A 70,551-nucleotide genomic window follows, 5' to 3' on the forward strand; every position below is an offset into this window, starting at 1 on the left:
CGCTCCCCCAGCCCAGCTCTCCAGGTAACCCCATTAGTAAAAACCCCAGTGCACAGGCGATCTGAACCCAAGAAGGAGTTTTCCTCCTTCTCCTCGATTTAAGATGGGGGAGGTTGGTGGTTTCAGAGGATTTGGGGTCTATGCTGAAAACCCGTGCTTGGGTCAGGACCCCTTCCCAGGGTCCTAATTCCCTAATTCCACCTAATGTGACAACCCAGCTACCAGCCTCCCACCTATTATTTACAAAGAGGCATTAAAACCAAGCAGGGACAGAAATGACAGGGCTTTGAATTAAGCCTTGAGGGGCTTGCAGACACCCACCCAAATCCTCTGTGCTTCCTTGTACCTCAAGCACCCTTGAAAAGGAATGAGCGTGGTGGAAAGTATCCCCATCAAAGGACTTCTTTTCCCTTCCAAAGGATGTACATCAATAGCAGGGGAGGTTTGACTGTAGCATGGTAGGGATTTCTGTGCCTTGACACCTCTGCGGGGAGGGGGGAGAGGATGGGGTTGGGGCAATTTCTCCTTCAGGCATCAGGCGGTGGGTGAGAGATAGGCCTGATGCAGTGGTGATGGCATGATGTGGTGCTCAGCTCCCAGCCGCCGCGGCGGGGGCCTCCCGCTCCCCAGTCCTTCTGTTTCCCCAGCACCCTCCCGGGGTGGGGAAGCAGGGATCAGAGGATCAGCTCAGTCGCAGACATCAATTTTGCAGCAATCCAAGCACTCGGGAAGGGAGGCTAATCCCAACACTGCTTTTAGTGCTTCCCCCCAAGATTTGGAGAGGCTGTGGGCTCCTACCAGCCTCAGGCAGGCAAGGATCCTCCTAACGTCAGAATAAATCCAGCACTGCCATCCAACCTGTGGGCATTGGCACAGCTGAACCACCACCATTTTCACACAATAAAACCAAAATTCAAAGCATACCATTAAAACTCTTTTATACCCTATGTACACACACACTGTTGATGCATCATCGACTCCTTTTGCCTTTTTGAATTTAAAAATCCCCCAGTCCAAGGGGATGCTTCACTAGCAAGTATTTTTTTTTTTCCCTTACCAATTTTGAAATTCATCTTCCTTGAGAGAAGCTCTGGGCCTACAGAAGCCACTGGGAAAACTCTAGGAGACCACAAGAGGCTTGGACCTCACCCACTGAGCATTTCCAGCAGAAGAATCAGGGACTGGGAGGGTGGCAGAAAACACCTATGTACCTTTTCATTCAGTGGATACTGCATGACAGCGTTAAACAGAAGTAATCCCACATCATAAATACAACAATCCCAAACAATCCAAAGTTAGGTAAAAGGGAAAGGAAGAAGGGAAAAAAAAATTTAAAAAAAGAAAAAAAAAAAAAAAGAGAGAAAAAGAAATAGTCTTAATCCCTTTAATAGTTCCTTTGCTGAGGGTATTTTTTCACCTCTTTAAAAAGATACAGTCAAAAGCTCTTGGTCAACAGGAGCATGTGGCCCCAGCTCCTGCTCAGACCAGCTGTATATGCCACAGGCTGGAGAAATGCTGCAGCACTGGCAGGTTCCAGCAGTCTCCAGCGCCACGTGGAGCTGGAAAGCGTCAGTGACCTCCACTGGCAGTGAAAGAGGAGTTTCACGTCTCAACCAGGCCACTGTTTAAAAAGTGATGGTCGTCAAATGGTCTGAAAACCCTCTAAATGCCGGAGAGGTGCTGGCTGCACCTCCTTCCCCTCCACAGAGTCACATCATGGGCAGTATGTACAATGAAGATGACTTCAATGCTTTTCTTCTTTGTACGATCACGTACCTAAATACCGAACGTCCATCTGGTTTGGTCTTGTCCTCAGCCAACACGCCGGCCGCTCCATCCCGGGCTGGGGAGGACAGGGAGCCTGAGCTCCCGGGGAAAGGCAGAGTCACAAATCCCACGGGCACAAATTCCAGCATCCGCACACTCGGCTCTTGCCTCCCCCCGTGGTGCTTCGGGAGCGATGCGGAAGGTCATCACCGCTGCGCGTTGCCTTCTACGGGGAGAATGGCGTGGTGCAGGCTCCGCGTGTGCTTCGAATCTAGTGTTTCATGCTCTTCCGTGAAGCTGTCCGGGCTCGCCGCTCCGTCTAAAGAACTTCCACAGCTAGAGTTAGGAGACAACATGTCCTGCAGGAGGTCTTCCTGGACTATCCCCGAGTCTTTGTTCACTTTGCCCCTTTGGTTTCCTTCTTCCTCCTGGTCATTGAGCAGCTTGGCCAGGAAGTTGATGTATTTCATAGCCAGGCGCAAAATCTCGTTCTTGCTCAGTTTTTTGTCGGGTGGGTGGGTGGGGATGAGCTTGCGAAGCTCTGCAAAGGCTCCGTTGACGTTCTGCTGTCTCCATCTCTCCCGGCTATTGGTAAAAATGCGACGAACCACTTTGGTATGAGGACCTGCAATTGCAACCATGAGGAATTAGGAGCAGGGCACAACATACTTTGCTGAATAGGTCACTGTTTCCCAAATTAGCTAACTTATTTTAGTGACAACATCAAGGCAGGGAAACAGGAGTTTCCAGCTAACTGGAAACTAACCTGATGAGCTGAGGCAGCCATAACTTCTGTTCAATTCAGTGGAAGGAAAAAATAGAGTTGAGTTATTTTAGATGTCTCCTGAGACACCTAAATTTACCTCTCCAAGGAGGGAGGCTGAGGCCATGACACGTGTGCGGAAGGCTGGTATATTTTTAGGATGTCTCAGCTCATCAATAAGGCTACCACAGCAACAGAGATCTTATTCATGTTTTATCTCACTAGATGGTTTTATTTTCTGTCCCAAAATTGTCTTAAGGATATACCATCGGGACAGGAGGAAATCAGCTTGAGCAGAGTCTTTGACAGCTCTAAGATCCAGAGATCTTCCCTGATGTAGGCAGGATCCAGAGCTGATAGAGACCACAGGATTGCCATCAGCCCTCTGGGTGGTTTGTATGAAATGGGGTGGAAGGCTTTTCCCAGTAGCAATGAGGACGGGTAGCAATGCGACCCACAGAGGGAAAGAAGTGTCCTTGCTGGAAGGGTGATCATGGGAGGAGGATGAAACACTTTCACAGCTCACCTGAGGACTACCTGCTCTCTCTGCACATCATGGCAAAGGCTCGCTATTTGACAGTAACTGGAGAAGGGACTCTAAATTTCTGGAGGTGTCCATTTGGCTCAGTTACATGTGGACTCCAGTTAAATCCCTGTAATTTTACAGCTGTATTCCTGATGGGGCATATTACACAGAATAGACACACAAAACACATAAATTCTCCTTCCAGATCATCAGGGTAACTCCTGTCGGCACAAGTGAGACATCGTCTCTGTGTAAGGAGACCCAAAAGCTTGTCTAGCCGAAAGTACTGTGCTGCAGGAGTAGCAATGCTGTAAATCAGGACTGCGGATCCCTGGGTCCATGGAAACCAGTTCATGTAAGGAGATGTTACCATTAAGACGTTTTTATTATTACACCCTTTCCATCCACACCTCCAGGAGTCACCAACAGTGTAAGGACACACCAACCTCATGAAAGCCTGGGAGAATAACCATGCCAGAAACCCCCATAGGACGGGGAACATCACATACAGTGAAAATCATCACAAAGCAAAGACTTGTAGGTACCCATGCTGGTGAGTTGCAGCCGAAGGACAGGCTGTGGATATTCCCACGCACACCGTCTCTCTCCTGTAGTCCCCACTCTGAGACACTTGCCCAACTAGTCCCTCCCAGTGGGAGTAAGTCCATGACAACAGTGAGAAGTTTAAGCCATCAGCTCTGCCACCACCCACTGAAACCATCATCCTGAGGGGCATTTAAACATCATTATTCTTATATAGAAAAACTCATGGATGCTTTGACTGTGGCAGAGAAGCCAAGATGTGATTTTGGAGGCATCCTAGTCAGGCTGCACCTTGACAGATCCCGTGGCATCACGTGAGAAGAGGAATCCCACGTTCCGGCTGACTGAACACCATCACACTTCCCTTCCTTCAGAGGAAACAGAGCCCCTTGGGTCCAGCACATGCCATGAAATACCCCCCCTCAGCAGGGTTTGTGTGGAGACACACTCCCAAGCAGCTAGATTAAAGCTACCAGCTTCACCAGCATGTGAGCAGCCATACGACTCGCTTCTCCTCGCAGTGTCCTCAGAAGCGGGGAGTCCCCCAAAATCACAAAGATCCCCTGGGGTAAACCGGGGGATATCGGAATGCAAAACTCATCTCCAACCTCTAAGATCCCGGACTGATGCTTTAGTAAAGGCAATTTTCCACTCCCAATAAATATGTAAATGCCCTTTGTATGAATTAATGTGCAAGAACTCCTGGAAAGGGAAGGTTTCCTGTCCCTGATGTGCACAGCCTGCTGTGCCACCGGGTCGTGGGGAAGGTGGTGGGGACCAAGGGGACCTCAACACCACCAGGCTGCCCACCACTGCTAATAAGGCAGTGGAGAATGTGCTGCAACATACTACAATAATGTAAAGGTTTCAACACTTAAATCCCCTTTCCAGACCAAAGCATCCAGCCCTGAATTCAGAAGGAGATGCAGCTTTTTACTCCCATAAGGGTATGAGAAGAAAAACAAACATTGGATACTATTTATTTTCAAAAAAAAAATCTCAAGAGACTTCCAGTATTCACAGTCTTCAAACATATGTCTCTATTCACTGAAAGCTGATGACTAAAAAGCATCTATTCATAAATAGGTAAGAAATCAGAAAAAAAGACCTGTTAATTTTCATCCAGGGGCACCCAAACCAAGCTCCAGTGCATAACACAAATTCTGATGCCACTCAGATTTTTGATTCCTGCATCAACCAAATTAAACATATCTTTTAGAAAGAGATCAGGTTTTGGCCAAAACACATCAAGCAATGGAGAAATTTAAAATGCCCTATAGTGCTGTCATAATAGAAGAGATTTATTTCTCATAAAGAAACTTGCTTCATAATTAATTCAAACAGTCAGCTGAGAATTTTTGCCTGGATTTTGTTCCAACTGATTGACTGATGTTTTTTAAATTGTAATTAGAGATCTGAGGAAAACTAATAAAAAGATGAGCCTCCAAAGTTCCAGAATATCCTTGCAGATACTTTTTTTTTTTTTTTTTTTTGACATTTGTATCTATGTAAGAAAGTATCAAACTTTCCTCAAAATGGTTAAAGCAAAAGTTGCAAAAAAAACACCACTTGTTTCCTTACAGAGGAAACCAAACACCAAGTGCCCGGTGAGACTCTCCTGCCCTTCTGCACCTCCCGAGGGCTGAGGTCCCACAGGAGCTGTGCTCTGGGGTGCCGCGGATGTCACCCGGCAGGTGACCATCAGAGCGGGGAGAAAAGCCCCGCAGACCACACAGATGCCTCCTCAGCATGGGATGCACATCCCTACAAATTGCACCTGCTTAGACAGCATCATCTGGTACCTATTTTTTCCCAAAAAAGATTCTGAGCCCAGGCTTGAAAATTCATATGAACCAGAAGCTGCAGGATTGGGTCCAATCTCTACACCTGCATTAAAGCACATCTCCAAAAACTTGGTTGCAACCAAATATCTCTGTGATCCTTAATATCTAATTTAATAGCAAGCCAAAAAGCTTTAATCAGACACTATGAGTTGATGGACTTTTCACCGTAACCACTAAGCCTCCAAACTGAAACCCAGACAAAAAGACTTTCTTGTGGCAGGGGCTGAGCCGAGCCCGGCCCCACGGGGCCACGGTCTGAAAGGACCAGGCAGACGGAGGAGGCAGAGTGGGGCGAGAGGGACTGATGAATGCAGATAATGCTCCGAGTCCTTCATTTCGGACTGTATTATTTAAGAGTGATGTGGATTATGATTTGATCTGATTTTAGATTAGCCGGGTAGCAGGAAAGGATGGCTAACTAGAAAGAAGGAAAATTAATTGTCTGGTGGTTGAAATACAGCATTTACAATTGCTAAGGAAAAAACACATTTCAATGGTTCTCATTTGTACGGGGCCATTAACTCTGCAGATAAATGTGTCAGCCTTCCACGTGGAAATTGTTCTTGCAAACATCCCTCTGCGTGGGCAGCCTCCCACAGCCCACACCGGCTGCCCGGGAGCAGGCAGCGGGATCCTGCCCTGCCTGCTCCCTGCTTTCCTTCCTCTGGAATTACCCTGCCAGCCCGACAGGGATCCCCGCACCCGGGACACCAGACCGTCACCCTCCGTATCTGCTCCCAGGCTTTGCCACAAGACCTGGCCTGGGATATTACTCCACGGCAGCGGGGTGTGGATATGTATTACTGAATCAAGCCGGCAAAGGGACCAGCCACAACCCCACTGTGACCCCGCAGACCTTAGCACAGGTTTAGCTCTTTGCTTCCAGGCAGTTTAAAGGCGGGTGGGATCTTTCTGCCCAAGGCTGTGGTCTGTGTTAGGAATGTCTGCGAACACTGAGTGTCACTGCCATGGTCCTGATCCAGCCTCTGCACTTCAACAAAGACTTAAATTTAGTGGCTTCCTTTGGATTTAATCTCTAAGCAATTTGCAGAACAGGGATGCAATTAACCATACTCTGAACTGCTTTGCTGCGTGAAGGCAAATCCACCGAGCATGCTGCTGCTGGTCATTAGTCGGAACAGATCTGGGCTCTGCTGTTGCAGAGTCTCACCCGGGGGAGCTACCCTGCCACCACCGGCATCCTATTCACCTTTTACGATTTCGGGGTTTAATCCCAGCGTGTTGCCCCCTTCAGCAGCTGGGGAGCCCCCCGCCCCCCTTGCTCCTCCCAGAGCCAGCGCAGGGGCGAAAAGCTCTCACCGTCGGTGATCTCCATCTCGTAGGGAGAGGGTCTCCTCTTCACCCGGTTGCTGCCGTACATGGAGAAGGAGTCCGGTTCGCCGAAAAAACCGCTGCAAACGAAAGGCAGAGAGGGGCCGTGAGGACACATCGGCACCCTCCCGGCACGGCCCGGCCCCCGCGGGTGGGGGGAAGCGCTCCGGGGGCGGCTCGGAGCCGGCGGGAAGCTGCGTGACCCCGGAGGAAGCTCACGGCTCACGAAGCAGAGCCCGGAGTCGTGCGGCGACACGACACGCGGCCGCCCGGGGACACGAACCGAGGAACGCCAGCCCTGAGTGGGCAGAGGTGGGGGGCAGCACGGCTAGCGGCTCCCGGGCAAAAAACACCCTCCTCCCCGCGGGCACGGGCGCCCACGCGGGCCGGGTCCGCGCCGCAGCCTCCCCACGGAGAGGAGATGGCCGCGGGGCGCTCCGTCGGGCCGCGCTCCCCCTCGGCGAGAGAGGTTTCTGTCCCTTGCGCTTCTTTGCGGGACTCAGCGGAGGACAGAGAGAGCCCCGGCATCTAAACCGGCTCTCCACAAGTACCGCGCTTACCGACAGACCCCTTTGCTCTGCCCGGGGCATTTCTACAGTGATTTTTTTTTTTTTTTTTTTTCCTCCCTTGGAGCTACAGTTTTTCGTTTCTTTCCCCCTCCCTCCCTCTCTTCCTTTGCAAAGTTGCATGCAAACCCGCGATGACTAAGCACCGAGCCCCGCGCGGCATACGGGGTGCTGCTGCCGCCCCCCTTCCTTCCCTCCCTCCCTCCCCAGCACCGAGTCCCGCAGCCGAGCGGGACACCCCTCCGAGGGGAACCGCTCCGAGGGAGCCCCGTCGGGGATGGGGGAGACACGGACCTGTTGATGGTGGCCAGCGGCTGGCCCAGGTTGTAGAGCATGGCCCTGCCGGGGGGCTGCAGCGGGAGCGCGGGGGGGCTCAGCTGCACCATGCGGGCCTCGCAGGCGGCCTCGGCGGCGCGGCACGGCTCGGCCCCCGGCGCTCTCTGCATCGCCTCCCCCGGCGCCTCCCGGCTTTTTATGTCCAGGGAGCCCCCCCGGCGCACCAGCTCGATGACTGGCACGGGGGCGGCGGGGGGCCCGGGGGAGGGCCGGCCCGCCTCCTTGGACGCCCCGTTGAGCAGCAGCTGGGGGTCCGCCGGCCCCTCCATGCCCCCGCGGCTGCTCTCCGGTTCGGTCGTGGTCTCCGCTTCCGAGTCGTGCCGCCGGGGGGGGCGGGCATCGCGGGGGTCACTGGGGGGCGGCGGGGCGGGCGGCCTGTCCATCGTCCTGCGGAGAGAGGCGGCGGTGAGGGGCGGCCCCGGCTGGGAGGGGGGACGTACCCCGCCCCGACGGGGGGAGTGGAGGGGGCCTGGGGGCTCGGGCTTCGCCGGCGAGAAATGGGGAGAAGCGGGGCGCGGAGAGGGGAAGGCAAAGGAAGGCACTGATCACCCCAAATCAGCTGGAGTTTGCCAGCGGGACGGGCCCCGTCTACTCTGCGAGAGTGGCCGGGGGGGGGGGTCCGCGGGGCCACGCCGCCGGGCTGTGCGGTGCTGTGACGTCACGGAGCGCCCCGGCCCTCTCGTGACGTCACGGAACACCCACCACCCCCCCCCCCCCCTTCCCCCAGGAACGGTGCGGCGCCGTGACGTCGCGCAGCGCCCCGACCCCGCACGATGCACCGCGCAGGGGGCGGCCGGGCCGGGCCGGACCCCCCCCCCCCCCCCCCCCCCCCACTCTGCAGCCGCGCAGCGGGGCCCGAGCGGCCCCCGGCGCACCGCGGTGATTTACGCCGCTTCACGCGGAGGGCTGACACCACCAAGGCGGCGGATGCAGCAAGAAGGGACTCGACAGGCGGCTCAGACCTGCCCCCCCCCCCCCCCCCCCCCCGCCGTTTAGGGGAATTTCTCCCCGTTTTGGGGACCCCGGCGGTGTTTGCTGCCCCGCGGAGCCAGCTCCATCGAGGCCGGGCCTGCCGGCAGCGGCCGCAGTCTCTCGGGCGACTGCCTCTCTTCCCATTTTCATTTTTTATCATTATTCTTAAAACAGCGAAATACACCCTAAAGCCCCTTTTTGGGGGAGAGGGGGTGAAAGCAGACCAGAGCGGACTCAATCCCCCCGCGCCTTCGCTGCCGCAGGAAGGAGGAAGGGCCCGGCGCGGAGCTGCCCTCCGTCCGCGGCCACGCACGATCATTGTCCCCCTTCTCCTATAGAACGAATGCTGTCGCGACAGAGCACCTCGCGCCGAGAGCAAGCAGCCGTATCGCGATTATTGCCATGCTGTTTCTCCCAAACCCCACCCCGTTCAGCTTTTTTCTCCCCCCTCTATAAATACGGGTCTTCGCAAAGCAGATTGCTGCCACACACCCGGTCTCCTCCCCATCCTTCTGCCTCCTTTGCCTTGGGTAACTATTTTTTTTTTTTTTCGTTTATGCTGGGTTGAATTGCGAGAGAAAACCCATTTTTTTTGGCCATATCTCACCATCTCTCTTGGAAAAAAAAAAAAAACAAAACAAAAACAAACACAAAACACAAAACCACCCCAACATAAAGCACAAGCTCTCTGCTTCCCCTCCAGCCCCCTCCGTGCCAGCCCTCTAGAAAGAAAAATCTAATTGCCTATTCCGATATTGTATAGAAAGAGATTACTCACATGTGTCATATTTAAGTAGGGACACCGCAAGTCTCTCCTGTTTCAACAAAAGCGCTCTCAGTGTCAGGCTGAATTTACTCCTCCCACCTCAAGGTACTTACGACTTTACAGAGAGGAAGGACACCCTCATCGGGATAAAACTGCTAAATCCTGGGAGGAAGAGAAGGGGGAGAGAAAAAGAGGAGAGGGTGGATCTCGTGGTCCCGGATTGCCAGAGATCAGTGGAGAGAGGGGTGCAGGGGAGAGGGAAGGAGGGGACGGCACCCCAGGGCGGCCCCTGTTATAGGGGACAGCCGGCCACCCCCGGGCCCCCCCGCCGCGCAGTCGGGAGCCGCCGCCTCGCAGACGGGGCCATAAGGCGCGGCGGCCACTATCGGGCGTGGAAAAAATAAGCAGATTAATAAAAAAAGAAGAAGAAAAAAAAACAAAACAAAACAAAACAACAACAAAGGAGTGGGGAAAAAAATAATAATAATAAAAAAGCGCCTTATTTTTGGGGCGAATTGGGCGTTTTTTTGGACTCATTGCAAGCCCTGTCTCCCCGGGAGGAAATCCCAGACGGGGCCGGAGACGGGGTTGTTTTTCTCCCGATGGGCTCGCAACGAGCGGCGGCGTTTCTCCCACAACGGGCTGGAAAATTTAATTCCTAAAGGGGCAAATTTAATTCCTACAGAGGCCGGTTACCGGCAGCGCTCCCGCCCGAGGTGCCGCCGGGGCCGGGGCCGGGCCGGCGGGCTGAGCCCGCTCCCCGTCGCGGATCAACAGGAAGGCAAGGACGGTCCCCCCCCCCCCCCCGCCAACGAAATCATGAAAAATAAGGCTTTCCCCTTCGTACAAAAAATAAATAATTTCGATAGCGTCTTCTCCCGCTTTCGTTGAAAAACGAAATGCACAAAACCGCAAAAATATCCGCAGTGTTTTGCCTTCATTTGGGGGCGATTTCGTTTAGAAAAACGGGGGGAGGAATTAATTCCCCGCCCGTTGGTTTCTGCTCCGTAAAATCCTTTTGTTTTCCAGCAGCGGATCGGCAGGAAATTTCCAGCCCAGAAACGCACCTCTCCCGCGGGTCTTTTGTAGGGAAATTGCCCCAAAGCGGAGGGGTGGGAAGGAGCGGTATATGGGGGAACGAGCCAACAGGCCCCGGCCAGCGGCCGGCCCGGGGCCCGGTGTCCCCCCCCCCGGGAGGGGGGAAACCGGGCCCGGTGGGCGCTTGGCCCCCGGCTCCCCCGCGGCCCGTCCCACCCGCCTCCCCACTGCGGCAGCCCGGGGGTCCCGGGTGGGTGGGGGGACACACGGCCAGCACACCCCACGGTTTTAAAGAAGAAAGCGTCTTCTCTTCCTCACCCACCCCGCATCAAAGAAGGAAAAAAGATTAAAAACCGCGGAAAAGATTTGGTTGGGGTTTTTTTTTCCCCTCTCACCTGTCTCTTTCCTGGGGCAGAAGCCCCCCCAGCACCCCTCACTGCCCCCCAAAAGCCCAGCCCGCCACACCCAGCACCCTGGCCTGCTGCAGGGCCAGATTCCTCTCTACTCACCATTTGCTTTTCATTGGGAAAAGTGCGTGGAGCCATTTTGTGGCCTACGCATCGCAGCTATATTTGTAGTAAGTGTTGGGTGGCTTCAGCTGGGTAGGCTCTAATTCCACATCACGTCCAGTTTCCTATTTAGTATGGAGAGCGGAACACTACTGCAATGTGGCCGAGAGAGATAAAGCCCCAGCAGTGGCCCGCCTGCCCTGATAAGCTTCTAAACCCATTATTTATGAAATGATTCATTATTATTTGGCAATTTTATCGAAGGAAAGCGGAAAATTATTGCAGGGATATGCATAGGAATAACTCCGGAATGCATGCCTTCTAGCTTTTTATGTGTGTGTGCTTAGATGCTCTTAAAAAGACACTGAAAAAAAAAAAAAAAAAAAAAAGAGTAATAAAAAATTGCACTGTGGCTGCCCGCATCTGAATAGCAATTCTTTATTTTAGTCCTCTTGGAGGTTATTATGCCCCTGCTTTTTTTGCTTTTTTTTTTTTTTTTTTTGATTAAATATGGAACACCTACTCTGTTCTTAATTAAATTTAATGAGCCAAAATAAATTGTTGGAGATGCTGAGAGAGAGGGAAGGGGTGTGGGCTGCTTTAGGACAAGAAGTGGTAAATAAGCACATCGAGAGGAGATGTTTTGGAGAGAAGTGGCCCCATCTTCAGCCTTTCTCCCCCCACACTGTGTGTTTTCACTGAAGGGCTAAATTGGGGTGAGCTCCCTGTCTCATTGCCCGTGTTGGGGCCGGGGGAGGTCGAGCGTCCCTGCTGGGCTGGGGGATACTGGGGGGATGGGGAGAGGAGCGGGTACTGAGCCGGCAACCCTCGCCCTCGGGAAATTTGGGATGCGAGAGGAGGTGAGATCTCGGTGCCGGGGCCAGGGCCGAGCCGGGAGCAGGAGGGCCTGGGGAAGGGGAGAAAGGGCCCTTGGCCGCCCCGGAGCAGTGCGGGGCAGCCGGCGGGGCTCGGGGCCCGGGCCCGGCTGCGCGCCCCGTCGGGGCTGGGCCCCGGGGTCCCGGGACACCCCTGGCCTTCGCCAAACCCGCCGTGCAACCGGAGCGGCTGCGGGGGGATGGAGAGGCGGGGGTCGGGTGTCCGCGGTGCTTGCAAGGCGACGGGACGCGCCCGAAACCCTCCCCAAATTGTCAGAGGGTCCCGGGCAGAGGCGGGGATCGCCGGAGGGTCCTGGCTCCGTTTCCTCCGGACACCCAACAGGTAAAGCGGTCCCAAAGACAGCGGCGGGGAGCGGTTTTCGATAGCTCGGGGGATCGGCCTGCCCGGGCAACTGATAAAACCAACGAAATCTCTACCGGAGCGGGACGGGGAGGAGGGGGTCGGGGCTAAGCACCCCCCGGGACCCCCCCCGGTCGCTGCTACGGGGCTGGGGCGAGGTGGAGAAGCCGCGGGGGAGCCGAGGAGCGGCCGCACCTGCCCGGGTGGCGGCGGGGGGACACGGCGGGGTGGGGGGTGCGGGGGTCGCTATTGTCTCCCCGCCACCTGCACGCCCTCCCGCAGGGGGAAATGCCGGAGCTGTTATTCTTCCTTTCACTCCTTCCCCTCAACCTCCCGCTCTGGACGCGGCCGTGGGAGAGGTTTCCACAAACCCTCCCCGCTTCCCCCCCCCGCCCCTCTCCCTTCCCCCCTTCCCTCCCCTCCTCCCCCGGGCGCGGGTGGGGTCGGGGCCCGGCAGGCAGGAGCTCGCACGATGCCGGCAGCGTGCGTGGGGCGGCGGGGCAGGGACGGTCACGACGCGGTGGAGAGCCCGCCGTGCCTCCCGCCAGGAAACACGACCATTTTCGAGCCGTCTCCTCTCACCAACAGGAAGCGTTAAAGATAGAACAGCCGGGGCTGGGCGGGGGAGATTAGGCAGCCGCCGAGCATCTTCTGCGCACCGAGAGCCGCTGCGGGGCCGCTCCCACCCGCGCCTGCCCTCGGTGGGGTGGGAGCCGTGGCCGTGGTCAAGCCACCTCCTCCCGCACGGCTGCCCCTCGCTGGGAAACGCGCCCCCGCCCCGAGCCCCGGAGGGACCCAGGTGCGGCAGGTAACGGGCACCTTTCCCCACCACTGCGCTGTCACGGGTGGGCTTCCCGGTCACAGCGAGCAACCCAGGGCTCGCCCCCCTCTCCACGCTTTCACAAGGCGAAGAGGAGGCAAGCCCAGGGGTAGGGAGCACCAAAATTATATGGAAGAAAGAGGTCAGTGATGCTCCAAGCAGGCCCATGATCTTTTGGGCCAGTGCTATAATTATCTTCCTTTTATTATAATAAAAGATAGCTTGAAACAACAGAAGCAAAAAAAAAAAAAAAAAACAAAAACAAAACAACAACAAACAAAACAACAACAACAACAAAAAACCCAAACCCAAACCAAACCAAAAAAGAAAACAATAAAGCTTTAAAGCATGTTGCCCCTCCACACATGTCACTGCCTAAACAGGATTGAGCCAGCGCTTGAGTTTGGTCCCTGTTGATCAGAGTTAACAAAGCCAGACTGGGCTTTCCATGAATTTTTGACTTCAAGCTGCAGTAGATGCTTCAGGAAAAAAAATCCAGGCATCTTGAAATTACTCAGCGCTACACTGTGAAAGGAAAATGATGCTTTAGGGAAGGGTGTTTTTTTGTTGTTTTAATCAAGTAACTGAGTGTTTTACTCACTCAGAGGTTGCTGTCCAGAATTATATGATTTGTATAACTTGATATAACATCACACCCTTGTGCTGAGCTGTGTGGAAGTAGTTTGGCTTTTGTTTTCAAATGGGTTCTAGCCCTCCAGCATTTGAAGAAAGTCTTTAAAATATTAACCAATACAACTGTCATCTTCCTGTGTTTCCAGACATTTTACAATAGGAAACAAAGAACAAAACCCTGCAACAATAGCTCAGAGGTATGAATTGCCTCATTCATCTCACTGGAATGTTCAAAAACATTAACTATTTTTTGACTGATTCAGCAGAAAACATGCTGCCAGATAATAAGCTTGTGCTTGATCCAGGGGCAATTCAGGGACTGAGGAAGGTTTTATTTTTCAGCACAGCAAAGTAGCACCTTTCCTGAAAGGAAGCAAATATTCTTGTTGATGGAAGAGGCTGCGTGAGAGGAGAAATTCTGACAGGGCTTGAAGGGAGCTGCTGCCTTCCTCTCTGTACTGACTCTGAAATAGCAAACGGCTTCTTTCATCCCCGATTCTCAACCCAAAGGCCCACAAGGGTGGTAGATGCTGGGAAAGACTCTTGTGTCATTATAATAAACTAATTAACAATTAGTGCCCACTCAAACATATCATGAACTAACAGTGCAGTCCTTTGGCTTTCAAGGGGAAAGGCCTGGGACTTCAGCGTGGGATGTTTTCATCTCTAGCTTAACACTCTTGGAGCAGGAAAGACAAGGTCAGCACCACAGGCTGAACTTCTGCTGATTTAACGATGGCATTGTCTCAAAGTTTGAGCAAACTCCTGTTCGAGCATGTTGATGCGCCATGACCAGTGAGAAAACAGATGGCTTGACCGTCATTCCGCGCTGTCCTCCTGTCAGGAACGGTGGGAATGGGAAGGAATTGCCGCTTCCAGCGCCGGTGTCTCATTTCCAAGACCAAGAGGTCAGGACAGGGGTGCGTCACACCAGGGCTGCACTCGCCCAGGCGGGCAGAGCTGCCACGGCCAGCGCTGGGCACCGGGGTTCCAGCACCCACAGGGTGTAACTGACAATAAAAAACACCCACTTACGCCTGAAAAAACTGAACAAAAGTCAAAGGCTTAACAGAAACGGAACCATTAAGCAATAATATAGAATATTATTCTATTGCTCTATACAATATTATCATCACGGGATTATGGAAAAGGGCTGTTTCATTAGTAGATTGTAGCACTCTGGCAGAATATTTATATGTTAATACAGAACAATGTAAATCATTTATTTTTGCTTATCCTACCCCCCAGTATCAGAATTCTTGATGAGTTCAGTGGCAAGTGCCGTATGTCTTAAATAAAGGCTACATGAGACAACTGAAGAATTTTTTTTTAATGAAACCTTTGACCTTTATAAGCAATATACATTTCTTAAATAAATAGAAAAACATTCATTCAGAAAAAAAAAAAATCACAAAGGCTTTAAAAGTGCTAGTTTTTCCAATTTCATGATACAGAGAGTTATATGTGTCATTTTGGCTGAATACAAAATAATTTTATGTAAAGTAAAGCCACAGTTATACTTCCCATCCCACACCCCCCTCCAGTTATAAAACCATTTCAGCAAATTTCTAGAAATTAGTGCTTTAGCTGTTACCCCTGCTCTGCCACACACAATATCGATGGCTCACAGTTGGTACAAACATGTCAAAGTCAAGTGTTTTAAAAAGTCAACAGAAGAACATTTAAATAAGCATCATTGTTAAAAGTATATTCAAAGTACATCTTGGGCTCATGTTGATTCACCTTTTAGATACTTTAAAAATCACACCAAACTGTAAACAAAAGTGCACACATACTTCAGTGCTGATCAGCACTGACTCAATCAGGCTTTTAGAGGTGACTGTCCCTGACCTCGGCTGAAAACTCAGTTCTGCAAGTTTTACATTGCTACAACGCAGTGACCTCTTCAAAGATAGCTTAATCCTTGGTTTCCTGTAGTCTTTTACAGGGAGGTGCCCCTCAAATTCGAAACAGGGGTTGCCAGCCATCTCGGGGGATGTTCAGAACAATTTTGGCAACTGCCTGAGGTGTTTCACATCAAGAATGGTGCCAACAGAATTCATGCTGTTCGACTGGTTTAACGTTTCAAGGGCTGGAGTATGCAGATTTCCAGGAAAGACCCGAATATCTCCTTCGTCTTTCCTGCCAGGTCGTTCTGTGAATTCAACCTTCCCTGGTAACAATCTGTTTTTCGATTTTAAATCCTTTAAAATCTGAACTGAGTTTTCATCTGCTTGATCTGCTCTGGGAGGAAAAATTTCATTTGTAATATTTCTTGATACAGGGCTGTTTAATTCTGGTGAAGCATTAGTAGTCAACTCTCTGCTGTGACTTTTTAGATGAATGGGAAGTCTTCCATCAATTCTTCTGGATAATTCAGTCCAGTGGTTGAAGCCATCCAACTCAGGGGTACAGTTTTTGTTTAGCATGCTTTCACTTTTTACAGTGCCAGAATTGCCACCTTGAACCTGTGGTTCCTCTTCATCTTCACTGCTGTCATTGCCCTGGATCAGCCCATATCGCTTCATGTACTTCTTGGTTGCAAAAGACATATTGCTTGGTGAAATTAAGCTAAGACCCACCATACTCTTGTCCATATTTGTATGCAAGATGTCTTGGAAAGAGAAATCTGCAGTAGGATTTTGGCCTGAGCGACTGAGAGAAAGTCGAGATAACTGATTTTCACTGAGATACTTGAGTGCTATGGCGTTTGCTTCCATGCTCAAATCAACAACATTGGGAGCTAAGCCACACATGCTGACATTGGCAAATGACATATAATTTAGTCCAGGAACGACTGCTTCAGGATTTATGCATGCTAAGATGCTGAAATAAAGCATCAAAAGGTTAGTTTAGCATTACAGGAAAAGTATGCATTTCACAATATAATCTGATAATTTCATTTTGCTCACTGTATTGATTTCTCCTTCCTCCTGAACATCACAGCTTGATCAGGCTGTTCAGTGCCAAGATCATACATTCTGCACATACTAAAAAGCAGCTCTCCAGCTACTCACACTGGAAGGTATCCAAGTACCGTGTTAGAGAATTGATGATACTCCCTTCTGATTCAATACCAACCCTGTATGAATAACCCATCTCTAGCAGGTTTCAGAGATGTTTTGTTTAAAGAAGGTTTGAGCTCTTGCTCTATTCTCACCAGTGAATGTGACATTAGATACTGCCATCCAACCCCAAATTCTTCTCTAGATAGAAGATACAAGCCCAATGACAGCGACCAAGAACATCTCCTCTTTCCCAAGAAATGTCAATTCCAGGATTTTTACAGGAACTGAGTATCTGTTTCCAGAAGCCTGCAAGGTTCTAGTTTTTGAAGGCATCCTTCAGTAAGGGGAATGTTAATTGTTGTGTCGCTTGGTACACCAATTTGTTGTATACATTAGGTGTTTAGTTTAAAGACTGAAAGGACAAGTTCTGGTAGTGCTTATAAACCAGTGCATTTAATACACGCATTAAATACTAGTTCATAAACCCATGCTCCTTGTGTTGAGAGTGAAGAGTCTTCCTATTTCACTGAGCACAGATTCTGAAGTTTCCTTATGGAGAGTAAACTCCTGGCTCAGATGAACAACTACTAATTATGCTGTAGAGTTGCACTGTTGTTTCCTTCTCTACTGAGCTGTAGACTTTCTCAGAATTGTTTATCAGTCATGAAAGTGGCAGAAGGAATAATCCCACTGCACTCCCCAAGTTGGAAGAAAAAACCCCAAGAATTCCTGTTCTGTCTTATGGGTTCACTTATTAGCATATTATTGACATTAAAGGAACACTGACAGACTCTCCAACCAGGAAGGTAGCCCAGAAATTCCAGAAAAATGCCTGATAAAATTTAAGTGAAAAGGAGAGAAGAGAGCTTAGAAACTGAGTAACTGGAAACAGTTTTTGACACATAACTGAAGAGAAGATTAGTTAGGAGATTCTTAGATTTTTTTATTTACCCAATAGTTATGTACTAGTATTAAGAAGAGAATAAAAATGAAAGCAAAGCTGTACCAGGCAGTCAGCCTATGCCTAAGCAGCAACATAAGTAAATTCCTGTGCCTCAAACACCTTCTACAGAAATTACCTCTGCTCCTTCTGTTTCATCAAGGTTGTTTCCCTCCCCAGCCACTGCAGCCTCCCCATTTCAAGTCAAAGCACTCACAACAACAAGCGATTAGGACAGAACCAGTTTTGGTTACATAGCAAAGCCATGACAACAATTTCACTTATACTGGTGAAGTGCAAGGCGGGCTAAGAAGCAGTGACAAAATATACAGCTGCTTAACATTCAGTCTCCCAAGTCCAGTGTTTCTCTGGAATACTTTGACATAGCCCAAAGGATTGAAGTTACTCAAGCAGCTTTGTTATTATTCTAGGGAACTGTGTGCTACTCCATGCACAATGCTTTAAGAATCACCAGATGCTCTAAGAGCTAGAGCTACTTGTGTTATATTTAAATTAATCTGAGTTTTGCTAGCAGAGCTCTTAAACCTATCTGAAACATCCATAGCATGAGCCAGTGTTTCATCTTTGCAGGAAATGTGCATCAAGTTGCCAAATAAATCCCCAGTGGCAGTGAACACAGTCCCTTCTCCTTGCTCATTGAGCCAATCGTCATTTTTGGTTGGATCTACAAATTGCTGCTCAAAACAACCGGTATTTTACCTGGCATTCTCCACTTTGTGTGTATTCTTCTTCATTTCACCAGGTGAGTCAACTGTCACTCCAAGACTCTTCAGCTGTTTGAGTGTAGCGCTAATCACACTCTCTTTATCCACCACTCCTGTGTCAGCCTCTGAAGTAATTTCTGTCGTATCATCAATATCCTGATACTTAGGACCATCATTGTCAACAAAACCTGATTTTACAGACAAGTGGTCTTGCTCTTCCGAGGACTTTAAGAGGTGGTTTACTTGGCCCTACAGAAAAAGGGAGCAGGGAAGAGATCACATGGACAAAAACATCATGACACACAGGAGTTGTCAAAAAACAAAATCCTGGTTTAGTCTAATGCAACTTAAAATACAACTAGATGGGTTAACAGCTTACTTTGACAAAGAAGCCAAATTCAGATTCAGTTATGATGCAATCATGTAAACTCACAGCATTGTAGTCAAACACTGGAATATCTTATATTTCAAGCTTTCTGTAAGAGTCTGCTCTGAATTTAAACACATCGCATACTGATACTCTTCAAGACTAAAGTATCTGCCCTTTAAGGGGCTTGAAGGTAAAATGCCGTGCCCTTTTAAAGGGAACTAATTGGGAAGGTATCTACTGACTTTATGTCTGAACTAAAGAATTATTATTTATTAGGCAGCAGACAGTACTCCATGTATGCATTGAAGAATGAACTACAGAATAACCACTTAAACCTTAAAAAAACGAAGAACCACAAACTTGGAACTTTTCTGTAGAGCACAACACGTGAACTGGAAAACCACACAAAATTTTCATTCACGCCAATACCACATCAAAACTTCAGCAGTGTGCTGTTTTGACTGTTGCATTCAGTGCAGAATAACAAATTTACATGAATTACCAGTAAGTCCTGGTAAAGCTTCTGATCCTCTGATGGGTGCCGAGGCAGCAGCGAGGCGGGTGGCTCTGAGTTTTGCTCACTGGTTACCACCACACAGTTGCTGACTCCCTCTGTTGGTTCTTTCTGTAAAGACACACTAATACCTTCTTCCAAGGATGACCTGTGAACAAGTGCTTGGGAAACGTTTCCATTTCTGAAAGAGAACACCGAGATAGCTAGCTATTTCCTTGAAACCGAAAAAGCACAAGTATCACTACATGTAACTTATCTTTTCACAATCACCAGAAGAGGAGAAAAATCGAGTACTGGAAACAGATCCTAGTGTTTCTTGGTTTGTCTACTGCTTGAGGTTTTGCTCCTTTCTGTAATAATTTTCTTTCAAAAATCATTTGAGGACTGAGGAAAGACACCTCACAGTGTGAAACTGTGACAGCCTGACTAGTTTTTCAAAAGATTATTTGAAAATGGCAATGGCTTCTCTGGACTAGTCAAACATCAATGACACTCTACGGCTTAACCTTAAAGCAGGTGAAATTCGTTATTAACAATTTAGAGTTTGTCTTATTTTTCCAGCATTTTTTACGGACACTTAAAAGCCTTTAGGAATAAGTATCTTCCATGTGTTCTGAAACATGACTTACTCAAAAAGCTGTTTTTACCAAGGTAACTGATAATCAGATTCCTGTGGCAGTTTAAAAATACTTTAAAAACTTCTCAAAGATACTATTACAAGTACAGACATACACAATGCACACTGAGTATCATGAACTGGGAACAAATAACTAGCTGAAATATTTCTCACTAGCAGATGTGAAAGAAGAACCATAATCTATACTGAAGTTTCCAGATAGAAAGGGCAAATATTCTAGAGTGAGTTACAAGGCAAGGCTCTGCATTCCCTTCAGGTAGCTGGTGTGTGAATTGCATAAACCTTTCGAGACCAGACATATCAATAGTACTATCATCCTGAGGAGATCCTTAAGTGACCCTCCTCCCCCTTCCTGTTCCTCCTCAGGAGACAAGTGTAAGATAAGGGAATTTCGGAACTCAACTGATCAATTGCCTGTGTTGAAAGCGATAAGATTTAAATCACGTGACATACTAGATAGTCAATGTAGGTTATCAGTTACTGTTACACTAGCAATTATTCATCATTCCCAAAAACATCCCCCTCCTCCTCAAAGAAATCTAAGTGATGCTCTACATTCTTACAATAAAATACTTATACGGCTATTTTACAGGTTTATTAATCTAAGTTGAAGAGGACCTTGTGATAGCATCTCTCTAAAATACAATGTCAAAAGACTGATTTAAATCAGTAACATATATGGTAGTAGTATATGTTTGCAGATAATACTTTAATCAAGGACTATGAATATTTAAGTTACAGCTTAATTACCATCATATTTCCCAACATGATTATTTTAGAAACCTAATTTAACTGGAAGGGTATTCCCTCTCCTTTGGCTTTTTATACTTGGAGAATATTAGATCATTAAAAGAGCTAAATTGTTGAGTTATTCTCTGTGTAAAAATAACATCCATATAATTTAAAATAATTTTTAAATCACTTCCCAAATTAGTCTGACATTAGTCATTGCACTATAAAGAATCTGAGCTTGAAAATAATTAAATTAACAGCAGTGAAGTTGGTACCTGCATTCACTACACAGAGTAATTAGGTGTAAAGCATACAGAAATTCAGGGAACAGTCATATAATCATAAACCCCTTGTCCTAAGGCCCTCAGAATTAAAAGGGCTCTGAAGGCTGACAGGGAAAAGCTGCTGCAGGAAGACAACTGACTACAGCAGTATCACCTTTCCCCCTCAGGATTTAAGGTAAGAAAGGGAATGCTGCCAGCACTGTACATGCTTTTCCAAGTTAAAGGCTTTTGCCATCAGCTGCTGCTGATAGGTAGGCTAGCTAAACATGCATGACTGATAAATGCAGACTCTAAAGGCAATTGTGTTTTGGTGAGCTGTACAATTTGAAGCATAATTAAAAAAACAAAGAAGGGAAAGACCACAACAACTGAAGTCAGGTGACTATTCATAATTATTTTTTTCAAAAATTATAAAAGTAGTGAATTATGAAAGGCAGTTCAGCTTATTATGTGAACACAAGATATTTCTGGTCACTTACTGGAGAGTGTTCTGATTAGTTCCTTCTTCCACAAGATGAATACTGTCTACAAAGCTGGGCATGTCAACCACCTTTAAGGAAGAAGCAATACTTGTATTACTTGCATCTTGTTCAGCATTAATTGAAATGCTTATGTCTTCCTTAGAAACCTCTTCATCTTTTTTCACTTGTGGTATGGAGTCATCTTGCTTTTCTGAGGCTGTATTCCAAAATAAGCTAGCACCTAGAATAGAATTAGTTTTATCCATTTAAGGAAAGTCATTATTATTTACAAAGCCAAAGGGTCTCAGAAAATCTATATGAATAGTTTCCTCACATTCAGGTTTTTTCACCATTTTAAAAGTGATTTAGGTCTTAGAACAGCTAACAGTTGCCAAAAAATCATTCAAGTCCTAGTTTCTTCCAAAGAGTACTTGATGAAAATAAATGGTTGTATTAAAGCATTTTAATGCATTGACCTTGAGCTAGTCTGAAAATTTCCTCCAGACAAACCACAATATTTCCATGGATTTAACAGGAACCAATACATTAATAGGTAACTTCAGACACAGCTGCCTAACTTGCTAAAACTAAAGTGAATAGTCTCCTCTCCATGCATGTAAATGCATGACTTACAGAAAACATCAATAGTTTATTTAATAGAACACTAGATGGGATAGAAGCTATTACTTTTCAAAACAATGTATTAATTCAGAAAAGGATGTGGATTTTTTCTTTCAGTAAGGCACAATTTAAAATAGAAGACCTCACTAAAGCTACTGGAAAAATAACTCTTCCAGTGGTGGCAATCACTGCTTCTGCAGCCCAAAGACAAAAGTTGCTCTATCCTGAACTTGCAAATAACACCTAGAGACCTTAGCTGGTTTTTGTATCTAGGTGTGTGTTTACATACGTTTAACATTTCTGCAAAACATTCCCTCCATGCCCAAACAAATCATAGAATCCTCCAGAAAAAAGCGATGCCAACCTTTTTTTAAAGAATAAAGCATTACCTGTGCTCACAGCAATGCTCACACTTTTCCTCATGTGCGAACCTGGTGAGGACTGTGTTTCCATAGAAACAAGGTCCCCTGGCTTCTCAGGCTGCAGAGCATGGCTAGCTGCAGCTGGTTCAGAGGAACAAGCCTGACGAGCCTGTGCTTCCAGTAAGCGTTGGATCTGTAACGGTTATCAGAAAGTTATAATCGGTACAATAAAAGATAAAGCATAATAGGCAAAAGTGAATTAGTAAATTAGGCTCCTCTAAAATCTGGATTCAAATCCAGGCTACATTGCCACAGAAGACTGATAACCTTCCAATTCTCAGCAGTGCATGCAGCATAAATCAAACCAATTTTGATGTTGGCAGAGCTAGCAAAGAAGATGTGTTAAGCACACTGACAGAACCACACCAAGACAACTGGAGTAAAATCTGTTTGCACTATACTTGTTGGGAGTATTCTCTGTCCTTTTCATTCATACACAAAGCCTACTACTGACTTACCAGCCAAGCATTTATATGCCAACTGTCCCTACACCATGCTAAACCAACTTTGTATTAATGACAAAACCAAGCACTTAAAACTAAGGTGCCCAGTCAATCTTCATTCTAGTATTTGCATCCGCTCTGTTCACCAATTAGTTCACAGCTCCATGGAGAAATAACATCACAATAAAAGCTGCATTTATGCAGTGAGAGGTTTACCTCTTTCATGCACAACCCATGCTTTGAGAGCTTGATTTTACACACAGAAATTATATCTAAAGCATTTTTCAGTTGTAATTTTCTAGTTTAAGCAGGAAAAATATGTATTGTGAGCTACACTCCTATTCCTATCATTCATCACCAGCAGCAGAATTTAAACACTGGCTCTTCAGTCCCAGATCATACCCTGCAAAATAGAGGGCCAGCAGTGTAACTCAAGAGGCTGATATTTTGAAGAAACTTAACCTGGAATTAAAACAAAACTTAGCAAGACCACCAAAGCCCAACTTTCCAGTGCAGCAGCACACACCTGATGAATCCTACCAGTCTGCTGCAAACAAAACTGAAGTTTTCAAAGCAACAGCCTCAACAGTTCAGGAATCTGCAGGCTTGAAGGTGGATGAAGCAAGACATGAGAACATTCTGTGCTTTACCTGTATGCTTACAGTAATTCCAAAGTCTATAGCCTATGCAGTATTTTTTTTTTTACACAGACAAGGATATATATAGAGGAAAGCATTTATACAGAAGGCAGACTGGTTTGCATTATAAAACAGTCTGGTAAAAGAGAAACCTTCATGTTATGGAAATATGATAAAAATAAATGCAAAGTTTAATTAGGCAAGAGTAAAATAGTTTTCATATAAGGGACACCAATTAGAAGAGCTAATCAGTACCCCCCTTCACCCCCAAACTGCAGCTGGTATGACAGGCTCTCTTGTTCCAACAAGGATAGACAACAGTTAATTTAATTCCTTTGGCAGGGGAACTATCAAAGCATAATCACTAAGAGGACAGAGGAGAAAGCTGCCATTTCCACAAACCTGAGCTTGAAGTAATTTGAGTTGTCTATCTTGTTCTGTAAGAACCCGGTATGCATCTGGAGATAATCCCATCATCCCATTATCTGATCCTGCTTTAGAAGGAGGCATGTGCAAGCACGGTGAGTGGGCTGCACAAAACTGCGGACTAGAGGGGCTTGCACTTGAAGGCAGTCTTATTTCAGGTGATAAGCTATGGTCGAGAGAACAGTTCCTCATTTTCCCATGATATCCCATGCTTACGGGGCTGCCTGTGGTATATCCTGGACTGCAGCAAATATTTGGGCAAATGATATTTTGATGGAGCACTGCACATGGATTCTGCTGAGCCATTTCTGATTGGATTTCTGCTCCATGTTTGGGGCTCATTTTACCAATTCCTTGCCATGAGTTTATAGGATTATATTGGACAGAAGCAGGAAACTGACAGTTGCATGCACTGGCTGGACAGCAAGGTGGCACTTGAACTGGCACCTGCAGGTCTGGTGGTCTTCTGCAGCTCTGTGGTGAAAAAGTAGAGGTGTAGAGGACTGGCTGTGTGACAGCAGGAAGGTGCTTGGAACTGGATATTGGTGTTCTTCTAATTGAAGGCTCTCCCTGCTGTGCGACTCCATCAGGATTGAATATAAGCCCTTCTGATGCCTTTCTGGGGTGATGCACAGATGTATCTGGGGAAGGCCCACTACAAGGGGTTGAAGGAGAAGAAGATCCAGAACTTTTTCTTGATTGAGGGCAAGCTTTCTTAGAGTGCAACTGTTGCTGTAGTAGAACTTGCTTTCCTCTGGAAGGCCTTGAAGTCAAACTCTTCTGGTTTAAACGGTTTGGTAATTGCCTTAAAGAGTGGTCTCCCATATTAGCAGAAATGTTTTGCTTGTCTTCACAGTGCTGAGTGGGGTAATACGTAGACCCCAAGCACCATTTCTTTTTAATAGGCTGATGTAGTGCTGAAGGTAGACTTTTAGCATTTGAAGTCCCCATTGGCTTAGATGATTGTCCTGATTCTATGAAACTCCCATCCAAAACAAGTGACAGTTCAGGAACTGAAGGAAAGATCCTGGTAACCTGAAGGGACAATGAATCAAGCAAGTTTGAGAGCGCTTTAAAATATTGCCTTTCAGCTCTTCATATGCAGAATTTCAAATAAAATGTTTTCACTTAAAATCAAGACGTGACCATTACCAGCTCCAAACGAACTACACATTGAATACTTTGCTAAAGATTGAAGAATCCAGATACAGAAAAAGCAGCAAGATCTCTAGAATCATTCTTAGAAGACAAAATTTCTTTCCTATGGCATAATAGCATGTCTAGCAATGAATGAAATATGCTCCATGTCTCCCTGGAGCATATTTCAGAGTATTGATCATTCCCCTTCAAGAAGTGGACTACATGTTCCCTCTTATTATTCTTAGACCCAGTAGATAGGTGCAACACAATATATTTTATAATTCACAACTATCACATCCTTCTAGACCTATACTGTATGAGAGCTGCTATTTCATTGTATTTGTATAAGCTTCAGTAAAAATGAACAGACCAGCAGATCTTTAGTTCATTGGCCCAGAAATAGCCAAGAAAGAGTTTGCTTCCTCTATCTTTGTCTCAGACACCATGGCTCTTCCATTTAATGGTAGCAAGGTTCCCAAAGTAGAAACTACTATCTCTGTTTCCAAATCCTATAACATACAGGAATTAAAGTGTCTATAGTCCTGGAAAAAAGGCAGGTTAACTATAGAAAGACTCTTGGTCCATTCCTTCAAGTTCTGTTTTCCCCTGTTGGCACTTTGAGACAGAAGCTTTATATTCTCCAGGCCCCTTATGATGAGTTTTGCTGCTCTAAGTGTCACATCTGAGAAGCCTAGAACAATTATTTACTTAATTACCTGTTGACTCACTGGATGAGGACTTGGAATTGGTCTGGGGGATACATCCTCATCTTCCACACCAGAGTCGTGATCACTTGCTGACAACTTACTAGGTGAACAGCCTTGGGGAAGACTAAAACCAACATAAATCACACTAAAAATGTTTGCTTGTCAGATTTGGCAGCAGTATCATGAATCTTCACATTTTACACTGTGCCATCTACAGTGCAATATCAGCATCATTTTTTCAAGAAGCAGTTGCTATATATCTCCCTGGTTAGTTAGGAAGTTCACACAGCAAACAGTTCTAAGATCAAACAGTGAAAATACAAATGCTGCTTTTGAGTAAAAAGATGCTAACCCTCCCTCCCCACACTCCCAGACATACACACCTTTTAAGTGACATTCTAACAGCAAAGCACTGATTTATATTAGAAAGATATGGAGTGCTACAGTAAAGATTGTAACATTGTTTAAAGGAAAATAAAGGCCATCTTACAGTCATAGATAAAAATTTGATGGATAAATCAGGTTGAAACTTAGGGATTTTTAAGAACCTATCCAGGTCTTGCAGCTCTGAAAAGCCAGAAGGAAAAAGGATTTTTTACCAATTTAAGTAGATTTCAATTAGAGATTTGCTTCAAAGGACAGATCTTTCAGAAAGCTTAATACAGCAAGCTAAGCTCCATCAGCAAGAAAACCTTTTTAGAAACATTCACTGTATAAATTACAACCACCAGTATCAAGAGTAGAACTACAAATAGTTTCTCCTCTTGGAATGTGGTCAGCTCGACTGTCTTACTTGAATATTAACTCTAGGAATAAACAAAAGCACATGCATAGATTTTAATGTGAGAAAAATCACTGTATGCACAGCTAAACTGATATCTGGCACAGCAAAAAAACCTCATCAATAAATACATAATTTTTGCATATAAATGACATCTGAAAGATTTACCTTCCGATAGGAAGTTTCTCGCAAACTCTGCTGAAGAACTCAGTTTCTGCATTTTGGTTTTCTGCTCTCAACTCAAACTGGATAGAGCTCTTGTCTGAAGGTTCAACGTTCTGGAATGAAATTTTCTATAACTGTGAAGGGTGAAACTTTCAACTTTTAATCACTGAGGTACTACTCCCAAATAAATAGTTTTAAGGATGTTTATAGCTGATTATTTGCTGCTTGTCCCTCTACTTTCAATTCTTTCACCACTACAAGGCGGCAGGCAACTTCCCTTCCTGTTTTACAGGGTAGTAAGGGGAACAGTGTTAAGTAGTTGGCCTAATTATAGCCATGAGCAGATGCTTCCTTGCTGTAACTGCTGAGATATTCTTCCACAAGCCTTCACCACTATAGGAAACAGCAACTGTTCCTATACTGTTTCATACACCACAGCTGGGCAAGTCCTGGAGGCAACAGAAGTGCGCCTCTTAAGAGACTCGTCATCTTTAGAAATCTAATCTGTACCTAGGCTAAAGGTGGAAGGCAGCCCTGAACAGGCAAATTTATTTAGGAAGAGAACAGAGTAAACAGCACGGGACACACGTGACAGTAGCTGCTTGTCTGCCAAAGCATGGGAGCGTTTATCAAGCAGATTAACAATTCAACTTCAGGTTCTGTACAAGCCTAGGAAAACACATAAGGAACTCAGATTTCCTAGAATTTCCTCAAACTTTATTAGCTATCTCCCAGACACTATATCATCAAATTCTTTCAAAGAATTACTTTCCACAAAGATCAAGTTGTTCCTGCTTTCTTACTGTAGGACAGCAAGAGATCTTCAGATTAGTAACCACTGAATTCCCTTTTGCATTCAACTTCAGGCAAAGCGCAAGTACCTAGCTTTGCTCTCTAGAAAGCACCGATGCACATCACCTATAGCAGTTGTTAGATGTGTCCAGTGTGCACACAGCATACCAGATTAACAAATGCTGTAGGAAACCAGAATCTCTGCCCATAAAGCCAATAGGTCACCAGTAAGAAAGAGCACTAACCAAGTCCAATGCTGCACAGTACATTTTTAAAGATAGATTCTTAATGGCATTAGAAAAAGTGAGCAGTTGCTGAATTTGGAGGTCATCTCTCAATTTGAGAGGCAAACTGAATTTACAGTAATCACTGTAAAAAGGTAGCTTTATAGAGCTACATAATTTTCAAACACTGCAGTCCCATTTGTGTCACATTATAGTGATTCCTCCTTCAAGTACTTACACTAAAAGTCAAATTTTAAAGCACCACGATGCAGTAGGAAACCAAGCCACTTACTTTGAAGAGGTGCACTGTTTCATTGCAAGTTAAGATCTGAAACCCTAGTTCAGTCTGTCCACTGCATGGAACGCACTCATAAAACTCTGGTTCCTTGTGTGTCAATGAATAAAGCACAATAAGAAAACTCCCAGATTCTGAAAAAACCCTAAAAGAGAAAAAAAAACACGTTTAAAAAAACTTAAGAAACAGAAAGAAGGCCCTTAGTTTCTTGATATACTGAGCAAACTATCATACACTTTAGCAAACTGGTGAATCACTGCATTTTGAGCGGTACTGAGCTATAGATGGAGCAGATGGACTTATGACTGATGCTACACGCAAGAATCAAAGCAAAGTAGAAAACTGGGAATAATTAATCTACTTTCTAGTTCAAACCGTTAGGAACCCTTAGTACTTTAAATTAATTTCTGGAAGACTTCAATCATAGCATAGAAGAAAACATCTGTAAAGATTATATTGTGATTTTTTTTAAGTAATTCAATTGAAGATGTACTATAAAGACACTTAGTGTCTCAGTTATCCCTAACCATTCCAAAAATGCTCATTAGCAAACACGTATTTTTGAAGACAAATTATATTGAAGTTCTTTCTACAGGCTGAGATCAGTGAGTAATGACAGTCAACATTTAACACAAAAGATCAAGATAATGAAAATAACGTGTGTTTCCAGGAAAAGGTAGTACTGCTTTCAGAACAATTCTTCTTTTTAGAGCACTTGCAATACACTTATTTGTGTGAAGGGATTGTTTGTTTTTTCATTAAATAACGTATGTGACAGAGAAAGCAGTAAGAACAAGATGCCTGAAAAATGCATTCACACACAACTTTAAAATTATACTTACAATTTAAGAATTAAAACTGTAAAATGCACAGATTAAGCGGTTAGTCCACAGAGGTTGATTCTGTTTGTATGGTTCATTTTATCTGCCTAATCCACTTCCAAGATGGAATCAGTGAAAGTTAATGAGAGTCAAGCATCTAACTTGCCTATCTAATAATCTAATTGGGCTCTTATCTGTATTTGGGCATATTTAAATTGTTAGAGGAAAAAAGGTCTATTCTGTAATTATAGGCACATCTGTTCACCAAACGTGGTTATATTTTGTAATTTAAAAGCAAGTGTGGTCCAGCAGAAGAAATTCTTATGCATACAGCATATTTTAAAGTTTCTTTTACCTGAAGAGCAGTTTTAAACTATAATCACCTGAACATCCTCCCACCTTCCATATAAATAGAACTTAGCAAATGTTAGAAGTGAAAAGATGTAGAGAATGAGGAATGACTAATATCACAATGAAAAAAAAAATCAGAATGCAAAAACTATATAAAAAATAATATTTAGCAGGAGACCATAACAAGACAGTATTAGCTGCAAATCAGTATGCCTCGGTATGTTGGTCAGATACAACCAGGGAGAAAGCTTATGTCAAATAAGACTCCTATAAGAAAAGTTCAAAACCAAAACCACACCACTGTTTAATCTACTGTTTCCTGCTTGCTGCTTCTTATTTAAACTAGAATGCAGTGACCTTAACGATATTAATGTTTACCCTCTTCTGTCTTTGAGCCCAGCTTTTTAACACTTCAGTCATAGAAAATTTGTGAGGCAGAAGACAAAACCAGAAAGAACAATTAAAGCAAACAGCCTTACCTCCTATATGACATATAAATCACAGAATTTCCTCAAATATCTTTGAACAGATTCCATGTTGCCATGCATTTCTGTGGGATACATTTTTAGGCAGCCAATAGCTTCTATGTTTTATAGAAAAAAGTGACTTGCCTTTCTTGAATTGAAGAACTGAACAAATAGCGCAAGCAACAGGCCCAGACTTGAGGACTACAGATATGAGTAACTCCACTCAGCCAACTAGAAGTAAGAAGAAATGCCCAATTAGAGACAGTTCCATTACCAAGATTCAAATATGTAATCCCTCAAATACTCAAATCAATATGTGTATTAATATGTACAAACAGAGCCAAACACTTACACTCCAACTAATGGCAGAGAATAAGCCTTGGGATCAGACTCAAGCAGCAAAAGCAATTTTCGTGTCTGGTCCATAGTAAGGTAGCTGAAAAAAACCAAAAGTTGTTGGTTTTTTGTTTGGGTTTTTTTTTTTTTTTTTTTAGTATTTTGGAGGGCAGTCTTTCAGAAAAAAATCCTGAAGAGACAAGTTTAGAAAATACTACAAAACATTATAAGCATGAAAAAAGCTTTGGTTTTCATTCATCTGATCTTCATTCTAGGGCAAGCACTGATATTGTTTAAAAAGCTGGATGCTCTTTATATTTATTATGTTAACTAGAGGGGTGTGTCCCTGCCCCAGGAAGAAGATCCTTTTACTGAAGTCAAAAGCAAGAATTCCTACTGAACTAGTTAAGATTTATGCCCCACCCCACTTCCTGTTTCTTGTTTATAACATTTGAAATTTTTCCAAGTCCAAGAAGTTATTTTTATGCCAGTTATTTTACTAAAGAGCAATGCAGTGGTTGAGATCTCACCTATCTACCTGCTATAGGAAACGCAACAAACCGCCAGGCAACTTTGATAGCTTTAGCTAATCACTCTCTACTCACCCACATTTGTAAGTTCCTTGAACTTGTGCAATATTTATAGGACTGTTCAAATTTCTTGCTAGGGCTGTGGGAATAATTGGGACAGACTTCACGGGCGTGTATTCCAATATATTTGCTGCAGTAATAGAAGCCCAGTGAAAATTAAAATGTAGATTATCCAGGTTTTCTGTGAAAACAATGTGAGCTCTAACAGTGAGCAGTTTAGAAAGATCCAGTGATTCTTTACTGCCCAGACTGTGCTGCAGACCCTAGAAGTAGGAAAAAGAGAAAAAAGTTTAAAATACCAAGTTGTCTTCATATGACTACCATGATTCAAGTTGTATTACACTAGGAACTCAAATCATTCATCATAGCTAATATTGCAATGGGCACTGGAGAAAAAGCTATTAACCCAGGTCTCCAAAGCTCGTGGCCATATTAAGTAATGTCAAATACACATGAAATTCAGTTATGCATATATTAGCATTGTTTTATGATGTAATACAAAACCTGGGGTTACTTACACTGTATAAAAATGAACAAAATAACAGGCAACTAGAAGGCTCAAGGTGATCTGTCAGTTTTTTTACTTTCATTCAAGAAATTTGTATTTTAACATCTGAATGTATCATCATTAGAATGTTTAGATGTGAAGTAAGCATTATTTGTATTATAAAATGCACACAACAACTACTACAGGCAAACATTTACAGAAATGGAAGGTGTATTTACTAGATTATATGTCTACAGCAGAGCACAGAAGCCACAGGCACACATTTCAGCTATAACTACTAATCCACATGGACTTCACCTGCTTTCTTGCAAGTCACTTGCCTAACAGTACTTTACGGACACTTGCACAAGCACTGCAACTCATTTGTGATAGGTTTGAAAGAAAAAGCTGAGTTTTCTTGTTTAAGTAAGTTTGCTGCAATCACTATTGTCTTGCTGGTTTTGGTGGTCAGAACAGATGAAAAACTTTGGTCAGACAGTAAGATTTTAGTCTAAGATTAAAGACTCTGTGATCTGTAGACACTCATGAAGGCCAACTGATTTTAATAGTTTCTGATACACTTTTTGATGACATCAAGCAGCTCATTTCACATAACCCAAAGTCTTGTTTCAGCCACAACTTTGCTGTGTTTGACGGTAGTTGGACATCAAGCCCTGTGCATAGCCCAGTCGCCTGCCTAGGAGACAGTTTATCATTTAAGAAACCCAAAAGTTGCCAAGAGCTGCCTACCTTGAAAGTCAAGCTGATATCTTCAGCACTGTGCACTATAATACTATCTGAAGAAGGTCCCCAGGCATTAACTGTACATGGAATCAAAAAGTCTCCAGGAAGAGACGCAGTTGGAATTTTGCCCGATCCACCAGCAACTTCTCGACCAGGATCAAAGCGGTCTATTGTTAGAGTTATGCCTTCCCCATCTTTAAAATAAATACATAAAGTTAGGGTCCAAGAGCAACAACTCAGGCTCCCTGATAACAGCTTAACCAACCAATATTGTCTGTCTACCTGATATTTAAAGTTACCTTCATCTACTGCAAGAGTCCCAAGCAGAAAACAGGAAAATAATTTATTTTCATTCTGCTTAGCATGGCGATAGGCAAGTCGCAAGGTTTTCTCCATCATAGATAACTTCGGGTTTCTAAAAAAGAGACAATAAACAAGTTTTAGACTCAATTTATTTTTTGTTTTTTAAGAAGTATTTATTATATTGCAATAGCTTCTGCTTTTTTTGTCCTTTAAAAAGAAAATATACAGAAACAGCTCAAAGTCCTAAGCAACAAAAAGGTAAGAATTAACAATATTGTACAAAATGTCAATGGAATTTTAGCTCCTGTTCTGTACATCATCCCAACTATTCGTATCCAAGAAAGCCATATTTTAACTGGAGCAGCTCCACAGAATGCTCTCTATGATCAGCTCAGTAAGAATATTTTGGCTTGACTAGTCCAGCAATTCAACAGAGGGGAAACAATTTTTCCTACAGAGAATAAATAGCAAGGAGAGATAAGAGATTTTTTATTAGGGAAAATAACTGACAAGGAGAAAAGCTTTTTCATCTGAAGGGCAACATCATCACAAGAACTTGAGATGAAGACAAGTGAATTATTTTAATTAAGGTAGAAACAGTTAGAAACACTAAGACCAAGTCACAGAATCTCTAAAAAGTCTCCTAAGTTTAAAGAGCAGAATAAGCAAAAAAGCTTAACTAATTGTGATGTGGTATTCTCTCATTTTAACACAATATTTAGTGGGGATGCTTAAAGCAGCAGCAGACTGGGCTCAGTGACACAGGAATGAAAGTACAGAGAAAGATTAGGTAATTATAAAATCACTATTTAGTTTAAAAAAAAAAAAAAAAAAAGTAAGTTTGGAATCTAGAGCAGTAAATACATCAACATTATTTCAGCTTGAGATAGATTATCTGATTTTGACTTGGAAAGGCCAAAGTTGAAAGTGAAGCTATTGGTTTATATGAACACTGTCATGATGGCTCATATCCTACGCTCAATATTGACTAAGTGAAGTGCTTCCATAAAAACAAAAGTAATTTATTTTAAACTTTGTTAAAACTGAAGGCTCTAATATTAACTCAGAGAACATTATGTAGCAAGTGGAGGACCCTCTGACCTGTCTGTAAGGGCTGTCCACCCTTATATGCACAGATATGCATATACTTGCTGTAATAACTATAGCAAGATTTTTATAACATCTATATAAAAATTACCTATTTAAGTAATAAGGATCAATTTTTACCCTCCATTTGTTTTACAAGCCAGGTCTGGAGTACCCTGCCCTAGAAACTCACAAGTGCTTCAGATTTGCCTCTAGACTAGTTTTGAACGAAAAAATACCAAAACTTTGGGTGTTTTAATCCAGATTCTTGAAGCAAGCAAAATGTATAGAAGCATGCTATCTATATCCAGCTTGTAAAACATATTTTTTTTCTCTGAAAATATTTAGAAACAAGGAAAAACATGTTAAAGAAAACTAGACCTTTCCATATGGGAAGGAAACTAAAAGAAATTGTATGTTACTTTAGACTGAGGCACCTCCAACCTGCTTGACTGCATTACACCATAGAAAGGGAAGCTCTCAAATCTTTCTAGTGAAAATCCCTACATACTTACAATGAATACACCTGCTGTTTCTTTTTCCTTTGTGTTTTGTCATACACTAGACTCAAAAGATGAAATGAGGCTTTGAATCATATAATTCTTAACTTATTTTAACCTTCAGCCCCTTAAAAAAAATATTCATACCTGTAATAGGTAATATGTGAGCCAATGACATCACCCATAGGGACTGGGTCCCAAAGTGCACATTTTGACAGAGGGAAACTGAAAGGGACCATCCTTTCCGGAACAAATCTGGGTAGAAGACCATAGAGATAAGAAAGGAAAATGGATTAAGTTTAGTACTTTCAAACATCACTTACAAGAAGGAACAAAGGAGTAACATTGTAAGAAAAAAAACCAAATAGGATACATAAGCTGTTGGTGCTTCTTTTGGTTCGAGTCCAGGCCAATGAAGCAGAAACTTTGTCCTGTAAAGTTGTCAAGGATATGAACTATGAAGTCAACACAAAACTTTAATTTTCCACCTGACAGTTCCTTCATGTAATCCTGGAAGATGACTAGGTCAAAATACAAGTTTGCAGCTAAAGCTCAAGAAAAAGCTGCTCTGGATACATTGCAGGAAAGAAAAAAGTTATCAGTCATTAGAAACTCCCATGGCACACAGAAAATCTTGATTGACCTTAGCATTAGGTCAGCTTTCAAAAGCTCTGTTTTAGTCTCTGTTTAAAGTCAGCATTCAATTCTCTTAAGCTCTGAAGACTTCTGAAATAAAGCCTTGGCTTAACTCAATATAGTGCAACATTTACAAACAGACTTCAAAGAGGCTTGAATAAATTATTATATAATCACATAAACTTATTTACACAAGCAGGATTAGTTTTTAAAGTTGTCTAAACCAAATATATTAAGTAAAATACAAAACATTTGACAGACCACATCGCTTGACAAATATCTCAACACGTTTTAACAAATAAACAAGAACTTCCTTTGTAGTTATCTGACGCACCAAGCGTTGCCAAGGTGCTTTCTTTACATGTCCTTAAGTTCCCAGGGAAGAACTTCATTTTTAAGGCGGCCCTCTAAGCAATTCACCTACCTCTCGTGTTTTCTGAGACGGTTAATTGATTCCCATTAAAAGCCAACTGCCCATTAAAATAAGTCCCAAATTTAGGCTTGTTAAAAGGAGAAACGTTTTAAAAGCCCTGTTGCCCTCACTAGCTTTTGGCAAGCACAGATCATAACCACATCGCCATAGCTCTTTATAAGTACAGCGGCATCGGGCCCCGGGCGATGCACGACCTCTTCCCCCCTCTCGGGGAAGGGTACGGCGAACCCTCCCACAGCGGCTTCCCCGACGCGGAGCGGGTACCTCGGATCCGGGCCGGGCAGAACGGGGTCCATGCAGGGCGGCTCCTTCCTCCGCTCCCTGCCGCGGGGCGCCGCGCCCAGAAGCGGGACCGGCCCGCAACAGCCGCTCCCTCAGCCGGGCACCCTGAGGGAGGAGGGGAGCGGCCAACGACACCCCCTCCCCAAGGCCTCGCCGCTTCCGCCGCACTCGCTACAGGGAGACCCCAGGGACCGCCCGACCTCCCGCCACCGCCTCCCCTCAGCCCGCAACCGACCCCTGGCGCCCCGCCGCCAACGGCAGCCGGCCAATCAGAGGGCGCAACCGGCCGCGCTCCCGCCCCCCGCTGCCGGCTCCGACCCAATCGGCGCGCGGCGGGAGAGGGAGGGGGGGGGAAAACGGCTCAGCTCCACCAATCACAGCGTGCTCCGGGGAACGAACCGCCACCGCCGCGCGCGCAGGGGATTTAAAAACGCCGGCGGGCGAATAAACGGTCAGCGGGAGGACGGGGCGCGCAGGCGCAGTGCGGCGGGGTTGCCATGGCAGCGCAGGGCGCCGCCGCCGGGGCTGGGCCGTGGGGTTTCGAAATTAAACCGACACAACCGTCGCGCCTGCCCGTTGCTGCCGGGGCGTGAGCCGCCCGCAGCTCGCCCCGGTCACGACACGCTTGTGACAGCCGTTGGGGCTCGGTGGCTGGGGGGAGGAGGGGGGGGGGGGCTGCTTCGCCCCGGTGCACGCTGGGCTGGGAGAAGGAAGAGGAGGAGGAGGCGGCGGCGGCGGCGCAGGCCCGCGGACCCGTCGGGGCAGCCGCCTTGCGCGGCGCGTACCGGGGAAACGAACGGCAGCCGCCGGCCCCGCGCGCACGTGCCCGCCCCGCCCCCTCCCGGTCGGCGCGCGCCGCCGGGGACCCGGAAGCACTTTCCCTCAGCCGGGGACAACTCAGCAGCCGGTGCGCGGCGGCGGCTCAGCCCTGCCTCGGCCCTGGCCTCGGTGCCCGCCGCTCCCCGCCCGCTCCCCGGCCGCCCCCTGGCCGCCGCCCTACCGCCGCTGTCCTGCTGCTCCTCCGCCGCCGCCTTCTTCTCCTCATGAAGCCCGTCGTTGTCTTCGTCCTCGGCGGGCCCGGGGCGGGCAAGGGGACACAGTGCGCTCGCATCGTGGAGGTGAGAGCAGCGGAGCAGCCGCTGGAGCGGGGGTGGGGGGGTGGGTACGGGACTACGCGTCCCGGCGTGCCGCGGGGCTCCGGCTGCGGGCGGCTATGTGGCCGCGGCCGCGAGGCATGCTGGGAGTTGTAGGCCCCGCGCCCTGGGGTCCGCGCCTCGCCGGGGGGCGGTCGCCTAGGGCGGGGGGGGGGGGCGGGGAGCGTGTCCCGCTTCGCCTGGCGGCGGGCCCCGCATCTCCGCTGCAGTCTGGGCTCTTGTCTAGCCTCTATCCGCCCTCTAGCCCCTCGGAGGCAATAAAATGAAAATAACTGTCCCGCATCCCCCCGTTAGCCGGTGAAGTGGTGAGGACCTCCTCCCGCTCCAGCTCCTCGGTTCCCCTTCCAGCTCCTGTCAGGCGGCCTACTCAGCGGCTGGCCTTTTTACTTCTCCTGCTTTTCCTTCCTTCAGCCCCCCACCCTGACCAGGACCCCAATCCATCGGTGGGTCTGCCTGCGCTGGCATCCACCCGGGTGGGGAAACACATTTTAGAGGCTGCCCTGGCGTGGCCTTAATGGCAGCAGCTTGGGCGGGAACACGGGTCACTCTGCGCCTTGGCAGAGGGACGGGACCGCGGCCCTCAAAGTCTCCGACAGCCGGGGTGATGGTGCCTTGTCACACCGGTCTTGCAGCCTGGCCCGTGTGGGTGGCTCAGCAAATGTCTGCGTGGCCACATCGGTGGCTGTGGGGCTGCCACCCGCACGCCTCCAGCTGCCGGTTCCCTGGGAGCGGAGGTGAGGTGCTTTCCAGTGGTTGGGGTTACACTGACTTCAAATGTGTAGGATCAAGGCCCGTGTCTTCTGAAGTTTGTCCTGTAAATGTAAGAGGTGGTACAGTAGACATTGCAGGGTGTTGGCTTTCTGATCAGGTGCCACCTCTGTAAGTTGTGAAAGTAAAATGTTAAAAATAGTACTAAAATTTTGTTCTGTGATAGAGGTCAAAGGATGACCAGACCCCATAGGTGATTAGTCGTCTTCTCTCTTTTCAAAGAGCCTAAAACTGACAATACAGGTTGGGAAGACTTTCTGCTATAATCTTTACGTTTTTGGTTTTCCAAATACATTTTTACAGTGATTTGAGATAGAACAAGTATCTAAGAAAGAATGGTGAATGCTACGTGGTGTAACACTGTCCTTTTAAAAAATGCAGAGATAATTGTACTGTATTCAGGTGGATAATTACAGAAGTACTTAAGGCTGAATGCTTCTAAACTTGTGTGTTGGATTTGAAACAGCTTCTTTTTTTTTTTTTTTTTTTTCTGAGAGAGCAGCTGTATATATTTTTCTTACTGAAAGCCGTGAAGGATCGAAGTTTATCCATACCCGCACTGAAAGGAATGGCAAAGAACTGTAGCAAGACCCATGTTTCTGAAACTACTGGTGGGAAAAAAAACAGCTACTTCTGGCACAGGCATATTTTGTGTGTCCTCTATTCTGGTGATGCCCTGGCAGTGCTGTTACAGTTTATCCACACTGCTGTTTTATCCCAGTTCTCTGTGTTGTATAACTAAGTTATGTGAATTTGGTCCAGACTGAAAAATGCCGTTATGACTTTAGTTCTGAAGGATTTTAACCTCAAATTACAGACTCTTATTCAAACTGGCTTATTCATTAAATTAAATTGTGGAATGAAAGGTTCATAGTGCTCATAAAGCCATTTTGGTAAGATCGAATTCTGCCCCTGGCACATAGCAAACAAATGAGCTTAAACTCTAGGGGATTCTTGTAGGCTGTCATTAATGGCTACCACCAAACCGTTAATGTAGCTTCAGGGCTGAAGTACCTTGTGTGGCCACTGGCCTATGTTTAGAAGTATAAATGCATTCAGCTTCATAGACTAATATAACTGGATAAAGACCACTTTATTAGGAGGAGTTCAAATGAGTCATTGCTACTCTAATTGTATTTGCAGCTAAAAATGAAAGAAGAAAGTTAACTGCTTGTACTGTATTTTCTTCTCTAAGCCTGGAAAGGGAAATCCAAATACTAATAAATATAAATTTGCTTTCATTCTGCTAATCCAGTACACTACATGGAAACAAGTTTATTGAAGTCAGTGGGCTGATGGGAGAAAGCACTCGGACCCACTGACTGCAATGGACAGCCTTTCTGCTTGCTTGGACAGCTCTGCAGGATCTGCTGGCAAAACTTTGAGTGAGAGAGGGTCTGAGGTAGTCGAAGGGGGAGTTGGACTGATGCAAGCCTGCTGGAAAACTTTAGAAGAAGGGGACTGGAACAGGGAAGTGTGGATGAAATGCAACAGAGGTACTGGAGCGCAGCACCTTTTTTAAGCACACATCCTTGGTCTGACTGCTGGCAGCTCCCCAGAGAGCCCTGGTGCAGTCAGTTGAATAGCCTGTATGCTGTCAATGCTGCCTTGAGGTTGAAGGTGTATTTTTGCTCAGATTTTAAACCCTGTTGGCAGCTTGCCACAGAGAAAAGGGGCTGTAGCTGAGTGATAATAAACCTCATTCATCCTTGTTGTAAATGGATTGAGTAGTACTCGTTTACATTTGGAATTAATCTGACCCAGTATCTTGCTGTAAATCTGAAGTTTGTGCTGAACAAAAAGTCAGTATGAGCTATAAATATTTTTTTGGTTGCTATTCATACTGGAGATTTGGGACAGAGCATATTACATGTGGAAGAAGTCTCACTTTGCTGAGGTGAGATCTTGTATGATTTTAGCACTAAATGATTTTATTAGCAAACCAAAGGTAGATGTGTTTTGTGGAGTGAAGGGGGTATTGTGTACTACCTGGGAACAATTCCTTAAAGAAGTATTGTAATTATTTTGCTGGCTATGCTTTATATTCCCAGAAAAGTTAGATGGCTATCATATGTTGTGGGTGAAATATGTATTTGTTAAGTACTAGACTAAATCATAAATGCTTAATATGCGTGAGTTGGAGTCCCTCATCCTGGAGAAGGCATGTATTCATGTCAAATTTGAACCAAAATGAAATAATGATTTGAGAGAAGAAGGTGCAGTAGCAAGCGGAAATGGGTATTGACACAGTGTATGAAAGGGAACAGCAGGTAAGTGATTAGGTTTCTTTATCTTTGCAGATAAGGTTGGAGGAAACAGCTGAACCAGGCTGGTTTTCTTGGATACAGAGGGAAGACTCATGCGTACGTTCCACAAACTCAGAATTGTCACCACATGCAGCAGAACTGCTGCTCTGGACCAGTTCTTCCTATGTAGGAAGGGATGAAGAAGAGTTCCCTCTTAATTTCTTATCCTCTCCCTTCTAGCTCTGCAGATTAACTCCTGAAAACTTTCACAGCTCTGTTAGGTGGAGCTTGCCATCATCTGGGACTGTTGCATAGCTGTTGTGTGCGGCAGAATATTTGAGCAGGTAGTTGAATGATGTCATTTGAATGCTGGATCTTGCTGTAACCTTCATGCATTCCATGGTGTTTGTATCTTCCATTGTTGTGAGATTATTATCAGGGTGGGGGATGAAATGAATGTGTTTTATTGTTGACTTCCGAACTTTGCTTAGAAAATGGTTATGGTAAAGGAAAAAAATACATTCTTCAAATCTGCACAAAATATACTTTCAAGTACTTAAATTTTAAATTCTTACAACCTTTGCCTGAAATGCAAAGCTCTTTTGTTGGTGGGAAGAATAATAACTAAATCATCTGTCTTTGTTCCAAACAAGATTTGGGATGTATTTCTTTTGTTTGTTTTGGCAAGGTGATTCTGTAGGGATTTGTGGTATGCAAGACATCCTTCTCTGTGTACCTAAAATATAGTTCATGTCCACCACAGCCCTGTCCTGTATGTTTGTGGTTGACTCTAAAATTAATTCCACAAGATGGGATGCTGAGCCTTCTTTTATAAGAGCATAAGTTAATATCCAGATAGAAAAAGCTGTTAAGTTGCTTTGGGATATATGATAAAGAGATTTCCTAGGGTGACGAAAACAATGCAAAAAAGAACTCATTGTATCAGAAACACTCTTGAAAGTAACAGTGGGTTTAGGTTTTGCTGTCATGTGTTAATTGTCTTCTGGAAGTCTGCTGAGAGACAGCATTAACTTCCTTGAAATAAAAACATTTTTTAAATTGTTTGCTTTAAACTCAACTTCTGAAGTCTCTTGAAAGAGTGCCAAGTATTAGTATTCTACTTAGCCTTAAGTTGTCATAGTTATTTTTTGGAATGCAAGTTTATTTTTCTGAACTTTGGAGCTTTTTTAAAACATGGTGAGTGATCAGTTGAATCTACCCTCTATACGCTTCCATTTTGCAGAACACTGGGCATTGAATTTTGGACTTTCCCAAACCTACTGGGTGCCTTTTATTTGGCTTAGTGTTCCTGAAGCACTGCAGTGCTCTATTTGGCCCCCCCCTTTCCCTGGGGGCATTGACAGTGGGATCTTCTTTGTGTGTTTTGTTTTGTTAATGTGTTTTGTTAACTTGTCTAGAGGCAAGACTATATTTCAAACTAAGAAAATGTTGCCTTTTTTTTTTTTTTTAATTGACATAAGCAGACAGAAGGTCTGTTACTGCATTATAGTTTATACCCCAAAATTTTAATTTCATGTGCTAATTGCCAATAGGACAGACAAAAGCTTTTTAGGTTAAATAAAAATAAATATGAAGGCTGCAGGCTTTACACAATTCTATTTTTAACTAGCTCTTGAATGGTGTATGTAGCAAATTTTGGTTGTTTATTAAGGTTGTCCAAGAGATGACAGGTCAGAACTAAGGCAATAAAAGTTTGTAATTTGTTTGTTTAGATCTTAAGCCCTGTGACTTTCATTTTCAGAGTAACAATGATAAGACAAGATAGCAGTCAAGGTCAAAGTAGTAATTTGTGTTTCTCTTCCTTTTTCTTGGCTTCTGCTCTCTCAAGAAAATCTCAAGCTGTGTGTTTAGTGGAGAGATGTGTTGCTGGACCACACAGGGCTGAATCAGAAATAAACTGTGCCCCTTGAAATCTGGCTGTGTAAGCAGCAGCTGCTGCACACTGCTGATCCTTTCTTACCACGTCGAGAAGATTGCTAGGGCAGACTCTGCCTTATTCAAGCGTGACACAGATGTGACTCATGTATTTTCAGTTGTATTCATTTGTATATTGTATTTACTGAAAACAAAGCGTGTTCTGTCTGCAGAGTGGAAGGTGCAAATCTTGGCTGACAGAAGAAATCCAGAAGTGTCTATAGGACAGGGGAGAGAAGGGCATCCCAGGGAGGCTGCAGTCTCGGGTTGTAATTTGGAAATGTGGATCATACAGCTTGCTTGTCCCAGTTCATCCTGCTGAATGGGGACTGATTTACCAGGCTGCTGTGAGACAAACAAGCGAGCAATGTTTTGCTCTGCTCTATACAGGATTGCTGAATGCTGTTCTCAGTAACACCTCTATGGGAGGATTGATGGAAACTTGAGCTTGCCTTCCCATGTTACTGTGATTTTTATTTTTTATTTTTTTTTTTAAGCAAAGGAGGAAGATGTTTACGGTGGTGCTGAAAACAGCTGATTTTTGTGTTTTTCATTCACAGTTAATTTTTGTAAGAGATTTGGATTATGGTTCTCCAAATATAAAAATAGTTTAAAAAAGAATGAGAACTTGTGTAATAGCAATTTACTAATTCAGTCTTTTTTCTTATAGAATAGCATGCCAGTCTACTAGCATAGCAGAAAACATTATGTCTGAAATAAGTTTTAGAGTAGTTAATTCTGTAATTTCTTTTTTCTTCTCTTTAATCTAAAAATATGTCCAGATCTTAGGTGCTAGGCATCCAAGTATTTGGAAAATTTCTTTAACCTAGTTTGTATTTCAAGTCTTCCTTTCAGTTTGACATTATGAATCTAGTATATATGCATCCTTCAAGAACTGGAGAAGCTGCTTTTTCGTTGTTTGTCAGCCACAGTCCTGCTCCCTTTTTGATTTTGGAGAAGAATAATTAGGCAGTAGTTGCAACAAGTCACATTCTGGGGATTGCATCAAGATGTACTTGGCACAGCTGGAAAGTCATGCTGGCACAATGCGAACCTTGGCAAGATAGGAGAATGTTTTGCCCCGGTTTTTGTGCAGTTACATCATAGTCTCTTTTGTGAGCTCCTGGGGATGTGACCATTTTCTCCAATTCAGGATGCTTGCTGAGGGTTTATGTCACCTAAGATGAAAGAAAACCGTGCCCTGTACGCATTGATTAAAACTGGCAAGAGTAGTATGAGCACCTCATCTCTGAAGCCTTCTGTGTACGGAGCAGCAGCCAAGCCTTTCTCCATGCTTGTTTGCATTGTTTAAACCGACATGTTTTCTTTGGCTCTTGACTCAGTACAGTTAACAAATAGATGTTTCACCCCTGAAGGAGAGGTTTGTTTTTCTTATTGCCTGGTTAATCCATTCTGAAGGTTACTCTAGAATACAATTTACTATTATCTAAAACAAGTCTGTCTATACAACAGCACTTTAAGACACTTCTGTCTTTTACTTCCCTGTTCAGCCATTAAAAACTGTTTTAGTTTGCTGTTGCAAAAGTCAGAGAATTCCAAAAATTGTCCGACTCAATTTCGTTTTCATGCATGAAAAGGGAAATGCCAAGGAAAATTAAATGGTTTGGTAATCCTCTAAAACCGAAGGGATTATATTTTCCTTCTGTTTTGTCCTTTGTAGAAACTTGATGTTAAAAATATCATCATTCTTTAACTTTTAGCAAGAAGAACTACATGTTAATTTAGGGTACAGAAGAGTAAGGTTTCTTGCTTATAGGGAAGATTTATTCTGGTTTATAGCTTCTGTAGTTCATAGTATTTAGATTTGCAATTAAATAAGCATATCCAAATGCAATGCACATTAAAGCAGGAGTACAGTGAGCTTATAGAGGATGTATGTGGAGCTTTTTCTTCACAGTTATTTAGAGCAAAATCTTGCTTCCTTTTTTTTTGCCAGCTGTGTAGAGTTTTGGAGATTTAGGTAATTATATCCCTTCTTAAATTATGACTATGGCAGAACTAACTTTCCACGCTTTTGTGGGTGAAATTGGAAAGCAACTGAAATGTTTTTAAAGTCACTTAGTGGGTTGTGTATTATTTCTGTTGTACTTAGTCTAGTAGCCAAGTTTTTAAATCCCAAGTTCACAGCCTTTAAAAGTGTGTTTTCACATTATTATGCTGCTCAGGCACCTTTTTTGAAATTTGCTTTGAATGTTGCTGCAGCCAAGCTGATAACCCTGAAGTTTTTTGCTGCTGCTTTTGTTTTGTGTAAAAACTTTAGGCTGAGTATGTATAGGTGTACTCCGTTTTGAATAACTACCTTAGATAATCACCAAGGAGATGTCTTTATTGCCTGATTTATGGACTTATATTTGGTCAAGGAGCATAGTACATACACTTGGTTAGTTTTCTTGTGGTGTTAAATGATCTGAGAAAATGATTGTTTTTGTGCTCTGAAATTTCCTTTATAACACTGCATTTCTCTCTGGTAAGAGTGTATTTGTATGTTTGCACTAGATGTCTATTTATGATGGTAAATGCCTAAGAAATTGAAGTGTAATAAATACTTTTCATTGGTATTTTGCATTAGCAGCTTTTTTTTAGATGTAGCTTGAGGTGAAAAAAATGAGTAATGGTGTTTGCTGTTTTCCTGCATACTGGTATCAAATTGATAGACTTGGACCTGATCTCTCTGCTCTGTTTCCCGTACATGGCGTGACATCGGGTGGCACCAGTGTAGCTGTTTACCTTCATCTGCCACATCACCCTTAAGAGAAGGCACTAGTTTCCCCCAGGGGCTGCCCTCCGAGTTTGTCATGTACGACCCAGGGAAGGAGGTAGCAGGGGCAGGTGTGCAGGGCTGGGTTTGGAGGAGTCCTTGTGTAGGACTGTGTGTAACTGCAGTGTTAGATGCAGAGTTTTAAGTGGTCTGAACAAGGTAGAGGAGGAAGTTGGTGCCAGAACCAGGAAGGAAACACAAGGATTTCTGACCCGTGCTGTGCTTGAAACATTCCTCCAGCTCCAAAGGACTTGGAATCACCTCATGTGCTTTTCTTTAAGTAGGTAATTAGATAAAATTACAAACTTACTGCATAAACATAGCAAGGAAAGGCACTATCTCAATTTTAATACTTTGTAAATCAAGAATTGACGCAGTAACTGATAACCACTTACAATTTTTAAGTAGATGAACTGTTAGGATGGGGTATAGCTTGTATCTAATTTGGTGACTGTTAAATGTCTCATTGCACAGTGTAACATTTCAGGAAGTGCCCTGGGGACTTTGAGACCATCTTTTTTCCCAACATAACAAGATTACCTTTGAAAACAGTACACAAATGCCTGACCAAAGCCCTGTTGAGCATTTTATACAAGAATCTCTCTACTGCTGTGCTTTCTGTGCATACAGGGTATGCTGTATTGTCAGATACACACTGAAGGTGGAAGAGATCTGTCACAAGCAAGATGCTATTCCCTGTATTTTTCTGTTGTAATGTGAAGATAAATGTAGTTGACACCATTGACTGATGATCACTTTGTACTTGTACTAGTTCAAGGGAGTCTATGCCTGTTTGTTTTGCACATTTCAGAAATATGGCTACACGCACCTTTCTGCTGGTGACCTCCTTCGAGATGAACGAAAAAGGCCAGGCTCACAGTATGGAGAACTCATTGAGAACTACATTAAGGAGGGGGAAATTGTACCAGTTGAAATAACAATCAGCTTGCTGAAGAGGGTAAGGAAAGGGCAGTTTCCTTGCTGGTTCACTCTTGTAGACTAAGCAACAAAGCAGTGGTTGTATTCTGGAAGAATTGCCTTTCCTCTGGTGTGAGTAGTGTGAAAGGGCAGACACATAGGTGCACATCAAGTACTGGCCTTCTCTTAGCAATTAGTCATGTTTCTTCCTGGCTGGTTGGAGGGCAGTGGGTAGTGGCCTCTGATACTTGGGGATCTGTGAGAATGAATTTTTTTTTTTTTTAGTAGGCCTAGGGAAATCAGGGAAACTCTGTATTCCTTATTTCCCTTAACTAAATTTTGGACCTCTTGGTCAGTTCAGTCATATTTCACTGGAGGGTAGAGGCCTTAAAGGCACTAAGTTTCTATAAGTCTTATCAAAGTAGTTAGCCAGGTGAATAAGAACACCTGCTAATGTTCCTGTGGAAGGAAAAGCTCCAGCCTTTATCTTTATTAGATGTCCAGGAAAACAACCAGAGTAACTCCTTTAAGACAGAAAAGTCTTCTGTTACTCGTGGCACTAAATTTATCTGGAGTTTTTCCATTAGAATTCACTCTAGACCAGGGATGTTTTGGCATCTTATTGTGTAACAGCATGTTCCGGTATCTTGTAGAAAATCAACTTTAAAGCTGGGATTGTGTGTTATGAGACTGAGCTTTATGAAACAGCGGGTTCAGTTTGGAAGAAGGCTATAATGGTGCATCAGAGAATGAATTAGCATGCATTGAAGGTGAAACAAAAGTACATTTCCTAAATCTGCAATAATCCTAAAACAAATGCTTCTCAATTTACCATGTCAACATTTTGCAGGTAATTTAATAAGTAGATAAATGGTTGTATGCGCATAGATCGTGAACTGAATTCTCTTTTATCAGGCTATGGATCAAACAATGGCTGCCAATTCCCAGAAGAATAAGTTCTTGATTGATGGATTTCCCAGGAATGAAGATAATCTTCAAGGCTGGAACAAGACTATGGATGGAAAGGCGGATGTTTCTTTCGTTCTCTTTTTTGATTGTGACAATGAGGTAATGATGGGTGATATTCTGTAACTTCCTTTCTTGCTATATTGTGAGAATCATTCAAGATAAACAATAAAACTCTGTCAGGTAGTGAATGGACTAGTGTAAGAGTACAAGGAAAACTTAGTCTGTAAGTTTCAAGGATTTTTTTGGCAACTTGTTTTTGCAGATGAAAAACTGCATGTTTTTGAAATAGCAGATACCTAACTGCACTTCGTATAATCATGTGCGAATAAATTCTATTCATAGAACGGTTTGGGTTGGAAGGGACCTTAAAGACCACCTAGTTCCAATCCCCTGCCACGGGCAGAGGCACCTTCCAGTTGCTCAAAGCCCCGTCCAACCTGGCTTTGAACCCTTCTAGGGAGGGGGCAGCCACAGCTGCTCTGGGCACCCTGTGCCAGCACCTCGCCACTTTCACAGGAAAGAATTTCTTCCTTATAGCTAATCTAAACCTACCCTCTTTCAGTTTAAAACCATTACCTCTCATCCTATCCCTACACCCCCTGAAAAAGAGTCCCTCCCCACCTTTCCTGTAGCCCACTTTAAGCACTGGAAGGCCGCTGTAAGGTCTCCCCGGAGGCTTCTTTTCTCCAGGCTGAACAACCCCAACTCTCAGTCTGTCCTCACAGGGGAGGTGCTCCAGGCCCCCAAGCATTTTTGCGTCTCCTCTGGACCAGCTCCAACAAGCCTATGTCATTCTTATGTTGGGGCCCCAGAGGTGGACACAGCACAGTAGGGGGGGGATCTCAATAGAGCAGAGTGGGGGGGACAGTCCCCTCCCTTGACCTGCTGGCCACACTTCTCTTGATGCAGCCCAGGATACAGTTGGCTTTCAGAAAACATTACTCTGTTTACTCTTAGTAACTGTTGTTTAGTCCAAAATGAACTTGATAGCAATGACTGCTTTAATTGTAAAGTGCTGGCAGTAGCAGTGTTTATTTTCACGGTTATGAGCTGTGCTATAGGACAGGCAGTAATCAGCATTTTATTCAGCAAGTCATTACATTACAAGGGCATTTTGACAGGGATACGTTATATTCATATAACAAGTGCCATGTTATACTGTCTTTTTAATATGTCAGTGCCCTTGAAGCATAAAAGCTGGTATGAGAATCCCAGCACCTTAAGTTGGCTTTTTTCCTTTTACCTTTTCCCCCAGTTTCCTGAAAAATTCAATGTTTTTGTTTTACTTAACTGCAATTATTTTTTAATCTCAAAGAATGAGTGACCTCCTTTCAACTGGGACAGGTTAATTTTCTTCCTAGTAGCTGGTCCAGTGCTGTGTTTTAGATTTAATGTGAGAATAATATTGATAACACACTGAAGTTGTTGTTAAGTAGCACTTATCCTAAGTTAAGGATTTTTCAGTTTTCCATGCTCTGCCAGAGAGCAGATGCACAAGAAGCTGGAGGGAACATGGCCAATACAGCTGACGTGAACTAGCCAAAGGGATAATCTATATCATAGAATGTCCCACTCAGTATATAAACTGGGAGGAGTTGGCTGGGAGGTGCAGATTGCTGCTCAGGCGTCAGTCAGTGGGTGGTGAGCAACTGCATTGTGCACCACTTGTCTTTTCTTGGGTTTTATTTCTTTCCTTGTTATATTCCTTTTCATTATTACTACTACTATTGTTCTTATATTTTGTTGTTGTTGTTAGGTTTTATATTTGTTACTAAACTGTTCTTATCTCAATTCATGATTTACTACTTTGATTCTTCCCATCCCATTGGGAAGGGAGAGGAGCAGGCGAGAGAGCAGGTGTATGGCGCCTAGTTCCTGGCTGGGGTTAAACCATAACAAGTGAGGCGTTAATTTTTCTATTTAAAAACTTAAATAAGATTAATTATTTTTTTCAGTTGGGGGGGTGTTAATTTTGGGGTTTAATTTTTTTACTAGATCTAAAAATAGACAACAATGCCTACATGATCTTCTGGATTTTTTTTTTTTATTATGGTTGTACTTTGTAGGAAAAAAATCTTAACCATTGTCCTCTTGCATGAGTAGAATAAATGTATTCAGGAAAGGTACGTGTGTCATCATTGCTTACTTACTTAACTTTATGTTTCAAAACTTAGTTCATTGAGCGGCTTTTAACTATGGTTAGTTCTTCAGTTTTTACTTAGATTTTGATTTTTAAATCTTCATTATACCGATGTCAAGTAAGAACATTTTAACTTACAATAGATTAGTATGTAGCCTTACAAAATTCTTGGGAGAACATACAGTGACTTTATTTCAGTGCAGGCGTCTATTAGTAGTCTAATTTGACATGTTGCTTTTCAGAAAGTCAGAACATATCCTTGAAAATCAGGTAGTTTAACTGTTTCAAGTTGGAGACCGAGTTGAGCCACAGAGCTTGATGTTGCTGATCCCAATACCATTGGGCTTCCATTTTAATAAACTGATGAAGTGTAAAGCTAATATCCTTTTTCTCTGGAAGAGTCTAACTTCCCATGTGAATTCTGGTTACATCTACCAGATCTGGACATTATTTTGTGTGTCAGGACTATTTAGATTTTTCAGGATTTTTAGTTTGTTCCTGTTTTCAAGATAGCACCTTGTGTTCTTGGTTGTGATCATTCTTTTAATGTTTTTTGTAGATATGTATTGGCCGCTGTCTTGAAAGAGGCAAGAGCAGTGGTAGGAGTGATGATAATCGGGAGAGTCTGGAAAAGAGGTACTGCCTTCAAAACTTTTCAATACCCTTCTGTTTATATTGTACTATGTAATCCTTTTTTCCCTTGTGCTTTCTCTTAGAATTCATACATATCTGCAGTCTACTAAGCCTATAATAGATTTATATGAGAGAATGGGAAAAGTCAGAAAAGTGGATGCTTCTAAATCTGTTGATGAAGTAAGTACATAAGGCGAAAAAACATGTGGATGACAGTGGCAGGGTACATATTTTTGGCACTCTTCTGAGATGTGTATATGTGTGGTTAGTGTGCTAATTAAGCACTGTGTGTATTACTGAGGGAGGTTGTGGAACTCTTGTTTTGACTCTTGAAGAACTGATTAAGATGTGAATAACTAAGAAATCAATTATTTCTGCTTGAACGTGAGCTGGACTAAACACATTTTCAGTGTTTCTGTATTTAACAGTGTCATGTCTTTTTCACTTTCATGAGCTTTTGCTTTTCTGAAGTAGCATTGCTCTTCTGTCTCAGTTTCCTGGAATTTATGCCAATTTCACTATTAATTACTGTGAATGTTATAAGAAAAACCCATATATTTTTAAAAATACCTTCACTTATTGTGTGTGCTGGTTTAACTTGAAGTAACTGTTTGACTAACACTTCACAGAATTTTGTATTCTTCTCTCTTCTTAGGTTTTTGAAAAAGTTGTACACATTTTCGACAAAGAAGGCTAATTCCCAGCTTGAAAGTTCAATTAAACTTGTGCTTGAATCTTGCTTGAATAGCTGCTACTGCAGTCCACTCTTTGTAATTGTTTTAGAAGATTTTTTTATCGTTTTTCACCTATCTAATGATTATTGGAAAAGCAGTTAATTACAAATGGATCTGTTTTTTAAATAGGAAATTATTTCTTGTGGCTATAGTGTACAAATTTCAGGGTTCTCTATTAGTACAAGTTCAATTACTTGCATGACAAAACCACAGTTAAAACATCTGAAGAGACTGTTTATTCTGTCGCAGTTCTGTGCCTATCATGGGTAACCCTTCTTATTCCTTATTGCAATATACTCTTTTTTTTAAGGATCAACTAAACAGCAGAATTACGCAATGAGGGACCTGTGTGCCCTTGTTTGTTTTTTGGATGCTTGGACCAAACTTAGCAGATATTTTTTCAGAGTATAATTTTGTCGCAGAGTTCCCTGTTATCCCCAAGCCTGAATTCTGTAAGTCAAGCTACAGTTAGTATGAGAATCTGTTATAGCAGTTCTCACAAAATTGTTCAGCAATAGACATAAAAAGTACTTTATGGAAAGTGGTGCTTTCTTATGACTCGGGATGTAAACTGTCTTGTAAATTCTTGAGTACCTGGATAACATGGCCCTAGGCTTTATCGTGTCTTCATTTGCAAAAGGTTAAGACTATAATTTCAAAGTCAGGTCAGTATTTCCATACTCAGCTATTTTAAATGATAACTATATTCTTAATTACAGCATGGTCTTCACAAGATGGCAAAACTCCTAATAGTGTACAATAAGCAACATCATCTATCACTTCTGTCTTTTGTAACAAGTGGAAGGGATTTTCTGTATTATTATTATTATTGAAATACTGTGTTACTGAATGCTTTAAGGTTTGTTACCTGGGGAAATATTTTTATGGTTAAACTAGTGAATTTATTTCCCTAAAATTGTATAATTTTAATAGCTGTTTGTTTGAAAAGATTGTAAATTATTGCACTTTTGTTATGATGTGGTCAGCTGAGGGGAAGATACCTGCAGAAAAAAGTTCCATACCTTTAAACAAACTGGGTCCTGGTTCATCATGTTCTCTTGAATTAGCCAAGTACAGTCAGCAGCAGTAGTTGGCATAAGCAGATAACTAGTTGAAACAAACAGGTTTAAATGTTTGCACAGATGTGGTGTAATTCTGCCTTTTGTTTAAAGTAACCTTTTCTTTCCCCTGCATAGTATGCATAGGTCTGTGGGGTCCCAACCACGCATTCCTTGCATGCCCCAAGCTTTCAGTGAAGAAGGCTCAAGAAGGCTTGAATATGAGTATTTTAACTAATTTTAGTGATAGAGTGGTTCTTCCTACATTAACTGACACTGTAATTAGTTTGTGATATGCTAGTAGATGTTGCAAATTATAAGGAATTGCAATTTGGAAATCTTAGGGTTCAGCTTTTCTTTATTGATGACTTTATTTTAGGAAAAACTTTAAATTAAGCCTGGCTTCTAATTAGAATCAGACATGTTGGTCCTCATCCTGCAATCTGATCTGTGCAAGCAGATTTGTATTTGCATGATTTCTCATCTTGCTGAGGTTCTTGAGGCTGCTGGACTGGGGAAGAGATGGGTACAGAAACAAACGGTAAGCTGCAGTATCTTTTCCAGTATGGTAGGAGTTCAAACAATGGTCTGAGCACAAATAGCTGTTTACTACTGCAGAATCTATGGACCATGACTACTTTTGTGAGTGTGGGAGGCTAGTGCTTTCGCTTTATGAATTTCCCCTTAAAAAAAAAATAATCATGGAATTTAATTCTTACTGTATAAGTATGCTGACATAGGATAGGATCCACCAAAACGGCATGTTTTGATATGAAGGTTAGAATCAAGGTTTTTCCCAAAAGACTTCAAACAGGCTTCTTTAATTAGAGAGATTTAATTATCTTTTGTTTCTAAGTTACTGGTTTTTACAAGTTCTGTTCAGAATAGAATATCTGTTTTCTCTCATCATATACTTTTCTGTGTATTGAAGTGCTGAAACAAATAAAACCCCCTGAAGCAAGATTTTAGAAAAATCCCAATGTTTTGGCAATATTGAATTTGGAGTGGATTGTAATGTGTCTGTGCAAAGACTAGATTTTTTTTTGTTGTCATTTTATTTATTGAAGATGCCATTAAATGTGTTATCAGTTCTTTCAAGTTGGACTTATGATTGAAATAAAGATTAAAGGCAACATGCCAATGTGTTGTGTCTGTTTAGCAGCAAAACTGTACAAAGATTTTTGAGAAGATCCAATAAACTTTGTTCTGTGGCTTAATATGAGTGCTTGGTTTACAGTTATCTGTCACAAGGGATATTTTTCATATATATCTAACTATATAAAGTGTATTTTTTAGTGTTAGATAACTTGTGCAGCTGCATGTACACAGGTATGCATATAAAAGTTCAGGTTTCACCATCAAAACTGAAGTCCTGAAGACCCTGTTAGGCGCAAGATAAGATTAGGCAAATGCCTGTAGAATTGGTACCTTTTCTGGATTATATAGGTTTATCAAATTACTCTGTATAGTTGTGCAGTGACAATTAATTTGGCACATCTGTGAAAGAAAGGGGACTTGGAAACAAACCCATTGCGCATCTGCTGGGGGAGATGCTTTTTGTCTTGGTTTCTCATGCTTCCTTGCTCAGTCACCAGCTGATTGCCTGAATGCCATTCAGGTGCTTTGCTGCAGCACATGCCTATGTGCTGTACTCGAGACTGTGCTCTTAAAGGAGATTGGCACAGCATAATATTATTTATAAAAGAAACTGAGAGGTTTCCAGGCTTATTTTAAAATAAGTTCACGTTTTACGTCAAGATTTATCACAGAATGGGTTGTTTACTCACATGTAGGTTTCCAGTAAACAATGTCTTGAGCTTGAAACCTTACTCTGGAAAGATTTGCAAAGCTGGCCTGGAAGGGGTAGGAAAAGCGGGGGATTTCCTGGCAGTGGTAAGTATCTTTCTGCTGGTGAAACTACATAAACCAAACTTTTGCTGAAACCTCATCCTGAGGTTGTAGCATCTCCTTGGGAACTGACCGATAGGGGCAAGGCTCTGGTAGCTTGCTCCACAGCAAACTTCCCACTCACCCAAGTGAGAGACTTGAACAGAAAATTCCTGCCCAAAAGGTGCTGATTTGATGGAGTGGTGACAGGCTGAGAAGATCATAAGCATGCAGCCGAAGATTGCCTCAGTGTAAGGTATTCCCCACTAGCAGTATTTGTCCTGAATAAGAGGAGATGGTTCAGGAGGGAATTTCAAGGTCTTGTGCAAAATATTGTGTCTTACAACAGTGGGGGCATCTGTGTGCTGCTGCCCAGGCTGAACTGGGAAGAATAGGAAAAAAAAAAAAAAACCTCAGTTCAGACTGGAGCTGCCAACAGTCGTTACCGGTTAGCAGTTTCTAGCTGCCAGCATTTAGGAAAGTTGCAGCTTAGGGGATTACTTTTCTGCTTAGTTTGACGTTCAATACCAGTTCGGTCCCTGTTGTGATACAGATGTCTCGGAAAGCTGTGATCTGTGACTACTGGGCTGGCTGCCTGCCGGGGGGAGCAACACTTGGCTCCTTGGCAGGATCCGGTTATTTCTTCAAGAAATGGTGCAGCAGGACTTGGAGACTGGGCACCTGGGGCTGTGCGCTTGCTGCAGTCCAAAGATCCCGGGGTTAACAGCTAATAAGGAAAACTGCAAGACAATGCAAGGAGGATTCAGCTAATCAGGTAACAAAGGAGATAGTAACCAAAATATTAAGACTTTTGGTTTCATATAGCAGCAGTTCTCACACTCTTCTGATCTGCAGACCTTTATAAATCTTCCAGTGGAGATAGGGGGGCATAGATGAATTTAATCTTGCTGCTCTCTGTTACTTTTCATGGATTGCTTAGTTTAAGATGGTGGTTTTCAGCCTGTGGTCTGTAGAATATTTCTGTTAATAACAATAGGCGTCTTTATTGAGTATTCTAATCTGCTCAGTTGATATTCTCTATCCTCTACTTTCTGCAGGTTAATGTCTTTTCCTTACCTTTCTGAATTGCACGTGCTCTTTGGGATGGGGAAGGGGCTGCTCTTACCAATCTCTATGTGCCTTGCAAATGAAGCAAAATTTGTTTAAATACCTTCAGCTGGAGCAATCAGAACTTGTTTCTGCCAAAGACCTTGGTACATAATCTGTTACAAAACTGATGTAAAGTACATTGTGCTTTTTTTTTTTCCAACTACAGAAAATCTGTGGTGTGTGCCTCTTCTCTTTTCTCCTATATGAGTGAGATCAGATGTGTCTGTCTTGCTTCAGCACAGTACTTAGCAGCAGTTGCATGAAAAAAAACTCCTCGATCACTAGATGTCAAACTAGCAATGACCTGTTATGCTTCAGTGGAAGGAAGTGAGATGATTGAGGAGGGGAGGAAAGGTGCTTAAAGAAGCTCAGTCAATTCTGCTTCACTAGGCAGACTTCAGCTTTAGATACATATCTGTTCCGCACAGCAGTGATGCTTGTATTTAGTCTAGCTATTTCATGATTACGCTGTATAGAAATTAATGCAAAATCACACCCCACCTACAAGTTGCCTGTCTCCCCCCCCATCACTCAGCCACCTTGAATTCCGGGGGTTGTGGGGACAGGAATTTGTCTTCAGGGTAAAGCTGTGGAAGCTAAACTGGGCAGGATGAAGACAAATTGAGCCATGCTTGTAAAGAACGAGATGCACAGATTATTTCACTGTGAGCAGCAATGCCAGGCTATTTTGTCATCCTGGTTTATAATTGCATTCAGACAGCAGAGCCGAAATTTTCTCTTCCCCCTAAATGTTTGGCAGAAAGCTTGCTTTTGTCTAAAATGCTTCTTAAGCACTGTGCGAACCATTGAGTCCTAAACCAAATACCAGTTTGATTCGTGCTTTTTTCTTTCTAATTTACAAATAGGAGGGTTTGGTTTAGTTTCTTCTAATAGCTTCTGCAGCAAGACAACTCTTGGAAAATACAAGGCGCCATCCCAAAAGATATTATCTGCTTTATTCTGGAGGGCTTTTTAGCACAATGCAGTTTCTTTGTGGTAAGAAATGGCAAAGATTGCTGTTGTGACTACCAAAGTGTAATGATATGTGGATGGTACGTGGAAATAGTATCTTGTACAACTTTTGTGCTTAGCACGTACTTTTGTTTAGTGCCATGAGATGTGAAGAGATTTTAGGATAGATTCTCAATTGGATCAAGTCTTAAGAGTGAAGCTTAATCTGTCATGGAGGTCTTCAGGGACTATCAGGATCTATCGAGGTATCTGGAGGGTGTAATATGTGGAGGGCCTCTTTCCTTGCTGAGCATAGACCTATCTCTTTAGGTTGCTGTTTGAGGTGTTACTACGGTTGTCGTCTTAAACCAGAACCAGCTGAAGTCCCCAGCCGTGGTTACCAAATATCCGGAGGTCCATGTTATGTTCTAACCCAAATACCTCTGTTCTAGTCTGAATACCTCCTCTGGTTTCATTTGGATATGACAGATATCTTTAGGGCCTTTATTTCAGGGGGAGGAGTGGCACAGCCCAAAAGTCGAGTTGCTGCCCCACCTCATAATCTGCACACACAAACTTCCATGAGAACGAGATGCTCTCTGGGAGCTGTAGTGGCTTCCTTACTACCGTGTTCCTTTCCAGGCCGTGCATCCTGGATGGATAAGATTTCCCAAGGTATTGTAGTATCCCCTACCCCAGGAGGGGAGATGGTAGCTGGACCATGGGAGAAGCCCTTGGGCACAGAAGATGACAAGGGTATGAGACATCCTGGATGCATTTTTCAAATGAAAGTATAATCAGCAGCCACATTTTTGCCAGGTAATCAAAATGTCCATGGAAAATAGAAACAGGGATAATTTTACCATGTTCTTTCTAATTTAAAATTTTATGCAGAAAGAAAGCGCGTTTGACCGCTTCCTTGTTACAGAGCTCAGGATTTTAAGTGCTGCTCCTGAAGCAAGCATTGCATTTGGCTTACCATGTGTGATTTCTTGTGAAGCTTCCCTGGGCTCTTGGATGCTGTTCTTGCCAGCGAGAGCAGATTGCTTCCAGCAATAAACATCCCACAAAATTATGTATGTTCTTTAAGAAAAGTACTAAGATTTTCTGCTAATTGTAAAAATACATAATAGATGCCTTCAGCATCTGTTTTTTATTCTCTAACCAGCTTCCATCCAAAAGTAACCTTTAAACAAACATTAAGATTGGGTAGAGTAGCTCTTCCAATGTGTCACACACATCTACACCCTCCATTTTAATTATGTTTGAAACACATGCTTGTCGTTAACGTCTAGCGAGAGGGAGAAGATGTTTCTATCTCTAGCTCAGGGACGTTCACAACCTGGAGAAGACAATGGTCGGTGCCAGAGCTGAAAGCCTGTCTCGGACCTTTAGCTGTGCCCTCTTTGGAAGCCAAAGCCCAGCAGAGAGGGTTTTGCTCACACGGTAATTGCTGCAATCTACCACAAGGAGGGGTGCAAGGCTCGCGGAGAAGAGGCTGAAGCTCGAAGTGTCATTCATAGGCTGTACAGTATTTCCCGTATATTGAAAGACCTGATTTTTAATAAAAAAAGCCTGCTTTTTAAAAAATGGTGTAACTTTTTAAAAAAATACCCACAAAGAAACATATTTTGGATGGATTTTGTGTTGCACTGAGGTCTGCTATATTGGTAACTTGGCAATGATGAACATCGTGCTTTTTTGTCATTATTTAACTGCATCTAATAAGAACAACTAGTTGGAGCCAACTTAATTATTGTGGCTCTTCTGTGCCACATTCGTGATAGGTTTGTCATTCCCAATTAGGCAACTTTCTGAGATTGGCTTGGGTGAGAGCTTTCCATCAGCAAAGGAGTCGCCTACCTGGTGCCACAGCAGAGAAGTGTTCCTGGTGTCTCTCCATCCCAGAACGCCTTGGAAGTGAGACCTGTCCTGGGCTGGCAGGGGGAGCACTGAAAGTGAAGCTTCTAGAAGAAGCTGAGTGATATGTACCCGATTCCCTTTCATGGGGAAATTTTAGAGGGAAATTACTGTAGCTAAATAGTTAAAAACCTGAATTGTTTTGTCTGTTAATTGATGTTTTTTGGCAAAATCTTCTAGTTGCCCTTCCATCCTGTTATTCCTTCCAAAGGACACTGGTGGAAAAGCATAAACTAGTTTACTCCTTCAGCCACAGCTGTACAGATGCTACCTGGACATCCTTCAGCAATAAGAGCCCCACGTTTCTCAAAAGGACCTCAAGGTAGGGGAATAGGAAGAGGCAGGATGGGGATGGTGTCTTGGCTGATGAAAGGCAGAGGAGTCTGGAGATGCTGACAGGGTTACACTGACAAAGCCCTGTGCTGGGGCACGACCAGTAATTCTGAGTGTGCGGCACATGCAGGACCCGGACGTAGGCTCAGCATCTCCTGCTATTCCAGTGCCATCTGGGTCTCGTGTCACTTCACTGGCAGACAGCAGAGCAGCACTTTGGGGGACCGAGCACTAATGAATTTGCATCTGATCTCCTGTTCCTCTATGCTTAGATGTGTTCCCATTTTCTAAGCAGCCTGTATTACAGATAGGAAGAGTAATGCACAAAGGGACTCTGAAACTCAGCAGAAGCACAGCCCAAATGAATGGTGAAAGGAGGAATAGCCTTTGCTTGCAAAGTGCAGCTGCTCAGATCTGACCAAACTAGCTCCTAACTCAGTGTACTTAACAGGACAAGGCCCCTTAGGAAGGACAGGCTTACTGTGGTTTAAGACAATTCACTGCATCAGTTCAATGAGTTGAGAGTCATTTACTCCCCACGTTATCTAGGTGTTTAGGTCAGGATGTTAAACAAGTTTTGCTGTTTGTCCAAAGTATTGAGAGGAAGTTTTGTATATATATACTTTTTTTTTTTTTTTTTTTCCCAGGGAAATTAATCAGCGTGCTTTTTTAGGGCACCGCTCATGGTGGTAGAGAAGTGCCTCGAGAACAAGTTAACATAGTGGCACGCGTTCTGGGAACCAAAACCAGTTTGGGAGTCCAGTCCTCCTTGAAGGATGTGACATCTCAGCAGTTGTGTCCAACCTGTTATTGTCCATCTCTGCTGCTGAATAAAAGATTTTATAATTATGTTTCAGATAACGTGTTTTTAGAAGAAAAACATCAGTTAATTAAAATAAGGCACAAGTGACCTTAATAATAATAAAAAGTGATAACCTTAAGTTTGAAAATCACTGAAAAAATTACTCATCCATTAACTGACACTGTGATAGAGATTACTTTGGAGAAGGGAGATTTTGAGTACCTTTGGGAGAGCAGGTAGATTTCTGCTGTCAAAATAGGCACAGGGTCACTGCAGCAGCTAATGACTGTAGATAGGAGGCATATGAAGAGCCTTAATTAGCTTGGTTGTTATTGTTACATCATGAGCAATTCATTAACTCCTGCCTTATGTATCCTGCTGTCCTCTCTCTGAACTGCACAGTCCCATAAAAATATGAACTCTGGGGGAAAAGGATAAAAGTGGGGAGATAAGAGCCCCCACAAACAGCCAAGGAGATGCTGATGGCACAGAAATGGGCAAGGTCTTTGGCAAATGCCCACATGTGATAGTCCTTGGTACAAATGCAGAGTAACCCAGGTGTGCTACTAATTGGTCTAATTGATTCCAGCAGAGAACCCAGCCCAGACGGGTGAGAACAGGCACTTGTGAACTGGGCTCTTGCTGATCCCCAGAAGCTAGTGCAGAATTGCTGAGCTCAAGACTTCACGCCCAGGGAGGGAAGCGCTGGTCCTGCAGCCCCTGCTTTGGGATCCAGGGAAGGAGCAGAGGTGAGAGCTCTGGGTTTAGTTATTACTGCATCGTTTGTGCAGAAGCAAAGCTGTTGGCTCCTTTGGATTATCTGAGAGGGGCTGGGCCGGGCTGTGCAAGGGGAAGGTGCTGGGGCTGGTTTTGAGCAGTGCTCAAGGATGTGTGGCTGAGTAGTTTCCTTGTATTTTGTTGGGTGTTGCTGGAAGCAGATCAGGGACGACCTGAGCACAAAACCTTGAGATCCCTTGGTCAGAGGTCTCCATGGGGCACAGGTCTTTCCTGTGCTACTGGTCCCTTTCCTCACCAGTAAATGCCCCAAAACTCCCAAGTTGCTGAGGAGTTTGATGTTACTCAAGGGGACTTTGGTGCCCCAAAGCCTGTGTGACTGGAAAGCCTGCCAGGCACTCAGAGAGCATGAAATTCATTTAGAAATCATGAGGCTTGTATTTTTTTTCTTTGATGATTTCCCTCTTTTTTTTTGGTTTGTTTGTTTCTGTTCAGTAACCACAAGGAGTAAGAAACTTGTTTTTTCTTTTTAAAGCAGACTCAGTTTTCTGTTTCATCTCATGGAGCTTTAAATAAAGGAAAGAAAAATCCTACCCAACTCCCTCTAGCTCTACTATTGCAAGCCTTAAGGAAGCTTTACTAGCTCCACTCACTGTGCAGTACGTGAGAACTTCCCATGCTGTCTCTGTACTGCAGAGTTTAAACTTAAACTGAGAAAATGAACAAAGGATGACAGGTGAAAGAAAAATGCCAAAGGTTAAATGAGTTGCCAGACACCTGCAGCAAATCAGTGAAACTTGTTTGCTGGAGGAGCTGCCCTGGTTTATCAGAATGGTGGCAAGCTCTGCCTTCCAGGGCTCGGCCCTGCCTGCAGATCAGCATGTGTGATACTGAGGAGTTGGAATACTTGGTCCTTTTTTAGCTCAGTTTTACGTCAGAGCAAGCTCTAAGTAATGGACAAGTGAGCTGCATGAGTAAACCCTGACCCCTCCTCTTCAGGCAACAGAGGTGAGACAGAAAGACCATGACCCCATATTGTCCCTTGCATGCAGCAGCACCACACCTGCTCTCTGTCTTGTGTACAGGTGATGTCATTATGGCTTTTCTGCCTCAAAAAGGTCGTTTTAACACCTGAGAGGAGTGACAGGAATGAGAATCATTTACCATGGTGCTGAGCTGCTGCTGTGCCTGTCTGAGGGGACAGACCCTCTGTTCCCCAGCAAACTTGCAATCCCAGGCTTGATCCTTTGTGCTTTTAAACTGGTGTTGGTGACAGCAGAGGAAAGAGACTGCTTGTGTGCTTAAAATGAGGCGTCCACCAAAAGGTGCCTGTGACTGGTGGGTAAGTGGAGATGGGAAGGGGGTGTTGTGTTGCTGCTGGCAGCCACAGGCAGAGAAGTTGCATCAGCCTGACAGCCCCTCCTTCCCCCTCCCTGCCCCCGTAGGGTACATACATCGCAGGGACAGAACACCAGTGGGGTGGCAGTACTGGGGTGTGTGTTGTAGGGGTGAGAGCCTACAAATCTATCCTTTGGGAGATAGATTTATCAGGGGGACATGGGACCCCATCTGGGCTCTGCACACCCCATCCCTGCACATACAGACACTGGCAGTCCCCAAAACCTCCTTCTTTAGGGATGACACTACTGGAATTCTATGAGATCTCTGCAGTTGAAGCCACCACCAGCAGAGTGAAAAAGCCTTTCTGAAAGTAAATAAAGACCCAAGCCGTCTTATTATTTTAAGGAAACTGCCTCCTACGTGTGACCTTAGAGTGTGTGTTGATGGTTACCTGCCACAAGGGTTTTGTCTGAATCCAAATCCCCTCTCCCTCTTCCTTCTTCCCTGAAATGGGAGCTGTCATCATGCGGCTCAGTCTTTTAAGTCTGCCTGAATACTGGTTGTCTCTCATTTAGTAAAAAGTCTTTGGGATGCTGCATGTGGCCATTGCTCTGTTTTGAGGTGTGCTCTCTCTCGCTCTTTAGTATTTGCCTGGTCTCTTCTGCCTTGTGACTTGAGTAAAGGTGCATTTCTGAAGAAACGTTTGGTTTAGTTGAAGTGGGGGAGATGGCAGGGCCTGTGGGCCTGTGAATGGACCTATTGTTGAAGTCACAGTGGTCTCTTAAATTGGGCACCTATTGGGAGGGAGGGAGGAACAGTAGGCACCTGGCATGGCAGCAGGTTCCCTTTGCTCTGCAGGGGAGAGGAGCCTCTGAGGTCACCCTTTGCCTCCTGGATAAGAGCATGGCTGTGGGCTGGGTGGGATGAGGGTGAGGCAGGCAGAAATAGGGCTCTTACTGTTCTCTGATAGAAAACACAACTGTTAAACTGCTTGAAACACCCATCATAAGCAACACAAACCCCCCAGCACCTGTCAGGATGTGGCTTGTGGCATGTTCGCTGCCAAGTCCTGGCTGGAGAGTATCAGGCTGATCTGATGGGGAGACACATATCTCAGATGAGACATAATCCTTCTGCCAGGGATGAAATAAGGTCTCATAGCAGGTACGTTTCACTGCTGACCTGTGGTCTTTTCCCTTTTTGGCCCCAGACAACAGCCTACTTGACAGGGATCTTTTTAAGCAAGTCAGTCAAAGGGCAGTGGAGAAGAGAAGGCAAACAGCAAGGGCACAGTGCAAGGACAAATTTCAGAGTGACCTGATGCTGGTGTGGGGACATGAATCGTTGGAGCGTGGGTGAAATGAATGGCTCCACCAACGACATGGTCAATCTTTTGGTGAAGATGAGGAGAGGGAAACTGTCTGGCTCCAGGACAATATCTGTGTAGAGGAAGCGCCCTGGCACCAACTGATGTGTGAGGCTGATGAGAGGTGATCTGGGCAGGTCACTCAGAAAATCTGGTTTGCTGGCCTGGGAGGACATAATTACCTTGGCCTGATGTTATCTGGGAGGCTGTGTGTCGAGGAGGCGGCAGTGAAACAGGCAGGCAAGCAGGAGCCTCTGGTTCAGTCAGTCCCTGGGGTCCCGAGGAGGGGTGATGCCTGGTGGGAGAGGGGATGTGTTTCGCCAGTGCTGGAGGGAGATGGGAGGGGTTGGAGGAGAGCTGGCGTGAGGCTGAGCACTGGCTTGGCTGAGTCTGGTTTAATCCCACTCAGCTTTTTCTATGTTCTCTCTTATGCTGGGTGCAATAGTTTTCAGACCTGTTTCTAAGCACGTTGTTCTAATGTGGTTGGTACTTGAGTCTCCCTCCCCAATAACGAAATTTCAGCAAAATCTTTAATTTTTTAAGAAAAATTTTGTTTTTTATCCATATGCACACCTTTGGAACTAGAGATTAACATGACACAGATCCTGGCTGGGTGAGGGTGAGGGCTCCGGTCATCACTGTGTGGTGAGGTGGTCCCAAATTGCACAAGATCCTAAAATGTGCAACTCTGTGGGAGTTAGGCATCTAGCTCATGACGAGTTGAGCTGAAGTGACTTTCCCAAGGGGCACAAAAGATAGAGGACCCCAGATCTTCCAGGCCAAAACAAACTGCCAAAACATTTTTTTCTCCCTCTTTAGTCTACCTCAACAGGCAAAAAACCTCACAGTACCTCTTAGCATAAAACCTTGTTCGTATCAGTTGGTTTAACACTGAAAATGGTGTATTTCTAGGATAATCACAAAAATGCATTGGTTTATTACTATTTTCAATTACATTCCTATTTTCAGATGGCAACATCATGAATAGAAGGGACCTGCTGAATAAACAGCCATTGCCTTTCCTTGTGAAGAGATTATGTTTTGTTGTGGTTGCAGAAATGACTTCTGCCATGTGTTGCCCTTTAAAAGCAAAACAATAATAAATAAGCAACAAAAAGCATCTTACTTAGATACAATGCCTATTTGGAAGGAAAAATCAGGTTTAGTATTGTATGCATTGTTCAATTTATTTTATATTAATTTGATTTTTTTTTTTTTTTTTTTTAGTGTAGCCTGATTAGTTCCACATGTTTTCCCCCAAGGTTTGGACAGTAAAACTGCTTGTCTGAGTCATCAACTAGATAAATAATTGGCAACTTCAAGGCCCATCTCCTAAACAGTTCCACAGTTGCTTGTGGCCCTAACAGAGCTTGGTTGCTTGTGCGTTCAAGTCAGCTGTAAAGTCTAATCTGGGCTTTCACTGGCCCCGGGAGACCAACAAACTGCCGATTACGGAGCCTCACGTCGGCTTGTCTTGGCACATCTGCTGGAAGAACGCAGCGAGCCACTGGGGAACATGCGGTCAGGGCTGGTATTTATAGCTGGGGTGGAGGAGCCTTCCCGAAAAGGGCATCCTGGGGGTGCACACCTGGCAGCCGTGCCACCCCTCCTGCAAGAAGCTGGCACAACCCTTGCATGGAGGTGGTGGGACTTGTCCTTCCCAGGGGTTTCCTGAGCCCACGGCTCAGGGGTTGCTGACCTGCCACACAGGGATGCTTGGGGATGCCACGCTGGCCTCTGCGATTTAAAAGGCTGACCTTGAAATGGGCCATTCCAGCGTCTTTATCTTCCCCAAATGCAGGTGTCAGTCCCAGGTCCAGCTGGCCTAAATATAACCCCAACTCATGGGTCCTGCAGAGTAGCCCACATGGTGGAAAGCAAGAAGCATAACCCCACGGGCTGCATGAATGCGCGTGTACAGCCCCCTCCTTGCCAGGGTCCAGCTACATATGAGCATCAGGAGATTTATGATGGACCCATACCTGCTGCATCATACGTAGTGGTTGTCTGGTTTCTGAGAGAGATATGAGGTGCCTCTACTTGAATGAAAGATGTTAGACTTCAGCTCTTCTGTCCCACTGGGTTATTTCTGGCTTGGCTTATTTTTTAGGGGTGCCACATGGGTCTTGTGGAAATTGGATCCAAAGTGTAACCCCGCCATGCTTGGAGAAGTTGTACTGCTGGGAATGTAAGAGGAGCTGAACTGGATGCTCCCTTGCCTGGATGTGTGTGGGGGGGTTGAGTGGGTATGATTGCAGTTTAAAATGCATGAAGGTGCCAAAAGCAGGATGAGAGACAGCTCAGCAACAGCCTCTGAGCTTAAGGAAAAATAGCGTAAATGTGGAACAGACCCATCGTCTTCAGAGCTGGCTCCAGGCTTCTCAGCAGGAGAGGCACAGCTTCTGCTGGATTGGAAAAATAAAGCAGCCCAAATGCCTCTTGTGAGAGGTCCTGGCCCTTTGACTTGTATCAGATGTGTTTGGAGCAAGCCTGGTGCCTTCGGAGGGATGCCACTGAGCTCCAAGGAGGTCATTGGGGGGTGGTGGGCATGGGGGTGGAAAGCAGAGTTCTCCCCTCCTTCAGATGGCATCAAGGAATTAAAGGTAACTGAAGTTGAAGGAGAGTTAATGGATTATGCTTTGCTGGAAAAAAAAAGGTCACGTTAACACGCTGCAATGTGTGACAATGACGCCCGTGAATATTAAATCAGCTCATTAAGTTAAAGCTGAGCAAATAAATGTGCTTTTGTGTACCTGTCCCCATCATGTTTTGAGCTACCTTCGCTTTTGTGGTGGCGATCTTGGATATGGGCACCTGAAACCCACTCAAGTCCTCGTCTGACTGGTGCCTGGTTCAGACACTGGGCATGGACACCAGCTCAGCTGGGGAGGAGACTGAGGTCTTGTGGTGGTGCTAAATAGGAGCCATAGCATAATCATCCTGTTTAATGCCTACATTAACCAATTATTACGATGATGAGAAACTCAATGGGCACCTTCCTGCAGGGACTAACCCCTGGTCTGAAATGGTCTGTCTTTGGTCCTCTATGTGCTTCCTCTGTTTTCCCAGGGAGAGAATTGTTTGTGCAGCTGAGGGCTTTATTTTTGTAGGCCTTGCTCTCATTTTTCTTAACAAGATTTTGCTGCTGAAGGAGTGGTTTCAAAAAAGAGCACACCGTGTACATGTACAGTGTGTACCATGGGGTGTCAGCACAGGGCTGGGAGGGGAGCTTCACCCCAATCCTGGGGTGCCTGGGAGCTCCCAAGAGCTCATCAGCCATTCTGTGCAAGGGGAAAGGAGCTGAGCCAGCTCCTTTTCTGACAGATATGATGGTTAACTCCCCTGTCCAGCCAATTCAGAGGCAGCCATCAAGTCTCATTCTCTTCACTAGCTGTCCTCTTGTACTTAATAGAGACTTTCTTTCCTCTCCCCACCCTCTTAACACTTGGATTTGGGTTTAGGTCTAGCTTTTGCAGAAAACAGTGTTCTCCACGGCTGCTCAGCTCCTTCCCCTCCTCCTCTTCCAGCTCAGGAAGGGCTGGGCTGATTCCTGATCTCTGTTTGTGGGACTAGAGGGTCCTTCCATGTATAGTGAACGTTTGGTGGCAGAGAAGAGTAAAAAGAAGCAGAGGACTGAAAGAAGCATTTTGGCAGACGGTGCAACTGGTCAAGTTGAATTATGTGTTAGTTTGCCAGTCGTCAGTGTGTTGAGTATTCTGTACCATTATAAGATTTTTAGGAGTCCCAATGCAGATTTTTCTATATTTTGTTTGTTGAGATTTGTGTGTTTTTCTTGTAGAAAGAAAACTCACCCAGCAATTTGCTGCATGCATTTATGCCCTTTTTTAATGAGAAGTGGAAACAAGCATCTGAAATCATTCTTCTCCTTCTGACAGCAACATCTGTAAAACCTTAACACTGGAAGGAGACAGGAACCAAGAGATTTATAACCCCACACTGAAATATTGGAACGACCTTATTTCCCGGCAATTAGCTTTGCTCAAAACATTTTTGTTTCCTATTAGAAGCAATCTACTAACATTTACATTGATGTGTTTAATAGTTGTTGGCCATCTCTGAATTCATGCAGGCAAGGCAGGAGGAGAGGGAAGGAACATGCTTTGTAAACTGTGAGAGCATTTGTGTTGCATCATGTGTTGTGTTTGTTGATAGTGGTGAAAACATCCATCATGCTATGCTCCAGAATGGGGAATGACATCTTTTGGGAAAGGGAAGAGAACTGGTGTTTGGCCAAAGCTTCCCTAGCACTGCAGTGTGTCAGCGCTAGCTCCAGTGCCTTTGCTGGGGAGTGGGACTTGATTCAGCTGAAAATCGTGAAGAGTGGAGAGGTGAGGAGAGAAAAAGTTGGAGTGGCACCTACACATACGCTGCTGTAGGAATGAATAAGGACTCTGATGCTCAAGTGCTGATGAGTTAGGTTAAGGAGTGGGTGGATGATTCCTCCTCTTCAGTGGATGCAGTGATCTCCGGCAGAGCAAGGAGCTGGTGACAGCGGCTCCTGAGACCTCTCTGGGGCGTCTGGGAGACAGTTTCTTGCAGCAAGAAGTGGATTTTTGGCTAGGTGGCTGGGTTTGTTGGCTTTTCCTTAGGATGATGAGAGAGTGATGTAATGGGATGAAACTGAGAATCAGATATTTTAGGTTGAGTTGCAATATGAGGAAAGCCTAATGTCTGAACACATTGATAGCCTGGGTTGGAAGCTCTAGTGAATGTTGTGACAGTATTGTCTTGTAGGAGCATAAGAAAGAAATGATTATTTTGTCCTTGTCTTTGAGATCAGGAAGATAGATGTTGTATCTAGATAAGGTCCTGAGTGGATCTGAAAAAGATGAATGGTTTAATTGTTGAAAAAACACAGTTCTAGGGATGTTGAAACAAAATTGAACTTGAAATATTGGGGATGTTTAAGGACAGTGTCTTGTTTCTTTGTTCTGAAATTATTAACATGTCTTGAAAATTGAAAGAACAAAAAAATGTTGATTTTGAATATTGTTAACTGGCTGTGGGATGTCCCGGTGATGGGCAGCGTGGAGGAGAAGATTTCTGGGGAAATGCTGTAGCCCTGCAGGTGATGGATGGTCACCCTTGGCATTCTACAGTGTTTTGTTTTCTATTTGCTTTCTGGAGGTTTCTTTCACCATGAGATATACTTTTGGAGATTTGCTCCAGGATGGGCAGCAGATGGTGTCAACTCGACTTTATTTGCCATAGATGATCCACTCTGGCTGAAAATAAGCTTTTCCTGGCCCACCTGCTCTTACATCTATGCCACAGTTCTCCGTCCCTTATGCTGTGCAGTTGTAAATGTTTTGTAAAGCTGAGTGGTTAGCTTGATAACCAACTGGACCAGATTAAAAACTAATCTCTTTTGGAGGTGTGGCAGTGAACTGTAGCATGGAGTGGCAGGCATCAAGGATAGCAATTTCTTAATCTGGTTTTGCCTTGGGATCCAAGGCTTTATATTCAGCCATTCATATGATCTCTCCCCATAAATTGTCCTGGTGGCTGAGATGTTTTCCTCAGTCATGTACGTGCTGAAATAGCTGCTTACTAGCAAAACCTGGAGATGCACTGCAGGTAAAGAGGGTTGTCTAACAGCATTGGAGAGCAGAGATGTGTGCCCCAAAGAGACAATGGTTGCCTGTCCTCTCTTCTGCCCTGGGAACACAGGCTGGGTTCTATGTGGGGTTTGGGGCACCTCTGCTGAATCTGCTTAATGTGGGTGGGGTGGAGGTTGATATATCTATTTGAGCTACCACAGCAAAGTCCCTGGTCCCTTAGTCTCCAGCAATGGCTGGAGCATGACAACATGATCTGAGGACTGGGACACCAAGCCCCCACCGATGCGTGGAGGTGCCAGGGGCTGCAATGAACGTGCCTCTCCTGCTCTTTGCCATGAGCTTGCTGCAGCGCCTGCTGCGGAGGGAGGGTGCTGCCGTCAGTCGTCAGCCTGCCTCACTCCAGGCATTCCTGGCACAAGTCTCTTCAGGTCTGCCTCTTTGTGCACAGTCTGATTATTCTTCCTCTGAGGAACTTATTTGTCTTTTTTTTTTTTCTCTTTCTGAGGGACTGGAGCAGCTTCTTGCTCCCTATCCTTTCCTCCTGAGACACAGGCTGAAAAATTTCCCTCCTCTTCAGCGGCAGGCAGGGTCCCTCACACGTGCCTTGGACTGCCCTGGACAGTCCCTGCACCAGCAGAAACACCACATCCAAACACCAGCAGGAACAGTGCTGTGGCTGAACACCAAAGGAGAGGAGGAATGATGTTGGTTCCTCCAAAAAGGGATAAGCTGGCCAAGGATTGATTTATGCTGCTCTTAGCAGCAGAAGGTGAAGTGCTGAAGCCAGATAACATAGGAACTGGTGGGAGGCAAAAGCTCAAGTGAGTTTTATGATGGAGGTTGATGCATTTCGGAAAGGGATGAGCTGCCCTAAGAGGCCCTTTAACGTATCTCTCCCTGTGGAGTTATTTACACAGTATCCACCTGAGATAGACTACCTCCTCTGTCTCAAACAGTCCTGTGGTTAGAGGAGCACCATGGAGGCCTTTTCTTCAGAGGACCACATCTGTACATTCCTTTTCATCCCCCAGACAGTCAATGTTATCCCTGTGATACGCTGCTGTATCACAAGGGCGGTGAGAGGACCAAGCCAAGACTGGACTGGATATTGGTGGGTTGTTTGATTTGGTCCTTGTTCCCAGAGCATCATCAGGTCACAAAAGATGTGTAGCTGGAAGAAAGGAAGCAGAGAGACAAACCGGTCCCTGTGTTTAAATAGCTGATGGGATTTGGGGAAGACGATGCATTCATTTCACACCTAGCACCAAGGATTCATCCTGTGCAAATCTGTTTTGCTCACAGCTGGCCCGGGACAGCTTCCATATGCACCCCTTGAGATGGAGGGTGCCCTGCCTCGCTCCCCATCAGCTAGACAAAGAGGCTTTTCAGCAGTGGATTATTCTGGTGGAGATATAATTCAAGTGTGTATTTTAACTGAAGAAAGTTGCTCTGTGCTTTGGGGGATTCTTTTGTGCCAGGAACTGTCACATGATGTGTGGGAATGTCACTTCTCTCTTTTTCTCTTTTTCTGGAAGGACGGGTTTCTTTTCACCTTCCAGCTGCAGGCAGGCTCAGCACACAGATTTATCTGAGGCTGGGGATGTGTGCGTGCACATGGTGGGGTTTTTTTGGTTTTTTATTTTTGTTTTCTTTTTTTTTTGAAAGAACAATGTTGTGGCAGCCAATAGCTAATCCTAAATTTGTGATACCTGACATCGTAATGAGAAAACAAACCTTCCTGCACTTAAAATGAGTGACAGGCCAGGTTTGGCCCCAGCAACCTTCAGAACTGGTTTGACCTTGCAGCCAGACCTCCTGGGCTGACTGACAGATTTTTACAGCCGCATTAGAGCTGAGCTGACCTTGTTTATCTGGGGATTCACCTGGGAGACAGCAGACATGTCCAGGGATATTAAGTCTCAAGCTGAAAATGTTTGCTCAGGTATTAGGGGGAGAGTTAATTTAGACTGAATACCTCCTATATGGCACCAGCCACTGTTCTGAGGGACAATGCGCCCCTTGGCTGATGACAGTTGGTTTAGACTTTCTTTAGAAATTGGAGTCTCCTTCAAGTGGAGCCATGCAGAGTCCTTCAACTCACTCTGAATTTCCCTTCACATTTAATATTTTTGGAGTTTTAGTAAAAAAGAGCCCAGGGAAATGTACAGGTTAATGTCGCTGCAGAGGTGTCTTGTTGCTGGCAACAGAAGTGTGTTGGGCCAGGTGGATTCACGTTTATTTTATAAAATATGACACACGTGAGCTGGCATCTGTCCCAAGCAGCGGTGTGGCTGGTGTCCCCTTACCCCAATACCCACCAAGCCCTTCCTTCCCACGCAGGCAGACGTGCTTCCCCTGATGCAGCAACTCAAGAGAGGTCTGGGGACCAGCAGTTCGTCCCTTGTGTGGACTGAGAACGAGAGGAACAAGCCCCAGAGCTGCCCTCCTTCTGCACCCTGAGGATGAGCAAAAAGGGGCACTCAGCAGCTGGTGCTCACCCTGTCTGCCCCTGTCTACACAGCTGGGAGCATCCAAGGGATGCTGCCTGAAGCCTGATGCCCTCCAATGTCACTGATGTCTCCAATCTCAGCTGAATAATTTCATCTGCTCTGTGGGTGGTTGCAACCTCTGATTTACACCAGCCAGTACATGGTCTGGGCGGGTGGTACAGCATCTCTGGGCTCTGGGGGAGATGTTTCTGGATGCAGGGATTTTATTTTTTTAATTCTTTCTTTGGGCTTGCAGATAACTAACAGCCCTCAATGTGTTTATGGCTGCATGGGTGGTCCTGGCTGTGTATCCCATCCCTGGGGAGGACCAAGTGTTGCTGTTTCCCGGGGTCAGGCAGGCACCTTCACTGCCAGCCTTCCCCAGGTTTTCCTCAGCTGCTGTTTGTGTTAAATCACTACCAATCCCTTCCTTTTTAGATTCCACTGAAAAGCTTCTTTTCCTCCACTGGGACCATAATCACTTTTCAGGAGTGAAGGTTTCACGTGCTGGGATCCCACATGTGGTGTCTGATCTCTGCTGAATGGGGCCAGGGGCCAAGGGTGGCTTGGGGGAAACCTGAAGCTGATTCTTGGCGACAGTGCAGATGTCCATGGTGTGACAGACCTTACAGATGGAAGATCTTCCCTGGTGTTGAAGGGAAGATTTTATTTAGTTAATTCCTTCCCATTTTCCCTGCTGGTATTCCGTGGTATCACCCCCTTCATCTCCTTTTCTGCTCAGGTTTCACTGCTGCCCTCCCTATCCTCTCCCATGTGCCTGTTTGGAACTGTTGGGTTACTTGTTCACACTCTGTATTGGCTCACTTTGCCTTGGCACTGGATTTTTGGTCCCCAGCCAAGGTGAGAAGTTAAAATACCTGGCTGGTGTGGGAGACACAACCTTGTTAGGATCCTCACATGAGCAGGAGAAGCTGAAATCTCCAGGGAGGGAAGCCTGAAAGCAGCTCTCTCTGCAGTTTGTGGAGGCATGTGAAGGGATGCTTTTCTTTGACTGTCTTTTTCTTTCACAGAAATTTTTAGGCCAGATGGCACAATATGAAATCCCTTATTATAGGTGTGACTTCATTCAGTTATTACATGTTGTGTTTAAGGATAAAGTTAGCTGCTGCTCTGCAAAGGGACAACCAGCAGCCAGCCACTGAGTGTCCTGCCTTGGACACAAGAGTTGTGTCCCTTTCTCCTGCATCACTTCTGTCTAGCTCAGGGTCTCAGGTCCTCAGGGAGCTCCCCTGGGATACCCCAAAACCCTCTCCTGAGGTCCCCAATGCCCCTATGGCCTCAGAAACTGCCCTAGATGGAAGAGGGAGGAAGGCACAGATGAAAAGTTCCCAGGGAGGAAGAGGAGTTGGTGGTGCATCTCACAACTGGCAGAACAGCAAGCGACCCATGGGGTTATGCAAGTGCCCCAAATCCTGGACATTTGTTTCTCTTCCTGACCCACCCTGCTTTGCCTTCCTCTGTGTCGAGGTCCAGCAGGTCTCTAAAGGCAGTATGTTCCCAGGGGCAGGAAAAGCCCTTCGTACCAACACAGGAAGGATGCCTGTGGAGGCTGATGTTCCTACACTGCCCTCCTGGAAGCTGGTGGGAAACATAAGCTGAAAGTTCCCTCTGGATGTGTGGATCCTCAGCGCAGCATGGGCACTGCTGTCAGTCCCTCTTGAGCTGGTC

General features: G+C 44.5%; 3 protein-coding genes across 3 annotated transcripts; 1 reads left to right on the forward strand and 2 right to left on the reverse strand.

Moving 5' to 3' along the window:
* Positions 1-445: 445 nt before the first annotated feature.
* Positions 446-11,238, reverse strand: TAL1 (TAL bHLH transcription factor 1, erythroid differentiation factor). Its single transcript, XM_042784599.1, has 5 exons — positions 10,963-11,238; positions 9,428-9,577; positions 7,636-8,064; positions 6,764-6,855; positions 446-2,392 (listed from the first exon to the last, which is right to left on the reverse strand). Coding segments are annotated over exons 2-5 (942 nt in total). The 5' UTR covers positions 9,430-9,577; positions 10,963-11,238; the 3' UTR covers positions 446-1,973.
* Positions 11,239-15,001: 3,763 nt separating this feature from the next.
* Positions 15,002-35,094, reverse strand: STIL (STIL centriolar assembly protein). The gene is made up of 16 exons (XM_033000561.2): positions 34,995-35,094; positions 33,809-33,916; positions 32,072-32,187; positions 31,779-31,966; positions 30,557-30,804; positions 29,968-30,051; positions 29,760-29,846; positions 27,974-28,121; positions 26,669-26,778; positions 25,729-25,843; positions 23,849-24,907; positions 22,333-22,498; positions 21,341-21,563; positions 19,197-19,389; positions 18,320-18,573; positions 15,002-16,477 (listed from the first exon to the last, which is right to left on the reverse strand). The coding sequence occupies exons 1-16, from the start codon at positions 35,024-35,026 to the stop codon at positions 15,652-15,654; spliced, it is 3,957 nt and encodes a 1,318-aa protein (XP_032856452.2). The 5' UTR covers positions 35,027-35,094; the 3' UTR covers positions 15,002-15,651.
* A 679-nt stretch (positions 35,095-35,773) lies between these two features.
* On the forward strand, positions 35,774-51,563 carry CMPK1 (cytidine/uridine monophosphate kinase 1). The gene is made up of 6 exons (XM_033000562.2): positions 35,774-36,130; positions 44,706-44,852; positions 45,728-45,880; positions 48,481-48,557; positions 48,638-48,734; positions 49,210-51,563. The coding sequence occupies exons 1-6, from the start codon at positions 36,056-36,058 to the stop codon at positions 49,249-49,251; spliced, it is 591 nt and encodes a 196-aa protein (XP_032856453.2). The 5' UTR covers positions 35,774-36,055; the 3' UTR covers positions 49,252-51,563.
* The last annotated feature ends 18,988 nt before the right edge of the window (positions 51,564-70,551 follow it).

Source organism: Tyto alba, unplaced genomic scaffold (assembly GCF_018691265.1).
Source record: "Tyto alba isolate M040663 unplaced genomic scaffold, T.alba_DEE_v4.0 Super-Scaffold_1000006, whole genome shotgun sequence".
Taxonomy (NCBI): domain Eukaryota; kingdom Metazoa; phylum Chordata; class Aves; order Strigiformes; family Tytonidae; genus Tyto; species Tyto alba.

Bases quoted from the DNA above. Each gene is read 5' to 3' on its own strand.
- TAL1 (XM_042784599.1), bottom strand. The intron at 6,856-7,635 runs GTCCGTGTCTCC...TTTCGTTTGCAG, and splicing joins CCGCTGGCCACCATCAACAG to CGGTTTTTTCGGCGAACCGG. The intron at 2,393-6,763 runs GTGAGAGCTTTT...TTGCAATTGCAG, and splicing joins CGAGATGGAGATCACCGACG to GTCCTCATACCAAAGTGGTT.
- STIL (XM_033000561.2), bottom strand. From the start codon at position 35,026: ATGGACCCCGTTCTGCCCGGCCCGGATCCGAG. The intron at 31,967-32,071 runs GTAACTTTAAAT...TTTATTTTAAAG, and splicing joins GACTCTTGCAGTAGATGAAG to ATGGGGAAGGCATAACTCTA. The intron at 29,847-29,967 runs GTAAGTGTTTGG...TCTTACTTCTAG, and splicing joins TCTCTGCCATTAGTTGGAGT to TTGGCTGAGTGGAGTTACTC.
- CMPK1 (XM_033000562.2), top strand. From the start codon at position 36,056: ATGAAGCCCGTCGTTGTCTTCGTCCTCGGCGGGCCCGGGGCGGGCAAG. The intron at 36,131-44,705 runs GTGAGAGCAGCG...TGCACATTTCAG, and splicing joins AGTGCGCTCGCATCGTGGAG to AAATATGGCTACACGCACCT. The intron at 45,881-48,480 runs GTAATGATGGGT...TGTTTTTTGTAG, and splicing joins TTTTTGATTGTGACAATGAG to ATATGTATTGGCCGCTGTCT.